Source organism: Rhinolophus hipposideros (genome assembly GCF_964194185.1).
Source record: "Rhinolophus hipposideros genome assembly, chromosome: 4".
In the NCBI taxonomy this organism is placed as follows: domain Eukaryota; kingdom Metazoa; phylum Chordata; class Mammalia; order Chiroptera; family Rhinolophidae; genus Rhinolophus; species Rhinolophus hipposideros.
Window position 1 is genome coordinate 47,298,873 of NC_138050.1, and position 72,089 is coordinate 47,370,961.

General features: G+C 36.3%; 2 protein-coding genes and 1 pseudogene across 3 annotated transcripts in view; 2 read left to right on the forward strand and 1 right to left on the reverse strand.

The window, feature by feature from the left end:
• Positions 1 to 7,593: 7,593 nt before the first annotated feature.
• IDO1 (indoleamine 2,3-dioxygenase 1) lies at positions 7,594 to 23,247 on the forward strand (the record flags this gene model as incomplete). The annotated part of the gene is given in 10 exon segments (XM_081046811.1): positions 7,594 to 7,723; positions 11,011 to 11,106; positions 11,224 to 11,343; positions 14,634 to 14,752; positions 15,727 to 15,741; positions 18,250 to 18,349; positions 18,902 to 19,027; positions 20,090 to 20,139; positions 20,962 to 21,110; positions 22,892 to 23,247. Coding segments are annotated over 10 exon segments (1,227 nt in total). The 5' UTR covers positions 7,594 to 7,627.
• A 1,715-nt stretch (positions 23,248 to 24,962) lies between these two features.
• On the reverse strand, positions 24,963 to 35,666 carry LOC308496887 (structural maintenance of chromosomes flexible hinge domain-containing protein 1-like; annotated as a pseudogene). Its single transcript has 2 exons — positions 35,060 to 35,666; positions 24,963 to 28,677 (listed from the first exon to the last, which is right to left on the reverse strand). The product of its transcript is annotated as a structural maintenance of chromosomes flexible hinge domain-containing protein 1-like (transcript).
• Positions 35,667 to 54,542: 18,876 nt separating this feature from the next.
• The window catches only part of IDO2 (indoleamine 2,3-dioxygenase 2), a gene marked incomplete at both ends in the record, with an annotated part of 42,160 nt that continues 24,613 nt past the window's right edge, over positions 54,543 to 72,089 (forward strand). Inside the window, 2 exons of the mRNA XM_081046153.1 lie at positions 54,543 to 54,641; positions 69,746 to 69,841. Coding sequence (XP_080902279.1) covers positions 54,543 to 54,641; positions 69,746 to 69,841 — 195 coding nt within the window. The remainder of the gene's footprint in view (positions 54,642 to 69,745; positions 69,842 to 72,089) is intronic.

Consider the following 72,089-nt stretch of genomic DNA (forward strand, 5'->3'; position numbering starts at 1 on the left):
TTGAAATCATACCCATTCTCTTCTCTGACCACAGTGTTATGAAATTGGAAATGAACTACAGGAAAAAAAAAAAACACCTGGAAGACACACAAATTCATGGAGGCTTAATAACATGTTAATAAATAATGAATGGGTCAACCATGAGATCAAGGAAGAAATCAAAAGATATCTTGTAAAAATGAAAATGAAAACACGACGACTGAAAATCTATTGGATGCAGTGAAAGCAGCCCTAAGAGGGAAGTTCATAGCACTGCAGGCCTACCTAAAGAAACAGGAAAAATCACTAATCAACAGTTTATCCTCACACATAAGGTATCTGGAAAAAAAACAGCAAAATAAGCCCAAAGGGAGTACAAGGAAGTATATAATAAAGATCAGAGCAGAAATAAATGAAATAGAGACCAGAAAAACAATACAAAAGATTAATGAATCCAAGAGTTGGGTTTTAGGGAAGATAAACAAAATCAACAAACCTGTGAAAGACTCTCAAAAAAAAGTGAGAGATTAATTAACCCAAATTAATAAAATCAAAAATGAAAGAGGAGAAGTGACAACAGACAACACAGAAATACAAAAAAATAATAATAATAAGAAGAAATTACTATAAGCAACTATATGCCAACAAATTAGACAATCTGGAAGAAATGGACAATTTTCTAGAAGCATAGAACCTTCCAAGGCTAACTCAAGAAGAAACAGAAAACCCGAATAGACTGATTAGCACCAGGGAAACTGAATCAGTAATCAACAAGCTCTCAACAAACAAAAGCTCCCAACAAACAAAAGCCCTGGACCAGATGGCTATACAGGTGAATTCTACAAAACATTAAAAAAAGAATTGTCACCTTTCTCCTCAAGCTATTCCAAAAATTCCAGAAGGGGGGAAGGCTCCCAAACACTTTTTACAAGGCAACTATCACCCTGATCCCAAAATCAGACAAAGACATTACCAAAAAAGAAAACTACAGGCGGATATCGCTAATGAACATAGATGCAAAATCCTCAACAAAATATTAGTGAACGGAATTCAGCAATACATTAAAAAGATCATACACCATCATCAAGTGGGATTCATCCCTGGTATGCAAGGGTTATTCAACATCCGCAAATCAATTAATGTGATACACCACATTAACAAAATGAAAAATAAAAATCACATGATCATATCAATAGATGCAGAAAAAGCATTTGATAAAATCCAGCAGCCATTTATGATAAAAACTCTTAAGAAAGTGGGAATAGAGGGATCATTTCTCAACATAATAAAGGCCATATATGATAACCCACAGCTAACATCATACTCAATGGGGAAAAGCTAAAATCATTCCCCTTAAGATCAGGAACAAGGCAAGGTTGCCCACTTTCTCCACTTTTATTAAACACAGTTCTGGAAGTTCTAGCCACAGCAATTAGACAAGAAAAACAAATAAAAGGCATCCAAATTGGTAAGGAGGAAGTAAAATTGTCATTATATGCAGATGAGATGATACTATATACAGAGAACCCCAAAGACTCCACCAAAAACTATTAGAACTGATAAATGAATTCAATAAAGTAGCAGGATACACAATTAACATTCAGAAATCAGTTGCATTTGTACATACCAATAATAAAATATTAGAAGGAGAAATTAAGAAAATAAACCCATTTATAATTGCTTCAACGACTATAAAATACTTGGGAATAAATTTAACCAAATAAATAAAAGATCTATACTCAGAAAATTATAAGATACTGAAGAGAGAAATTAAAGAAGATACAAATAGATGGAAACACAAACCATTTCGTGAATAGGAAGAATTAATATCGTTAAAACGTCCATACTGCCTAAGGCAATATACAGATTCAATGCATTCCTACCAGACTACCAAGGACATTTTTCACAGAAATAGAACACATAATCCTGAAATTTATATGGGACCATATAATACCCCGGATAGCCTCGGCAATCTTAAAAAATAAGAACAAAGTGGGAGGTATAACGATACCTGACATCAAATTATACTACAAGGCTACAGTAATCAAAATGGCATGGTACTGGCATAAAAACAGACACATAGATCAATGGAACAGAATAGAGAGCCCAGAAATAAATCCATGCATATATGGTCATTTAATCTACAACAATGGAAGGAAGAATTTATGGTGGGATAAACACAATCTATTCAATAAATGGTGCTGGGAAACCTGGACAGACACGTGCAAAAAAATGAAGCTGGACCACCTCCTTACATCATATACAAGAACAAATTCAAAATGGATTAAAGACTTAAATGTAAGATCTGAAACCATAAAACTCTTAGAAGAAGCCCAAGGGGAAGAGAAGTAAGAGAAAAAATAAACATGTGGGATTACATCAAACTAAAATGTTTTTTCACAGCAAAGGAAACCATCAATAAAACAAAAAGGGATCCTACTGAATGGGAAAAGATATTTCCCAATGATATATCTGATAAGGGGTTAATATAAAAAAATTATTAAAAAAACTCACTCAACTCAACTCCAAACAAACAAACAACCCAATTAAAAAATGGGCAGAGGACATGAAGAGACATTTTTCTAAAGAGGATATACAGATCACAAACAGACATATGAAAAAATGCTCAACCTCACTAATCATTAGAGAAATGCAAATAAAAACCACAATGAGATACCACCTCACCCCTGTCAAAATGGCTATTATCAATAAATCAGCAAGCAACAAGTGCTGGAGTGCATGTGGAGAAAAGGGAACTCTTGTGCACTGTTGGTGGGATTGCAGATTGGTGCAGCCACTATGAAAAACAGTATCTCAAAAAACTGAAAATGGGAATACCTTATAACCCAGCAATTCCACTTCTAGGTATCTATCCGGAGAAATCCAAAACTCTAATTCAAAAAAATTTATGCACCCCGATGTATATTGCAGCACTATACACAATAGCCAAGACATGGAAACAACCGAAATGCCTATCAGTAGATGACTGGATTAAGAAACTGTGGTACATTTATACAATGGAGTATTACGCAGCCATAAAGAAGAATGAAATAGTAACCATTTGCAACAATATAGATGGACCTAGAGAACATTATGTTATGTGAAATAAGATAGACAGAGAAAGACAAATACCATATGATCTCACTTATGGAATCTAAAGAAAAGAATAAATGAACTAATCAGAAACAGTCTCAGAGACATAGAGGAAAAACTGAGGGTTGCTAGATGGGAGGGAACGTGAGGATAAGGGGGAAGGTGAGGGCATTAGAAACACAATCAGTAACCACAAGATTGCCATGGGGATATGAAAGTCAATTTGGGGAATGTAATCAATAATGTTGTAAAGATTTTGTAGGGTATCTGATGGGCACATGTCTCATTTGGGAGACCATCTCAGGGATAATGTAGATGCCTGATCACTGCACTGTACAGCTGAAGCTGAAGCTGAACAGTAATGAATGTCAACTATAATTATATATATATGTATATATATATATATATATACATATATATATACATATTCACAAGAATATACACACACACTCACACACACACACACAAGAAGTGGAGTTCAGCATTAGGAATAGAGACAGGGGAAATGTAATGGCTGTATGCAATGTCAGAGAGATAGTAGATAGGGGAGGGGGGTTATCACTGTGTGAGGATATAAATGTCTGTTACATTGTTTTGTACACCTGAAACTAATTTTTTAAAAAAAATAAACAATTGAAAAAAAAGAAATAATGGCTGAAAACTCTCCAAATCTAGGGAGAGGTATGGACATCCAGACTCATGAAGCTCCTCGAACTCCAAACAGATTTAATACAAAGAGGATTTCATGGAGACACATTAAAATAAAACCTTCAAAAATCAAAGACAAAGACAATTTGAAAGCAGCAAGAGAAAAGAATCTCATCACATCAAAGGGAACCCCCAAAAGCTACCAGTGTTTTTCTAGCAGAAAAATTACAGGACAGGAGCGAGTGAGATAATGAATTCAGAATGCTGAAAGGAATTATAGTTGACATTCAGTATGATTCAGCTTTAGCTTCAGGTGTATCCTGGAGGAAACAAATAAAAAAAAGAATACCTGGCAGAGCTGTCCTCCAGATAAAAAAGCAGTAGATTTTCACAGAAAAACAAAAGCTGAGGGAGTTCACTACCACAAGACCTGCCTTTCAAGCTGATATGAAAGGATAATAACATGTTTATAGTAACATGAAAACATATGAAATTATAAAACTCACTGGGAACAGTAAGTATATAGTCAATTCAGAATATTCAACTACTGTAATGGTAGTGTGTAAATCACTTAATTGTATGATAAAAGTTAAAAGACAATTTGTTAATGTACAATATAAAAATATGTAAATTGTGACATCAAAAACATAAAATGGGGGGGTATAGATTTTTGTACGTAATTGAAGTTACCAGGTTAAAATAGACCTTTATTACTATAAGGTGTTCTGTGTAAGCTTTATGGCAACCATAAACCAAAAATGTCTAGTATATACAAAAGATAAAAGAAAAAGGAATCAAAGCACACACTGCAAAAAAATTATCAATGACAAAGGAAGACCACACAGAGGAAGAAAGGAAAAAATGAACTACATAAGAGCGAGAAAACAATTAATTAAAATTCTGACTCTATTTTTTCACCCCTCCCCTTTGAGAAAGGGAAAAAAGTAAACACATAAGTCAATATGGTAACTTAGTTAAAAAACAAAAACTAAATTTCCTGGGAATATCTTTGAGTCAGTACTTATTTAGAACAATATCCCATACCTTCTTTATATAAACCTATGATATAATCAAGCAATAATAAATTGTTAGTACTCATATTCTGCTAGACTTGGTATGGGGACCTCTTCTGATCTTTGCTTTCAAAAAAGCTCATAAACTACCTCGACAGTAGATATAAATCAGAGCTTTTCAATAAAAAAATTCAAGATACTGAATTATTTAAAAAAGCATTCTGCTTATTACACTATGTTAATTAAGACAGAAAACTAGTTGCTAGAAAGATTTTTCTCAGCAACAATTGATTCTAGGCACTTTGGAGTTTAGCAGAAACTTGTTTGATTCATCATTGAAATGAGAGTTATTCCTTTTTAATTCTGTTCAGAAACATAGTGTCATCTCCGAGTTTTTGCATTCTGCACTATTGTGCAGTCCTGCATGACTGGATTTGGTTATTGCTGAAGGAAAATCCAGACGAATGAAGAGTGAGTCTCTGTTGAGGATATATTTCAGAAATATGAAAGGTGTTTATGTTTGAAGGAATTAAAAAGGGAGATAAAAGTAGGTAATAAATCATTGTTTCTGCAGTCAAATGTAGAATAGATTTAGTAAATAGCTGGATAAGAAGAGCCAAGGAAAGTTTTATCAAGCCATGCTCCTAAAAAAATAAAAAATAAAATCAATCCTCAGAGATTTTTCCAAGGCAGAATATCTAAAACTTCATTACATGATTCTGTTTTGACTCACCCATAAAATATTTCAGGTACAAAGAATGAAAAAAACATAGGAATAACCACACATTTTTTAATCCTCAATATTTTGTTGGCATTTTTGGCTTCCGTGTAGATATGATAGGTCAACATTTTTGTGTGTGTGTTTGTTCATTTCTCATTGGAACTGATATCAACAGCATTAGACTTATGAATCATTCATTTTAAGGAAGTTGACTTATGATGTGCTTTTTGCTATATAATTTTGGTTTCAGTTTCCCTTACCTTTGTTATGAAAAGAACATATTCTTGTAAAAGGACACCTTTAAAATAAAAGTCATAATGCAATCAAGAAGAATAGTGTGAGAACTATTCTAGAATATAGTAACAAAGTGATGGATTATTAAAATTTTTTGAAGTACTGATAAGCTGGATGACAAAACTGCATTGTCTCTTAATGTACTGAACACAAACTCCTCCTTTCTCCTTTTGATTGCTTCCACTTTAAGATTGAAACAATGCCTGCAAGTGTCCGTATTCACCCCGAAAACTTTTACCAAAGGCAGTCTTAATTTGCACTTAGAAAGAAATATTTTCAAGGTATTTGTTTCCTTTCTTTCAACTTTCAACATATTACAAAGTCTTCAAATGTGAAAGACTGTTGCCACATCAGTCCCTATCAGTCAGCTATAGCATAGATGCAGGAAAACCTTCCTAAAAATGACTTATTAGGGATATGGGGATGGAAAAACTATATCATAGTGAAAAAAGATAAAAGACTGGGTAAGAAAAATGGGAAGGTAGAGAGGTACTTCTTTTTAAATTTTTCATGTATTTGCATTATTTTCTACTTCAGAGTCACTGATTAATAGTTCAGTGTATTATCTCAGGTTGTATTTCATGGCTGCTCAAAAAAGACACTAATATGTTTAAAAACTCTGACAGGTTTAAAGAAACCCAGTGACAGTAATAAGTAAGTGATAGTTTAAGACTTTAGCCTTGGCAATCTTACAAGTGAGGACAGAACTCAGGACACAGGATTGAGAGAAGAGCAGAACAGGCTGAGGAGCCAGGAACATTGTGAGAGTACACTCTAAGCTTCCCTGACCAGTGTGTGCCACTGGTTGGATGAGACACTAATTTCTCAGCCCTCTGCTTAGCCAGGGAAGCCTGGAATGGCAGAAACACGAGATCACACACAGCAGTCTTTTCCAGGGCTACTTGAAGGGTGACCCACGTGGGTCAGGTTTAACTGTGGACATATGGTTCTTCCAGGTGGAATCCAGAATAGTCACTTCTGGACCTCTACATCAGCAGCCAGCTACAAAGTTCTCAACTGCCCATCAGATCTAACAAGGAACTCATAGGCCCACTAGAGTTCATATTCCAAATTCCCACAACGCAGGGCTCACAGACCAAGGTGCAACTAGTTGGGATGAAGGTGGTTAGGGACTCCTAGCTGGCACAGCTCCAGGCACTGTAACCCCTAATCTCTATTTTACATATATCAGATAAGTGTTGTTTCATGACTGAAGTGCTTTTACTAGCCACCCAGCTAGTTTTCTGAGACTGTTTTGCCATGCATGTTCTATAAATTAGAGCTTCATTTTTATTTTCAAATACTTGATATGCAAAAGACAGTTTGTACTTGAACTCTGTTTGCATTGTCATAAAATAAAATTTAACATACCACTTGTCAATAAAAGAAGAGAAAGCCTATTAAAATCTTTAAATACAACTTTAACTCTTGCAAATGATGAATGGTCATTAAAAAAATGGTTTCAAAATTAAAAAAAAAACCACAACTTTAACCTTGGGAAAAATTCATTATTTTAATTCAAAGCTTGAAAAGTTCTCATAAAATAAAAATGTTCTCTTCTAGTCACCTATTTTCATGGTTTCTATTATTTCAGTCAGGTCTTTTCTTCATTTCTCTATGGCAATAAACAAAAGTTGTTCTCAGTGATAAATATTTGTTATGGGAAATAAAGTTTTAGTTTCTTTATATGATGAACAATGATGCTTTTGTGGTTTGCTTATCAAATTACAAATAAAGAAAGTAGAAAATGAAACTGTTTGAAAAGTGGAAGTAATTTCTTGCTGCTTACGTGATGAGTTGGCAATGGCTAACTCTCTAATAAATAGATGCTGTGAAACTTCTCTCAGATTGAGGAGGGCCAGAGAAGTAGACTGCAAGAATGGCACATAAGGCATCTCCTAGCAAAAGTTCTTGGAAAATTGGTGAAGTATGCTACATAGATGACGATGTGGGCTTTGCTCTGCCAAATCCACTGGTAAGAGAGGGCATTGACTTACGGCAAAATATTTTCTTACCATTGTTTAGCTGGATAAATTAACTTCCATTGAAAAAATGTGGTTTAGTAATTTCTACTGAACAAATGGGTAAAGCATGCCAAAATTGGAGACAGTTTTAACATTAGGTTGGTGCAAAAGTAATTGTGGTTTTTGCAATTATTTTGAACCTTCTAAACTGCAGTTTCTTTTGCACCAACCTAATAAGTGGGTCTTATTTGATTTTCTTAAAATTTTTGTACCTAGAAATTTCGTCTTATATGCACTTCTTACTTTCTTACACAGATACAGAGAGTGATGAAATAAAGAAACTATGGATGTATTTTGGCTTAATACAATTGCATTTTCAGAGGGCATTTTGAAAAAAACAAAGTAATAAATAACCCGTGAATCAAAGGACTCCCCTTTCTTGGCTGATACAGTTTAATTGTACAAAGTATATATTTGTAGTTTGATTAGCTTTTGATATGGGACATCTAGCAACTGTGTTTTATTAATATTGTGTGTTGTTACTAAGCATGAGATTCAAGGGAGTCTGAACTACCTTTTATTTTTTTAGAAGTTTTGCCTACAAAGTGCAAGGCACGTAACTACACAACAACTACATTTCCTTAATTTGTCTTCCAAAGTATGCCATGACAACTATCTTATCATCAATATTTTAATTATCAAACATTTATATAAATTTTTTAAGCAAGTTACAACTGTTAACTTTTCCATCCTACAACCGTCCTACAAGGTATGTATGTTATTAACCTGATTTTCCTGACGAGGAATGTAAACTAAGCAGAATTTAAGTAATTATCCAAACTCATACAACTAGCAATGGCAGAGATAGGATGTGAGCCTAACCAGTCTGGGTCCAGAGTCGGTGATCTTAAAGTCATTATACTATGCTGCTTGTCTTAAGAGATCACTAGGCATGTTTCCGTCCCGACCCACCACTCTTGGGTTTAACAAGAAACATGAGATGTCAGGAAAGTATTTCTAGGAACGAGTTACATGTTGTGGCAATAGTGTATAACAATATATCTCTGTTTGTGGCTCAGTGCCCACACTCCAGAAAGCACTTCTAAATGCAGCAAATATATATATTTTTAGTCAGAGATTCCAATCTTACTGTACTTAGAAATAACATCCTGTGATACAGTCAAATATAAAGCAAATGCTTCCTCCCAATCCATTTTTTTCTTTTCAAATAATGAAGCTAATTTAAAAATATGAAGTATAGGTTTTAATTTTATTGCCGAAAGTACCTAGTTTACTTTATATTTGCAAATCAAAAATAGTCAGACTTACTTTCCTTCCATACAAGCACACACAATTGCTAGGACAAGTTTGTGTCAGGGATGTGCTTGTCAATGGTAAAATTTTTTTAAAAAATCATCTTTTTTAAAAAATACAAAATCTCATTTTGTTTTTTTTTCCCCCCGAAGGAGTCGGTTCTCTTAAAAATTAATTATGGTGATTTCAAGGGTTAAAGTAAAACCCTAAACAAAAGCAAAACAAAACTCTTCCTGAGCTACTTAAAAAATAATGCTGCTATCTGAGATGCTTGGAAAGTTAGATTTAGTGTCCTAAAAAACACACACAACAATTAAGCATTAATTAGTTTCTTCACTGAAGATCTCTCCTGCAAGTTATAAGCTCAAAAAAGTCCACTGTGTCTCATATAATCTATCAGTTTGCCATTCCAAAGGAAAATAATACATCTTCTGATTCCATATAGATACAAAATAAATTCTCTAATCTAGTAGAAGTTGAATATCCCTCTTGTTATTCTTTATTAATTTATATCATACCACTCAGGCATCCCCTGAACCAAAAGTATATTATGGATTAAATTTTACATTTGTCAAAATTTCTGTCAAATAGGATACTAGTCATAATACATAACAAAAAAAGCACTTTTGTTATTTTAGGAAAATAACAACCAGAAATTTGGTATGCTACAACAAGAAACACACAACAAAAAATATATGAGAATTACTGGAAACACTAGAGCACAGCATTTGTGTGGTTAGCGGGAAGAATTCAAAGTAAACAAGTGAAGTGACTATTTAGTGAATATACTGCTTGGATTTTTTGTTGCTAAAAACCTGCTCTTACAGATTAAGACTGGACAATTATCTGCAGTCCCTGAAAATATTTGAGTTTTACAATACATTTGTCTTCTTATTTTATAGCTTACTTATAATACTTTGTTTTGCAGCTTAAAACATCACCCATGTTGAGTTGAGTTAATCTCTTGATCCATATTCCATCCTCATAGGTCAGCATTGATGACACCAAGGGCATGTCTGGAAGTAGCTTAATGAAGAGGGATAAGATCAGGACATATGGGGAGTTGTTCAGGGATCTGAATCTCATTTTAGGGTATGTCCTAGGTCTTTTGTTTGTGTGCTTTCCCTAGAGATAAGATTATAAATCTGATAAGATCCAGGGAGACCCTTTTATTTGGATTTTATTTGTACTTACTGATCAAACAATAAGCTTATACTGGAACCAAACTGGGTAATCAACATGTGTACATACAGAGTTTCCTACCTGTCCAGTTCTTGTGTCAGGTCCTGTAAGGAATGTAGGATTAACAGCATGATAAAATCCTTACCATCTGGTAATGAGATGTAAAAAGAGCATGGGTTGTTGAAAGTTAGAAACATTTGAATTACACTAAACTATATATACAAACAGGTTAGTAAACTGTCCAAGCCTTGTTTTCTTTCTTTATGACATGGAGATAACAATCAACTTTTGGGGTCATTACAATAATTAAATGAGAAATTATTGAGCCAAATGTCTAAGCTACTACTGACATTTAATAAATCTCATTTTTCTTCCATTTAAAAAGACTTAAAATCTAGCCAAAAAGGAAAAAAATAATAGCAGATAACAATATATTACTTAACAATGTGAAAAGGTATAACCCATAAGATACATAATTGGAAATATGAGATAGACTGCAGCGGTCAGGAAGATTTTAGTGAAAGCTTTGAGGTGATTTTTTGAAAAACAGGCAGGTGAAAGTGCTTGAGGAGCGAGGAAAAGGAAGAGTGCAGAGCAGGTGTCGAGCCCTGAGTGTGCAGGTGGCAGTGCATGGGCTTGTGTTGCTAGACAGGTAAGTGTGTGTTAGGGCAATATTGCACAGAACTGACTTAGAGGCAAGATGGAGAATTGAAACTATTTTATGGTAACATCCTAGTTACTGTACTAGATAACTGTACTAGCAGATAACTAGTACAAAAAAGTCCTATTTTGTGTTTTCAAGGAGGAACTACCTCACCCTTATGATGCCTGGATTTCCATTGCTAAAAATCTGGCTGCCCTGATTCAGAATGGTGAACTACGTGCAGAAGTTGAGAAGGTTTGCATAAGTATTACATTTGTCTTTGTCTATGATAACTTCTTAACATTTTAAACTTGGTTTTGAAGTTATGATGTCACCACATTGATTTGAGTCAACCTCTCCTTTCATTCTCAGTTGCCAATGCTCAGCATTGATGACCTCAAAGGACACAAGTCCCAGCGCCTTGCACATCTGGTCCTCGGGTACCTCACCATGGCATATGTGTGGAATCGGGGTGATGGAGACGTCCGCAAGGTTTGGGGATTTTCTAGTATTTCTTATGCTACACGACAGACTTACATCCAATTACATTTAATGTTTAAAACTCTAAAACTATTATAACTGCATTTTGTGAAACTTGGATAACAAGAACAAAGGAAAAGAAAAAAATCATTCACTGATCTAACATGTCAACTATGATCATTATTGGATTTTTAGGCTTTTACTAATATAATACAGTTACTCCATGCTGTACATATACATGTATGTTCTGCTTCTTTCACTCAAATTATATCATAAACGTTTTTAGTTACTACACAATCTTCCTAGTCATCATTTGAAATCACTTTCTAATTTTTCATTGAGTTCCTGTACTTTATTTATTCGTTCCACTATTGATAAATACTTTACTTGTTTTTAATGTTATACCATTGTAAATGGCACTACAATCAATATATTTAAATACGAAATACTTTTCTCTATGACTTTTGGGAGATATGAACATTTTATGACTATTCTTAGTTAAAGATAAAATGCTATCTTACATCTTTCAACATAGAAGAATACATCAGTATCACTCTACTCTCAATAGCAGATAACTTTAGATTTAAAATAATATAATTTTGTATTTTATCTGGCAACCCTCATCACATGAGACCAATATAGACCATAATACTTAACCTTTAAATCACAAACAAAGGAATAAAATAGATTCCAGAAACACCTTCTGCCATCGAGTGAAAGTTTTTTTTTCTTTTTTCACAATGGGAATTTGTATTTTATCTTTTTTTTCTTTCCATGCCCTTTTAAAGATAGAACAACATATGAATCCACCTATGTGATGAGTCATCCATCCCCCGATACTTAGAGAAGAGGAAAAAGTTGTTTTGCATAATCATGGGAATACCTTATACTGCTTTATAATCATCAAACTGCCATGTCCACGTTCTGTGATAATACACACAAAAAAGTTCAAGGGTAGTTCCAGTCTTACTACCTAGCTTAAAATTCAGCTAAGCACAATGTCTCACTAGACTTGCTAGAATCTGAGTCTAGCTAAATGCACAGGTATTGGATAGAAAAAGAACAACATTAATAATGCAGCATCAGTAATGAAGAGCAGCATATTCTAGGTACAGAGTTCAGACGAAATAAATAACAGTTGACTTGACCATGAAATACTTAAAAAAAGAAGTGGGACTTGAATTAGTTCTTAAAAGATCGGTAGAGCTTATCTAAACAGGAGGGAATCCGAAAAGAGATAGAAGAAGCAAAAAATGTGTAGACTTTTTTTTTTTTTGGTACATGGCATAATCAAAACATAATAAATTTATCAGACTGTAGATCACAATTATAAAAGAAAACAGAGAAATGTATTTTTTAAATTTAGCTAGTATCCATATGATTTGCATTTTGAAAAAGATCTTAGAGGCTGGCAGTGTAAAAATATATAAAAAGATAAAAAATATTTAAGTGAGGAAATTGTAGGAAAGAGAAAATAAATAGATGAAAAATAAGATACATAGATGTGAGGCACATTTTGCTTGAGAATGGGTAAGAAATTAGCATCTGAGTTTCTTAGCAGCTGCAGGAGTGTATAATAGATTAAGCTGTGTTTGAATAGTTCCTTTCTTTTTCCTAAGTCATTTCAAATTAATTATTTAATTCAATTTCTTCCCTTTTTGTTTCCCTTGACCTTTTCTCTACTTAAGAAAGGAACAAAAGTTATTTCCTTTAGAAATACACAGAAATCATTTGCCAAACAGAATGTTTCAACCCCCACTGGGATGAGGTCTGCAAAGGGACACACATCGAAGTGTTACTTTAATAGTCAATGATTCTATTTCAACATTTTTGTTCTCTTGGTTAAACCATTATCTCCAGGTATACTAAGCTAATCTGAAACCACTAATCATGGGAGTTATATAGCTCCTGTGATTTTCTCAGAACAGTGGAGTGGACCCCCTAGTCACACCATCTCTAACATTGAAGTCCCAGTACCCACTTACCCCAGATGGACCATATATTCTTATCTTTTGCCTGGTTAGATACACATATTCCAACCATAGGCTGCTGATGATAAGCATGACTTTAATTATTATATGGGACCGACCATCTGTCTATAAACCAAATGTGGTTAGATGAGAAGTCAGGCAGATAACTAAAATGTCAACTTTATGACTAATAGAGCAGTTGAAGAATGTAGTTGGAGTATGTGGCAACAATGGTCATCCTGGGTGCACTTACCCATTAAGATTGCCCTGTGGGAGTATGTGGTCAAACAGAGAGCAGAATTCTATGAGTAACAGGCTCAGGAAAAGAACAATTGAGGAGAACAGAAAACTGAGCTGTAGTTTCACTTCCAAATGCAATTAGCTAAGCCTCCATACCTCCTCTGAGGATGGGTGAGTGAGACTTAAGCCCAGAGTGTCACACCAGTTGACATATTCTGCTTGGAAATATAAAGTGTTGATAGATTTCCCCTACCAACACAAGTAAGCCTTCAAGGCCAAGCACCAATGCCACTCTACAAAGAGAGTTTTTAAAAAGTCATTCAGCAGAGAATTTCTGCCAGTACTGTGCTCCAAGAGCAGCAATCTTTTTATGCTTCTAGTATGTATCATATCCAAAATTCCTAGCTATAAATGACTTTGAGCTTCTTTGAGACAATTGCTTTTATCTTTGTATTTATTGCTGGTAGATAATGAGTATCTTGCATAGAGGAGTTGCCTAATTAACCAATATTCATGGGATGGATGGATGAATGTATAGCTGCCAATGACTCACAGGCTATTAGACAGTCAATAATGTTGTAAAGATTTTGTTGGGTATCCGATGGACATGCGTCCTATTTGGGAGACCACCTCAGGGATACTGTGGATGCCTGATCATGGCATTGTACACCAGAAGCTAAACATTAATGAATGCCAACTATAATTTTATATATATAATGTGATGGCTCAGTGTGAGGTCGGAGGGATAATGGATGGGGGGAGGGGGGTTCACAGTGTGAGGGATATAAATGATGAACGTCTAAGTATTACCTTGTCTTGTACACCTGAAACTAATAAATTTAAAAAAAAAGACTTTCTTCCCCTTACCCTCTATCTCTCCCCCCCCATGATTAGATTAAGCCCACATCAATACAAATTCAAAACCTAAACATATAACAGTTGCCAGACTAAATTATGAAATTAGGAATAGAAAATTACATTTGTTTGTTTACAAAGTGCCATTCTATGTAGCATCTAATATTTTGGCATCCAGGAAGCAGAATGAAAGGTAAGATACTTCGAAGTTTAAACTAAATGTTGTGTTTTAATTAGGTCCTGCCAAGCAATATTGCTGTCCCTTACTGTAAACTCTCTGAGAAGCTGGGATTGCCTCCAATTCTGGTTTATGCAGACTGTGTCTTGGCAAACTGGAAGAAAAAGGATCCCCATGGGTAAGTAAACAGTGATTATAACAAAAATGAAAGGACTGCATACTATTTAAATCAAAAGGGAGTTAGTCATTTGTTTAATTTTTAGGTAGCACAGCTTCCTTCTCTGATTGGAGAGTATGGTTTCTTTGGTGTATCTGTAACTACAAATGAACATATATGAGAGAGAGGTGTACAATTAACATACAATGAAATGCACAATTCTTAAGAGTTCAGTTCTGTTAAGGAGTCTGACATGTGTAACCCTAAGAAAGACAGAATATTTCTATCACCTCAGAAAACTCTCTCCTCTACTCCGGCCAAATACATTCTGATTTGTCATATCAAAAATTAGTTTTTTCTGTTCTTGGATTTCAACTTGATGAAATCATAGAGTATGTACTCTTTTGTGTTTGGCTTCTCTTGATTAACATGTTTATGGGATCCTACAAATGTATTTTTAACTATCCAGCTGAGTTTCAGAGTCAACACATCTTTAGCAGTAGAGATGGCAATGTCTGTGCTTTCAGAGCAGCTGCTCAGAATTTAGGCCATTCCTAACCATGTAGTGATGAGATTCGAGACAATAAAGGGATAAGAGAATTGTGGTGCCCCCTGGCTCTGGGTGTGTATCTGCAGAAGAATATTCTAGACATGGGAATAGTCCAAAATGAAAGAATTTTGTCTAGAAAAGTTTTTTGTTAGTTACCACCAACTAACCATGTGTGTTCCTTGCATATTTAATTTTTTATTTCACTCATAAAGTCCTAAGTTAAGTGTTTGCAATAACTACTTGAGAAATATAAAAAAAAACATTTTTTTAATTCAACTATATCTTACCTTTAATAGCAGTATTAAATCTAATAATAGTTTATAAGTAGTATTAAATTGAATAATAGTAGTACTAAATCTAATAATAACTCAAAACTATTTGACCTTTAAATTGGTTTTCTTTCTCTCTTCCAACTGGCCCATTCCTTCACTGCTGCTTTCATAAGGCCCATGACTTATGAGTAAGTATTTGATTCTTATTTTAGTCTAAGAATTATTTGTTATTCAGAGTGAGTATAGGTTTATCAATATACCCAGAATGCATTTATTAAATGGTCAATTGAATTCAGGAAAAAATGTAACTCAAGGAATTGTGGGAGCTCCTACTTGATATGTCAAGGGTCTCCAGGGATTGGTTGGAGAAGGACCAAGAGAGAAACACTCAGGAATTTCCACAACCCCAGACCAACATTAAGAAGTGGAACTCTACTTTTTGTTTTCATAATGGACTTCCGCATGCTTTTACTTAAAGAAAACATTCAATACTAAAACATAATAATAATACAAATTTTAAAGTAGACAATTCATAAAGAAAAAAGAAGAGTAAATAGTTGCAGTCCTTAATTATATCTATGACTATCTGTTTGACAGTATGCGAAAATAATTCTTGCATATATATATATATATATATATATATATATATATATATATGTAATTATACGTATAAATACAAAATGCACTTACATCAGTGTATCTATGACTTAATGACCTGAGTGGCCAGAAACATAAATCTGTTCTTTTGGACCCAATCCTTATATTTTTGATCTATGTAAAAAGCAGAGGCTAAGAGCTAGGGAAACAAAGGTAAATATTATAAGTATAAGCTTCTCCTAGTGAAGCTGGACTAATGGAGATGAAAGGATATTTATATATATATATATATATATTATGCAAATTACTACATGATTAAGAGAAGGTGTAAGAAGATAGAGGACTGGAAGCTCCAACCGAATACGAGGTGAAGAAGGAATCCCTGTAAAAAGTTATTTGAGTCTTCAAGAGTGGATAGGAATTAGCTAGAAGAAAGAAAAAAATGAGAGTTGTCATAGAGGAGTATAAAGTAAGAGTGAGCGCCCTGAAGTGATAAAAATCTTGGTGCCTTATAAGAACTGAAGGAAGACTAGTGTTGCTGATAAATAATGAATGATGAAAGTAACAGTGTTGGAAAGGGATGAAGAAATCAACTTCAAAAAAGATTATGTATGGCTTTTGGCTATAGTAAGCAGTTTAAATAGTATCTTAAAATAAATGGGAAGCTACGGAAGGTTTTTAAATGAGGGATGATGTCATAAATCCCATTTTATAATTGGGAACACTCAGGCAGAAAGAGATGAAATACCTTGTTCAGGCTAACACAGCAAGTAAGCTGTAGAAATGGTCTGGCTTCAGAGAACATGAATTTAACCACCATGAAACTCAGGGATAATATACAGGTACTGAGACCAGTTTGCATCAATGCAAAACTTCAATAAAAAAGAGAATAGGGTCTAATCAGTTATTTGCATTTCCCAGTCAATTCCTTTGCAAGGCAGATATACCACTGAAAAACTGAATCAGATTCACAGATAAAAATGTTTATTTCTTGGCCACCATGAATAATGCTATAATACAATGAACACAGGGGTACATATAACTTTACGGATAAATGTTTTAAGATATTTGGGGTAGATACCCAGAAGAGGGATTGCTGGAAACAACCGAAGTGTCCTTCAACAGATGATTGGATTAAGAAGATGTGGTACATACATAGGGTGCCAAAAAAATGTAAGAAAGAAAAAAGCTGTATTAAAATTGTAATTCTCAATATATACCAATAACAAAAGATGAATACAAGTCATATATACACATTTTTTTAGCACCCCAGTATATACAATGAAATATTACTAGGCCATAAGAAAAGATGAAATACTGCCATTGTAATAACATGGCTGAATCTTGAGAGTCAGACAGAAAATGTAGAGAGCCACATAATTTCACTCATATGTGGGATATGAAACTGAAAGCAACAAATGAATAAGAGAAACAAATAAAAACACATAAACACAGACAACAGTTTAGTGGTTACCAGAGGGTAAAGGGGGAGGAGGCTGGTGGTAGAAGAGGGTAAAGAGGGTCAAATGGAAGGAGAGGGGGTTGATGAAAAGAGAACTGACTCTGGGTGTTGAACACACAATATATAGATGATGTATTATAGAATTATGCACTTGAAACCTACATAATTTTACTAACCAATGTCACCCTAATAAACGTAATAAAAATTAAAAATTATATATGTTTATTTAAGCAAAAAGATCACTTCTTACAATTATATCTCATAGATATCTCTACAAACATTGAGTGTGTGTATATATGTATGTATATATATAGGTGCACATATATTTGTATGCATGTATATGCATGTGAAAAATTAATGCAATAACAGAAATAATCTTGGAATTTCTAGTTCCAAGTTTTGGAATGGAATTTCAAGTCTCAACTGAAGCTTCTATTAATTATATGATCTCAAACAACGGACCTAACATTAATATTCCCTACTATGTAATGGAGATAGTAAAACCTGTCATATTTATCTCACAAGACTATATTGAAAATAAAATAGGACAAGCAAAAATGCTTAAATATTATAATGTGCTCAACAAATATACTGATATTATTGCTAAATTCTTGACTTCTTTGACTGATTTTCTTAGAAACATGGACATTCTGTTTTCGTTTCCCGGTGAGGACTGTAGTAAAGGATTCTTCCTGGTTTCTCTGTTGGTGGAAATAGCCGCTGCTTCTGCAATAAAAGTATGTCTATTCACACTGGGAAATTTGCATTTTATTTCACATAAGCAGAATAATCACTTAGTAACTGAACTATATTATATATAAAATAATTTTATCCTGATTCTAGCATTTGATTATTTAATCGGAGGTAAGGGATAATCTGGTAGAAACAAGTGTTTTATTTATTTTTGTGAATTGCCTAAAATACAAGATCTAAGAGCCACATCTTTAGAATCAAATTTGAAACCCCAATAAAAGAGAAATAGTTTCAATGCAATTTGGCATTGGAACTATATTACATACTGACATAAATGTAACGGTTTTGACTACTAGAAGTAGAAATAGAAATATATAAAATTCTATAAACTTACCTCAAAATGATAAATGAATAAAAACAAATTGAAACTTAATTAAATACAAGAAAATTCATCAAACATTTGGAGGCTAGTCTGCCCTAGGAAAAAAGTGGAAATCCCAAATTTAATTTAGGGATTAATATTTAGGAGAATTTTATTCTATGCTACTGTTTAATGCTGAGAAATCTTAAGTGTGTGTCTGTGTGTGTTTTTAAAGGTAATTCCCACTATACTCGATGCTGTAGAACATCAGGAGGAAGATACTTTGCGAAAGGGATTGCTTGATATAACTTCTTGTCTGCGTGAAGCCCATAAAGTGTTTCAGGAAATTCATGGCAAGTATTGTATGCCATACATCATTCTAGGCCACAGTCAAATGTTTATAATTATCTGAGATAAAGAGTTGTTGAGAAAATGGAAGCAAAAACAACTCTCATTTAGTACGTGAGTTTTCACTTTCTATTTTATCTCACTAAATCTTTATACTTTCCAAGTGATAAATTTCATTACGTCCATTTTATAGACAAGGGAATCTAAAGTTGGAGAAATAAGATAAATGACCTAAGATCACATAGGTAGTAAGTAGTGAAGCCAATATTTCAAGCTAGATCTATTTAACTCTTAGGAACATCCTTGCTTCCCACTAAAAACCTTGGAGAAACTTGCCAACGGTACAGGCTGTTTCAAGTTTTAAAAGACTTAGCTTCTGCTTGATAGGAGCTCTCTATGAGTTTGGCTTTTTCACAATTATCTAAGAAACAACATAGAAAATCACTGATCTCAAACATAATCATAAAATTAACAGCTACAAAACAACAATAACCACAAAAGTGCACAAACAGGATTTGCCAAAGGAAATTTGCCCTACTGGACAGACTTAACAAATATGTGACTATATCACTGGAATTTGAGTTATGCTGATTGGTCCTTGGTGAGAAGATTGACCTTCAAATCCAAGACCTTACCAAGCTTTGAGGGCAGGGGAGAGACATAGGGATGTGGTCTATAGAGCTGCTGGGGTTTTTGTTTCTGCTTGTTTAGATTTTTTTCTTTTTTATGGAAGTAATTTATCTGTTATGTTGGTAAGCACATGAAGTAGACTTCAATAAATATTGACAGTTTAATAGATCTAAGGATGAATGGTAGGTGAGCCCAGGCTCTTGGACACAAGCTATATGTTAACCTCATGGTAGATCTTGTTCAGGAGACACAGTAGATGAGCAGGGCATACCTGGGAGAGGGCAGGTGCGTGAGATCTTGTCCTCAGGGGCTTTTTCTGCACAGACTGAGCTAATGCCTTTCTGATATCCTCTGCTGAAATGCACCACCAGTTATTTACAATGTCTTGATTTCTCCTGATTTCTCTGATGGTATTTAACTAAACACATCCCATCTTTTTACAGAATATGTGGACCCAAACCTATTTTTCAATGTTCTTCGCATATACTTGTCTGGGTATGTAGTCATATGTTTGAATTTTTTTCTTAAACAATTAACATAAAGAGTACACCAAGTTCCCACTTGTCATGAGGGGTCTCTGATCTCACTCCCCACATAAGAACACGGGATATGGCGAGACCAAAAAGGAACACCAACAGAGCCATGGATAGGGGGTTCATACCACTATATTCTTGCTGGTGCCTGGTTTGGAGACACAGGAAGCAGGAGCCACAATCCACCGTCCTCTTCTCTGCCAACCAACCCCACATGCTAGCTGCAATCCGCACTTCTCTGCCTGCCAACCAATCAACACCCGAGCATAGCCACAGCAGTCATATTGGTGGCTAATAGCCACCTAATTACAGCTGATGGCCATCTACTACCCGAGCCAGCCCCTTCCCAAGTGAGGTTGAGAGCCTGGAAACTGCTCTCTGGGACTCTGTCCCCACACAACTGATGGCCCCCACTATCCATCAGGTTTGGAAAACAATTTATATCCTAAAATACATGTTGTAGATAAAGAATAAACTATTCTTTCTGTTATTGCCTGGCCAGGCATGGGATGGAGTATGAGAGAAAAGTTAATCATTTTAAAGAGAGAGGAATGGTCTTTGCTAATGCAAAAGTAGCTTCCATTCATGAATACTTCAGCCAAATTTGCTCAGAACGATGTTATTTATTATTCTTATGCATGCACATGAGTGGAAAAGGAAATGTGGAAGAAGAATAATGAAATCTATCTTGCATCACGTCCTATTCATCCTATACTGCAAGATTTTACATCTGAAAATTTGGCAATGAACCCAAAAAATGATTTTTCTTTCCTTCCTGGTCTAGCTGGAAAGGCAACCCCCAGCTGCCAGAGGGTCTGCTGTATGAAGGCGTCTGGGACACCCCCAAGAAGTTTGCTGGGGGTAGTGCAGCCCAAAGCAGCATCTTTCAGTGCTTTGATGTTCTGCTGGGCATCGAGCAGAGTGCTAGTGGAGGTGAGTAGAAAATGACAAATAATAATCAACTCTTATGTTAACACAATAGTATTTTAATATCTAAAAAATACCTTCTCATCAGCATCTTATCTGATGATTTTATGAGAATCAGTAGAGACTTTATTGCCATCATCCTATTTCATAGGTGAAGCAAAAACTTAAAATGGATAAGTGACTGGCTCCCTATTAACCAGTTAGAATGCAGTGAAATCAGAACACAAACCCAAGTTCATCACCCTCTCGACCTTGACATTTAAACCTGTTGTGGGGACAGAGCCAGGAGTGCAGTTTCCAGGCTCTCGGCCTCATTTGGAAAGGTGCTGGCTCAGGTAGTAAATGGCCATCAACTGTGATTGGACGGCCATCAGTTGTGGCTAGTTGGCCATCAGCTGTACCCAGTGAGCCATTGGCTACTAATATAACTGCTGTGGCTATGCTACCAGAAAATGGGGACTAGCAAGAAGATGGTGGCTGGCAAGCGTGGATTGCAGTTAGGACGGCAGGTTGTGGACAGTGTGGCTCCTGGTTCCTGTGTCTCCAACGCAGCCTCCAGCAAGAATATAGTGGTATGACTCCCTGACTCCCCTACCTATGGCTCCGTGGGTGTTCCTTTTTGGCCTCACCATGTCCTGTGTTCTTATGTGGGGAGTGGGACCAGAGACCCCACATGACACCTGTACATAAGGCCTGATTGACTGTGGTGAAGGCAATATCACATGTTCTGAAAATGTATGCTCAGATTCAGAAAGTCACTTGCAAATAAGATAGGACTGTGAGTATAAGTTGGGGAGGGAGAGACTTCATTGAGAAGAAGATTGACCCTGCGCTTGTTCAACCATCCTGCTGCCCTGGCAACCCAGGGGCAATACCTGTACCAAAGTTTGAAGATAAGCCACATTCATTATAAGGGCTTACAGGAAGAACTTCTTTCTACTTTTCTCCTTTTTCCTAAACTGTTTAATAGTCAAAGGGGAAAGCACTGGGCTGGATAAAAATATGCTTTTTCCTTAGTTCATTCACTTATTTCAAAACGATCCCTTAAACTCTTGGACTCAGTGTATAGATTATATATAGCCAATCTATATCACCTACTTCTTAGAAGGATCAAATTCAGTAGGAAAGTAGGAAAGGAAGCACACAAACAAAACTCTTTATTGTGAAAGAATGTGTTTAGCTCATCTGGTTTTCAGAATTAAATATATGTCGTGCGGGGGACCCTGCTCTCTGTGCCATTTGTCGTGCGAGGTGGCCTGCGGGGTCTCTGGTCCCGCTCCCCACATAAGAACGCAGGACATGGTGAGGCCAAAAAGGAACACCCACGGAGCCATAGGTAGGGGAGTCATTTCACTATATTCTCACCGGCGGCATCTGCCTCTCTGCAATCCACTCTTGCTAGCCCCCATTCTTTCTGCTAGCGTAGCCACAGCCATTATATTAGTGGCCAATGGCTTACGGGTTACAGCTGACGGCCAACTAGCCAGAGCTGCTGGCCGTCCAATCACAGTTGATGGCCATTTACTACCCGAGCCAGCACCTTTCTATGCGAGGCCGAGAGCCTGGAAACTGTTTTTTGGGGCTTTGTCCCCACAATATATTTTACAATAATTACCATTACTAGTAACAAGACTGATGGCTTTCTAATAAGATGGTTGTAAACTCACTGCCTCCTGCTGTAATGCTGGCCTATGATCTTCAGCCACTCTGACTTCATTCTGCCTTTCTCCCTTGTATTGGGGTATGCTTCAGGCTCTCTACTAAATCATCTTTCTCTTGTTTTTCAGCATCAGCTGCTGAATTCCTCCAGGAAATGAGAACATATATGCCACCAGCTCACCAGAAGTATCTTCATTCACTAGAGTTAGCTCCCTCAGTTCGTGAGTTTGTATGTTCAAGAGGTGATGGTAGCCTACAAAAAGCTTATAATGAGTGTGTGCAAGCTATGGTCAACTTGAGAAGCTACCATTTGCAAATAGTAGCTAAGTACATTGTGATTCCTGCCAGCCAGCAGTCCAAGAGAAACCAAACGTCTGAAGAGCCATCAGACCTAGAAAATAAAGGAACTGGAGGCACTGATCTCATGAAGTTTCTAAAGTCTGTAAAAGGTACAACTGAGAAGGCCTTGTTGAAGGAAGGTTAATATAATCCAAGCAAGGGTACATTTTGTCAGGACAAAAGTGTCTGCATATATTAATGCACTCATTGTATCACACCTATAATTTAATATGTAACAACTTCTTAAGAGTACATTATAAAAGATTTCAAAATAATTTTCTGATATCTGTGTATTCCTTTTATGAAAACTAGAAAAGCAATTATATTAGCAGTGTTGTGATCTATATATTATAATTAAAATGTAATGATGAAATTTAATAAAAACTGTTGTAATAAATGTTTAAAAGTTGCTTTATTTATAACTATAATTAAATATTGCTCCAGATGAGACCTACTTCACAATACTACCCTGCAAGCACGGTTAACAGCTTCCTGTGCTTTCCCTATAGTAAAATCACGCTTTTTCATAATTACCTGTTTACTTGTCTATATTCTCATAACATAATAAGGTTCATGGTACCAGGGATACTATTGTTTATAAGATCTATGCATCCCCAGTTCTTAATAGATACTTAACAAATATCTGTTGCATGAATATTTAAAACATTGAGTGAATTTAAGAATAATATAATCTGGGTTAACAAGAGCTCACATTTGAAATGGAATTTCTCCTAGAAGGTCAGAGTTACAAGGTACTCTCACTTTGGCATGAATTTATTTAATAATGGAATCTAAGAAAATTAAGGCTGAAGAAGAACTTAAAAATCACATAAGCCAAAGTCATTCTAAAGATGACAGTGTTGAGGTTCAGACTTTGACTCAAACTTACTTTGAGTCACACAATTTGTTATAAACGGGAGAAGAACTTAAATTTTTTGACAACTCTCATCTTTTTTTCACTTGGAGTAAACTAGATTTAAAAAGAAGGGTATTTTGGAAGGGTAGGTGAGAAATGAGATGACTTAGTAGGATCTCATGAAGTAGAAGATGGTTAGCCAGAAATTGGATATGCCATTAAAGATGAGAAGAGAAAAAAGGCACAATGGTTGTATGAGTGCGAGATTAGCAAGCACTTTCAATTTATGAAAAGCCCAGCTCTTGAGGAGGTGGGTTGACTAAGCCCAAGTAAATTTGAGGAAGGAAATATTGTCACACATTTCTAAAGTCAAACATCTGAAAACTGTTTTTACATTGTTTCTCAAACAAACCATAACCCAAGAAAATCAAGTGGAATCTTCCTGCTCATAGCAAATTTTCACTTGATTCCCTAGAAAATACATCAAATGTCAATGGTAATAGTATTTAGGTGATGGTACACATTTTCTTCTTTATTTTCCAACCAATGTTTCTTCAATGACCATATATAAGTTTATAATGCAAAAAGTATGCATGCACGTATACATACATACCAAATACATATATGTGTGTGCACATGAGTTCAGTTTTTTTTTTTAAGATTTTATTGGGGAAGGGGAACAGGACTTTATTGGGGAACAGTGTGTATTTTTCCAGGATTTTTTCCAAGTTGTTGTCCTTTCAATCTTAGTTGTGGAGGGTGCCGTTCAGCTTCAAGTTGTTGTCCTTTCAGTCTTAGTTGTGGAGGGCACAGGTCAGCTCCAGGTCCAGTTTCTGTTGCTAGTTGTAGGGGGCGCAGCCCACCATCCCTTGTGGGAAATCAAACCTGGCAACCTTGTGGTTGAGAGCCCACTGGCCCATATGGAAATCAAATCGGCAGCCTTCGGAATTAGGAGCACGGAGCTCCAACCACTTGAGCCATGGGGCCCACCCAGTAAAGACTTCTTAAGGACACAGAGGACTGAAATAGAAGCAGCCATCTTCCTGGTCATCATATTTTATTTCAGTACAACTAAATATTTCTGCATTTGCTGGTGGTCAGTTCCCATTGTTAGAGAGCTTCCACATTTTCATGGAAATACGTGCTGGACTAATATTTTTAATGATACTATCATCTTCAGAGACAACAGTAATCATAAAATCAGTGAAAGTACCCCCTGCTAAAAAGGAAGTATCTTTGTCATATTTAACATTCAGACGATGGGTTTTTCAGGGTCTGAAAGAATCATTAACTTAATTGTAGGTCCTTCTATGGTATTCTTGTTATAGATAGCTTTAACCTGCATAGCATGTTCTCCTCTGGGGGCCTGAACACTAAACACCCAAATTAGCCCTGCCCCTTTCACCTGTTTTATGCTGTTGGTTTGAAGGAGTAAGCTTTAAATTGTTAGCTTTTATTAGATTTATTTTAACCTGTGGTATGGGTGCTGGATTGTCCCACTGATCACAAAGTTGAACAATGAGAGGATTCTGTAATTCTCTTTCATTAATCACTTAATGGACTCCTTTAATTCTGTCCAGTCTATAAGAAGTAGTTTAGCTGGTGGTCCAGAAATTAGCTGCACTCGAATAAAGTCAGAAAACTCACGCCAAGTAAAACAAAGATCCTTATTTCCAGGAGAACCTGGAATAAATTTGCTGCCTCTTACACTTATACTTTGTGTATTTTCCTGAAAAATGGTTTTCAACTGTGAGCTATCAAGTCCAATTCTATCAATTCCCAAGAAAAATAAAGAACTTGATGAAAATGCTTGCATCTGATTTCCATACTGATCTGTAACTATTATAACTGTTTCTCCTTGAAGCTCTTGGCCCATCTGTACTGTTCTTCCTCCTTTTAACTCACACTTTAGATGTTTAGGTTCATCAGTAAGGGGTCTTACTGTAAATGCACTTTCCAAAAACACATGATCATCTTGATATGAAACCTGGCAATAGAGCATATCTTTTACAGATGTTGGTACTAGTACATCAGGAAGCAGACCCTGTAGCAAGTGTTCTTTGTTAATTTCAGGAGTCCAATTAACTTTAATTTTCTCTGCTAAAGCTGATGTTACATGGATTTCTCTTTTGCCTTCATCATACATTTGAAAAATAAGATTATGCATAATATCGCCTGCTATCCAATTAACCTCATCCTGATGTTTGATCTGGATTGCCTTTTGTCCTTCCACACTGAATATCTGTAATCTTGCAACATGACTCCTGGGAAGCAACTTAATAAGTCTTCTCCACAGGTGCCACATCTTTACAACAAGGTATTTTGATTTTAGCTTTAAGCGTCTGGTCTTTTTTAATATTCTGAACTTGAATTGCAGATCCTGATAAAATATTCGTTCCAGAACTACTGCAATCCACAGTGTAGACTGGAAGGTTAGGAGCACCTAAAAACTTACAATGAACAATTAATTTTGGTTGTGCTATTATATTGTCTGATTCATCCAAAACTTCCACCTGAAATGGGAAAGTTGTTCCATTTTCTATAACTATAATTTCAGAATCAGGTTTCACTTTCAATCGATGAGTGGGACCTGGTAGTAATCTAATTTTCAAAATCTGTGAGTCTTCTTTTAAACCTGGCAGAATAACTTTCAGATTAAAATTCTTGCCTTGACAAGAATTTACAGGGTCCTGAGCTGTAACACCTCGAATTACACAACTTGGTCCTTTGGTTATTTCTTCATATTGTAAAGATAAACCACATGCTTCAAGAACTGGCTGAATATCATTTATTAGTTGACTAGTATGACCAAATTCATCCTGAAATTCCAGACGGATATTGAACGGAACTCCAACACAAAAAGGAGGATCCAGGAGACCAAATGAGAATTTCTCCGGCTTACACTCTTTAACAGAAAACTTAATTGCTTTAGGTGGTAAAGATCTTCCAGCATAAGTGTCCGCATTACTTTCATTCAATACAACTTGTAATTTCAATGTATAATTCCCCAACTTTTGAATATTTTCCATTTTTTTAAACCAGTCAGGCCATTTTCCTCCATGTTAACTAATATGTGAAATGATTTCTTTATTTCCACTTGAAGAGTGTAGTATAACTTTGAGATCAATGAGGAGTTTCTTTGACTCTCCATGACTTGTTCCTGGAAGCTTTTGCATTGCCTCTCCCTTTGTGTTCAGTATTTCAATTCTTAATGCACCAATGGGGGTTCCAGCAGGCCTAATCTCATTTGGCAATAATTCATCTCCTTCAGGCCAAGTTACTGACAATCTATCAGTGAGCCTTGCTATTTCATCTTGTACGTATTTTTTTACAGCTTTCTCAGCAACTGTTCTATCTAGCTTTGCAATGGGCACAGTTTTTATTTCATCATACAGTGCTCAAGGTTCCATTGCAATTTGAACTTCTCCTGTAGCATATACTTCTCCATCATGATCACCATAAAGAAAAAAATTTTCTATGCTTCCATAAAAGAGAGGAGGTGTCTTGACTGTCTTGACCAGCTGTCCTGCATTGTATAGTTTTCTGTCCCATTCTATTGCTGAGTATGTGGCCCAGGGGCCCTGCTTTTTAGAAGGAAGATCAGAACGTGTAATTATTCCTTTAAAAATGTAAACTTTATTTGTTTGTCACACTTTTCATGACAGTCCTTCATCCATAAAGCCAATTCTGTCAATTTTCTTTTGCTGCTCCTGTCCATTTAAAATCTTTGTAAAAAGCGTGTTCTTATCTTTCAATTATAGTTCAAGATCCATAAAAGTCAGTTTATTTGTGCTGACCTGGAATCTGTCATTAGTGAATAATGCACCAGATATTCTATTGTAGCACTCAATTGGTGCAAGCCCTTTTTTCTTAGGTGGAGTACACCAGTCAAAGTCTTCAACAGATGTATATGGTATTAGTCGTCCATTCCAAAAACATTCAAAAATAGGCCTTTTCGCTCTTGCTGCTTTCTCAAGTATAAAACAATCATCATCATTGTCTTCATCTTTTTTTGATGGAAAGCATGGATCATCAGGATAAGTTTCTCTATCATATAAGAAAAGGTGATATCGGATAATCCCTTCCACTACACCGTCTCCTTCAACATAAGCTTTGAACTCAAAACTATCAGTTGCTGTGTTTATATACAACGTCTGCATGTCATCTTGTATTTCCCTTAGGGTACCTTCTTAGGTGCCTTCCCCTTTTCAAACACAGAAATTTCAATATCAATGTTGCTGAAAGGTCCAACTTCTTTTGATGTACATTTTTCATTTCCTTTTGGGCCATGAATATAGTAATGATAAATATGCACTGTCTTGTCCAAAGATGGAAATAATTTCTCAAGTACTGTATGTGTTCTGATGGTACTCCTGTGATAACCACAGCAGTAAAGCCATTTGTTTCCTTCTCTGAGATAAGATAATGTAGAAAACTTTCATCATCATTTGTAATGTGAACAGAAACAGATGCCTTTCTGTTCCTAATATATCGACTATATATTGGCTATTTTTCTCCTTCTTCTGAAAATCTTTAGAAAGCACAAGCTCATGAACATCTTGGGAATCTGCAGGTTTGCTTATCATTCTGGCTGATTGTCCGACAAAGAAAACAGCCTGCTTGCCCCCAACACCAAAATAGGAAATATCACTATTTAAACTGTATGGCACTGGTACTGGTGGAACATATCCTGAATGATCACTTTCAAAGTCACATTGCTTTGTATTCTTTTTCTTTATTTATTTATTTATTGGGGTGACAATTGTTAATAAAATTACATAGACTTCAGGTGTACAATTCTGTATTACATCATCTATAAATCCCATTGTGTATTCACCACCCAGAGTCAGTATTCCTTCCAACGCCATATATTTGATCCCCCTTACACTCATCTCCCAACCCTCACCTCCCTTACCATCTGGTAACCCCTAAACTATTGTCTGTGTCTATGAGTTTTTGTTTCTCATTTATTTGTCTTGTTCTTTTGTTGTTTTTGGTTTATATACCAATCAGTGAAATCATAGGGTTCTCTGCTTTTTCTGTCTGACTTATTTCACTTAGAATTATATTCTCAGGATCCATCCATGTTGTCACAAATGTTCCTATATCATCTTTTCTTATTGCAGAATAGTATTCCATTGTATATATATACCACAACTTCTTTATCAATTCATCTGTCGAAGGACATTTTGGTTGTTTCCATGTCTTGCCCACCGTAAACAAAGCTGCAGTGAACATTGGAGCACACGTATAAATGGAGTATAAATGTTTTCAGATTTTTGGAGTAGATACCCAGAACAAGGACTGCTGGGTCATATGGTAATTCTATTCGTAATTTTTTTGAGGAATCTCCACACTGCCTTCCATAGTGTCTGCACCAGTCTGCATTCCCACCAAGAGTGTATGAGGGTTTCTTTTTCTCCACAACCTCTCCAAAACTTGTTACTATGTTTTGTTGATGATAGCCATTCTGACTGGGGTGAGGTGATATCTCATTGTGGTTTTTATTTGCATTTCTCTGATGATTAGTGATGTTGAGCATTTTTTCATATGTCTATTTGCCATTTGTATGTCCTCTTTGGAGAAATGTCTCTTCAGGTCCTCTACCCATTTTTCAATTGGGTTGTTTGTTTTTTTGTTGTTGAGTTCCTTGTATATTTTGGATATTAGCTCCTTATCGGAGGCACTGTGTGCAAAAAATCTTGTCCCATTCAGTTGGTTGCCTCTTTATTTTGTCAATGATTTCTTTTGCTGTGCAGAAGCTTTTAAGTTTCATATAGTCACATTCATTTATTTTAGCTTTTACTTCCCTTGCCTTTGGAGTCAAATTCATAAAATGCTCTTTGAACCCAAGGTCCATAAGTTTAGTACCTATGTTTTCTTCTATGCAGTTTATTGTGTCCGGTCTTATGCTTAAGTCTTTGATCGATTTTGAACTAATTTTGGTACATGGTGACAGATAGCAGTCCAGTTTCATTCTTTTGCACCTGGCTATCCAATTCTCCCAGCACCATTTATTGAAGAGGCTGTCTTTTCTCCATTGCACGTTTTTTACTTCTTTGTCAAAAATTATCTGTCCATATTTATGGGGTTTTATTTCTGGGTTCTCAATTCTATTCCATTGGTCTATGTGTCTGTTTTTCTGCCAATACCATGCTGTTTTGATTATTGTAGCCCTGTAGTACAAGCTAAAGTCAGGCAGTGTGATACATCCAGTATTGTTCTTTTTTCTTAAGATTGCTTTGGCTATTCGGGGTCTTTTGTGGTTCCAAACAAACCTGATGATTTTTTGTTCTATTTCTTTAAAAAATGCCATTGGGATTTTGATGGGGATAGCAATAAATCTGTATATTGCTTTGGGTAATATGGCTATTTTCACTATGTTGATTCTTCCAATCCATGAGCACGGAATGTCTTTCCATTTCTTTGTGTCTTCTTCAATTTCTTTCAAAAATGTATTATAGTTTTCAGCATATAGGTCCTTCACATCCTTGGTTAAGTTTATTCCTAGGTATTTTATTCTTTTTGCTGCAATTGCAAAAAGAATTGTTTTCGTATTTCTTTTGCTGAGATTTCATTGTTAGTATATAGGAATGCAATGGACTTTTGTACATTGATTTTGTAGCCAGCAAATTTACTGTATTCGTTGATTGTTTCTAATAGCTTTTTGGTAGAGTCTTTAGGGTTTTCTATACATAGCATCATGTCATCTGCAAAGAGTGACAATTTCACTTCTTCATTCCCAATTTGGATGCCTTTTATTTCTTTCTCTTGCCTGACTACTCTGGCAAGGACTTCCAACACTATGTTGAAAAGCAGAGGTGATAGGGGACAACCCTGTAAGGTTCCTGAATGTAGAGCAATGGGCTTCAGTTTTTCACCATTAATTATGATATTAGCTGAGGGTTTATCATATATGGCCTTTATTATATTAAGTATTTTCCTTCTATGCCTATTTTATTAAGTGTTTTAATCATAAATGGATGTTGTATCTTGTCAGATGCTTTTTCTGCATCAATTGACATAATCATGTGATTTTTGTCTTTTATTTTGTTTATGTGATGTATCACATTGATGGATTTGCAGATGTTGAACCATCCTTGTGACCTGGGATGAATCCCACTTGGTTGTGATGAATAATCTTTTTAATGCATTGTTATATTCGATTTGGTAGAATTTTGTTTAGGATTTTTGCATCTGTATTCATCAGAGATATTGGTCTGTAGTTCTCTTTTTTTGTGTTTTCCTTAAGGTTTTGGTATCATGGTAACATTGACCTCATAAAATGATTTAGGGAGTACTGACTCTTCTTCAATTTTTTGGAAGAGTTTGAGCAGGATTGGTATTAGTTCCTCTTTGAATGTTTGGTAGAATTCACTAGTGAAGTCATCTGGTCCCGGACTTTTGCTTTTGGGAAGGTTTTGGATGACTGATTGAATTTTGTTACTGGTGATCGGTCCATATAGATTTTCCAGTTCTCTATGGTTCAGCCAAAAAAGGCTATATATTTCTAAGAACTTGTCCATTTTTTCTAGGTTATTGAATTTGGTGGCATACAGTCTTTCATAGTATTCTTGGATGATCCTTTGTATTTCTGTGATGTCCGTGATAACTTCCCCTTTTTCGTTTCTGATTTTGTTAAACAGTGTCTTCTCTCTTTTTATCTTAGTGAGTCTAGCCAAGGGTTTGTCAATTTTGTTAATCTTTTCAAAGAACCAGTTCTTTGTCACGTTAATTTTTTCTATCATCTTATTTCTCTATTTCGTTTAGTTCTGCTCTGATTTTTGTTATTTCCTTTCTTCTGCTGACCTTGGGTTTCATTTGTTCTTCTTTTTCTAGTTCTTTAAGGTTTAATATGAGGTTATTTATTTGGGATTTTCCTTGCTTCTTGAGATAGGCCTGTAATGATATAAATTTCCCTCTTAAAACTGCTTTCGCGGCATCCCAAAAATTATGGTAGGATGTATTTTCATTCTCATTTGTTTCTATGAATCTTTTGATCTCTCCTCTAATTTCTTCTTTGACCCAGTCATTCTTTAAAAGTATGTTGTTTAATATCCATGTATTTGTGTTTTTTCCTGCTTTCTTTTTGCAATTGATATCCAATTTCAAAGCCTTGTGAATAGAGAATATGCTTGGTATGATTTCAATCTTTTTAAATTTGCTGAGGCTGATTTTATGTCCCAATATATGGTCTATCCTTGAGAATGTTCCACGTACACTAGAAAAAAATGTATACTCTGATGTTTTAAGATGAAGTGCTCTTTATATGTCAATTATGTCCATTTCATCTGATGTGTCATTTAGGGCTACTATTTCGTTATTTATTTTCTGTTTGGATGATCTATCCATAGCTGTCAATGATGTATTTAAGTCCCCTAGTATAATTGTGTTTTGGTCAATTTCTCCCTTTTGTTCTGTTAGTAGTTGCTTGGTATATTTTGGTGTTCCCTGACTGGAAGCATAAATATTGATGACTGTTATGTCTTCTTGTTGTATTGTCCCCTTTACCATTATGAAATGTCCATTTTTGTCTCTTGTTACCTTTTTCACCCTGAAGTCTGTTTCATCTGATATCACTATAGCTACACCTGATTTTCTCTGGATACCATTTGTTTGGAGTGTCAATTTCCACCCTTTCATTTGAGTCTGTGCTTGTCCTTGTAGCTGAGATGTGTCTCTTGGAGACAGCATATGGTTGGGTTTAGTTTTTTGATCCAATCTGCTACTCTGTGCCTTTTTATTGGTGAGTTCAGTCCATTTACATTTAGGGTGATTATTGATATGTGAGGATTTCCTGTCATTCTATCTTTAGTTTTCTGGTAAGGCTGTGTCTCCATTGTTTCTTTGCCTTTTTGTTGTTGTCTATTATTTCTGTGTGGTGGTATTCTATAATATTTCCCTCTCTTTCTTCTTTTATTACAGTATATATTTCAGTTCTGGATTTTTTTTGAGTGGTTACCCTTAAGTTCATGTAAAAGAAAGTTTGATATTTAGAGTATTCCATTTTCTTCAGCACGCTTACTTTCTCCGTTCCCATATTCCAGTTCAGGCCTTTACTGTCCCCCTTTTTATGTTTTGGTTGCCACAAATTGTCCCTGTTGATGGTGGTCGAATAGCCTCCTTTAGTATTTCTTGTAGTGCAGGTCGTGTATTAGAAAATTTCCTCAGCTTCTGTATGTCTGGAAAGATCTTTATTTCTCCTTCATATTTAAAGGATATTTTTGCTGGATATATTATTCTTGGCTCATAATTTCTCTCTTTCAATAGTTTGAATATTTGGTTCCACTCCTTCCTGGCTTGTAGAGTTTCTGCTGAAAAATCTGATGATAATCTAATGGGCTTTCCTTTGTAGGTTACCGTCTTCTTTTCCATGGCTGCCTTAAGGGTTCTTTCTTTGTTGTTGTTTTCAGACAGCTTCAATACAATGTGCCTTGGAGAAGGCCTGCTGGGATTGAGGTAATTAGGTGTTCTATTTGCTTCTTGGATTGGAGGATCCAGTTCTTTCCACAAGTTTGGGAAGTTGTCATTGACGATTTGTTTGAATATATTCTCTGTTCCCGTCTCTCTGTCTTCTCCTTCTGGTATACCCATTATTCTTATATTGCTCTTTCTGATGGAGTCAGAAAGTTCTTGTAGAGTTCTTTCATTTCTTTTAAGTCTCAAGTCTCTTTCTTCTTCCATCCGTGTCATTTCCAGATTTCTATCTTCGATGTCACTGATTCTTTCCTCCATCTGGTCAACTCTACTACCTAAGCTGGTTATTTCATTCTTAGTTTCTTCTATTGAGTTCTTAATCTCCAGAAATTCCATTTGGTTCTTTTTTAAATTTCAATCTCTTTCCTAAAATGCTCATGTTGTTCTTTGATTGCGTTTCTGAGTTCATTAAATTGCCTTTCTGTGTTTTCTTGTATCTCGTTGAGTTTTTTTCAGAACTGCAATCTTGAATTCTCTGTCATTTAAGTCACATATTTCCATATCTTAAGTTCCTTTTCTGGAGACTTTTCACTTTTCTTCTGAACTGTCTTGTTGCCTTGGTTATTCATGGCAATTACTGATTTATCATTTCTCTTCTTAGACATCTACAGAAGTGGCTTCTGCAATAGGTTGATCGGAAGAGGTCTTTCTTTTGTTTTCCAGTACTTGTTGGTAGAATATTTTATTTTCTCTCCTACTGCAGCCTTTTTTTTCTCTCACACACTGTAGTGCTATGTTTTCTCTGCACTATTCCAGCTTCTCACACAATGTGGGGATTCCCTGGGAGACGGGCTTCTCTGTTAACAGTTCACCTGTGGATGCAGAGAGCTATTGAAGTTCCTAAGCTCTTCCTGCACCAGATTCAGAGCCAGTGCGTTTCAGCAGTTCTGTTTACTTCTACAGGGATCCTCCCAGATAGGCGGGGACAGGGCTGGGGTAAGTTGTGAGAGGTGGCCCAGAGCAATGGCGGTGCCCACCACCACAGCCAGTCCTGCTTCCACAGCTCTCTCCCCTTTGCCGGAACTGGTTTGGCTGTGAATGTGTGTCTGTGGTCCACAGTTCTCAGAACAGCAAATATTCTGTTCTTTTGATCTGACACTGCTACTGTTCCGCTTCTAGCACCAGGCATGTGAGGGCCGGGCGAGCTCTGGAAGGGTAGGGAGGAGGCGCCTAGTCTCAGTGCCTAAGGTTTCCATTCTCTGCTTGGCAGTGAGGGCTTAAACCACTGTTTTCAGCCTTCTTCCCACAGTCTTTTTTCCGAGGTCTCTGCTGTGAGCGTTGAGTTCAGCCATGTTATATGCTGTCCTCTCAGCCCTGTGGGCCCTAAGCAGAGCCCTAGCAGTCCGAGTTCTTCCCTCTCCTGCAGCTGCGGTAGCTCCAGGATGCAACGAGCTCATAGCACTGAGCTAGGTCTGCGTCCTGCACCCATGTGGCTCCGTCTCCGCACTTCTCCCTTCCCTGCTTGTGCGATTCGCCCACCTTTAGGTGAATTTAGTAGTGGACCTCTTTGTCTTGCCTGTCTGCTGTGCAGGGAGTCCTTTGTGGAGTTAAGAGTTTTTTGATTAGTTGTAAATTCCAGGGGAGATTTACAGAGGCTCACCTCATGCCGCCATTTTGATGACACCTTGTAAATTTTGACAACCTATACACAGCCCAGTTGTTAAGCTGTTTAGAGGTTATTCCTCTCCCATTATCTATCACTGAAACGGCAGGTTTTCCTTGTGTTTCACCAAAATGCAATTTGATGTGTATTCTTCTAATTCCAGTGTTACAAGAAGTAGCAGACAATGAATTGTCAATTAATTCTGCAAGAGCAAATGGCAAACGATTTTGTCCTTCACTTTCATAATATTCACACATGCCACTTTTAACTAGTGTATCATAGTGAGGTAGGAATTCAATTCGTTCTTTTGTAGCTGTTAACAATAACTGATCCACTGACAGCAGCAAGTATAGAGTAACTCCATCTTTAACAGTTTCATTAAAGTTATCACAGGTAATTTCTTTCCTACTTGTTGTAATAACAAATTTCTCTTCAGGTGAAATGCCAAGGTCTGACACTCAGAAGCGCAGAATCCCACATAGTCAGAGCGCTCTCCGACCTGCACCACCCGGTCGCGGAGCTCTGACTCCTTCTCGCGCAGGTCAAACAAGTATCCCGACCTGCAGCCATCGCCTCCGCTGCCCTCTCCAGTCCCCACCGAGGGCCCGGCGATGCCCGCCGCTGCCATATTGAGGGAAAGGCGAAAAAACAGCACCGCCGGTGCCTACCGACTCGGCGCTCAGGGCCCAGGTGCCGCACTGCGCCTTCAGTTCCAATCCCCCAGGGGCGCAAGGCCTCAACCCCGGGGCGCCCTCTGTGGCCGCCGCCGAGCAGCAGCAAGCACGAGGATCACCCGGGAACCGATTCAAACCCATACACCTTGCACTTTCAGGGCCCACAGCTCCCAGGGAGGCGTGGGTACGTGGCGCACTCCTCTTAGTGCTCAGACCCGCACCAGCTGCCGCCCACGCGCGTCTAGCTGTGTGACCTGAGACCAGGGTCGCAGCCCTGGACTGTGGCTCAGGAGGAAAAGCATGAATTCCGTTTTTAAGAGATGACCAGAAAGATCACCATGTCTTAGAGTTTGACGCGGTTCAGAAAGCACTAAACTGAAAGTCAGGAGACCAAGACATGGGTTCCATGTTGGACATCTGTCAGCTTTGTGACCTTAGGCAAATACTTTGTGTTTCTATAAAATGAACATAATAATTGCCCTGCCTCATTCAAAAGGTAACTGTGAGGACTGAATGAAACATCATGCAAAAGTGTTAGGAAACTATACAGTACTAGTAGAATATAAGTAAGACATCGCTAAGGATCATTTATTGGCTCTGAGCCAAGGTTTTTTCCTGTCCTGTCTGCTACGCTGATCACTCTGGCTCCACAGCTACACATCACAGGGCTAAACATCAGGAGTTTCTCCTTCAGAGTTAATTTTACCTAATTAGTATTGAATCACCTTGAGATGCAGAGCATCTTCGGTCTTCTTAGCACTGCCCTGCATCATATCTTCTTCATTAGATCATCACATCTATCTCACCTGGGAGGTAGAAGGAGGAGGAAGCAAGGGCATTGTCCCTGACCCTGCACTGTCTTTATGTAGGTGATGCACAGACTGAAACCCAGCTTCAAGTTCTCCACAGTGTGACACTTATTCCCGGGAGTCTATTCTCTTCTATCTGTCCAAATGATGGAGATCAAGATTCCTGATTTTCCTCTAACTCATCTCTGGACTGGGAGAGGTACAACAAAATACTGGATATGTTTCTAAAGAAGTCCTGCTATTCCTTCATCACATGTCATGTGGTCTCTGCTCTTCACAGTGAGTGCTCCTCTGTAGGGAGAAGGGTTGCCATGGGATGAAGGTAATCTCCTCCCATAAGAGAAGGTTTTAACTAGACATAATGAATTCTTTAAACATGGATCCTATTTGAATAGAATTAATAATTTCATCCCTGTCTGTGTCCTAGTAAAATCACAAGTTTGTAGTGGTATATTCATCCATATGTTGTTTTCCACAAAGTGAGAATTCATCTGAAAATTCTGACAATTAAGTTCACAAACTTGTTGCAAAGATGTTGCTAACTTCTTTTGATATCAGAAGGATTATTCATTATGAATTTGCACCAACTGGATAAACAGTTAACCAAGTTTGCTATTTGGAAGTGCTAAAAAGGCTGCATGAAAAAGTTAGATGGCCTGAATTTTCGCCAGTAATTCATGTCTCTTGTATCAACTTATATGGCATCAACTTATTCGGCACTGTCTGTGAGGGAGTTTTAGCCAGTAAACAAATAACTGTACGGGAACACTCTCCCTACTCACCTGATCTGGCCCCCAAAGACTTCTTTCTTTACCTGAAGATAAAGGAAATATTGAAAGGGAGACATTTAGATGACATTCAGAACATCAAGGGTAATATGACGACAGCTCTGGTGGCCATTCCAGAAAAGGATTCCAAAATTACTTTGAAGAGTGGACTAGGTACTGGCATCAGGTGCATAGTTTTCCAAGGGGAGTACGTCAAAGGTGACCATAGTGACATTCAGCAATGAGGTATGTGGCACTTTTTCTAGGATGAGTTCACGAATTTAACTGCCCTTTGCATACAAAAAAATCAGAAAAATAATTATTATTCATCTTCTTTTTTCTATAATTAAATTTTGTACAATAAATAATTGAATTTTCTAATACACAATTTGCCTCCTATTTTTTCTTACTTTAATGTATTAAATGTAATATTACATGGTGCAGAGAAAATATTTTTCAGTTCATATGGCACTGAACTCCTCATACCCTATCTAAGAGCTAGTGCAAAAAGTTATGCAGTTAGTTGGTCATCCATGAGCTAAAAATAGGAATTTAGTCATTTCCATCCAATTGTTTTATGTGACAATAAACAATTGAAAAGCTGGAAGTTTACACAGGCTAAAAATTTGGCATATAAACATTCACTTGATTGTCTGTAAGGTTCTTCTCAACTCTGAGCACAAAGGCTCATACAATGAAGGACTTCCCCTCTAGAACCTCTAGCAATTTAGCAAACTCTTGTTTAGATCTGTCTCTACTGATAACTGCTCTAACTGGCTTTTATACATTAACTCATTTTATCTTCAGAGCAACTCTATGTAGTACGTAGCATTGTCCTGCCCATTTTACAGATGAGGAAACTGAGATGCAAAGAGATTAACATATTTGTTCAAAAAACACCGGCGGCAAAGCCAGGGTGTAAACTCAAATACTCTAGCTCCAAAGATTGAGCTCTTAATCACCATAAGAAGAAATATACCCAGCTTCTGTGGGAATACTTCTAGAGAAGAGGAACTCATTAACACACAGACAGCTTGACTCACTTTCACATAGATACTCTTCTAGTCACTTGGGATTTAAAAATTAATAAAACACATTCACTACTCCTAATCAGTTTATAGTCTAACACACAAAACATCATATTTTATTTCCATTGGTTTATTACCTTTCTAATAGTTAGACTAAGAAGAAAAATAATATAACTAGACTGACTGGGAGGGGTCACTTTGTAAATTATATAAATATCTAACCATTATGCTGTATACTGGAAACTAATATTTAATGTAAACTGCAATGGTTCCTTACATTAGAGGACAGCTTTCAGTTTTTCAACATCGAGAATGATATTAGCTAAGGGTTTGGCATATGTGGTTTTTATTATGTTGAGGTACTTGCCTTTTATATCCATTTTATTACGATTTTAATGATAAATGGAGGTTGTATCTTGTCAAATGCTTTTTCTGCGTCTATTGATATGATCATATGATTTTTATCCTTTATGCTGTTTATTTGGTGTACCTCAATAGATGATTGGATAAAGAAGATGTGGTACACACATATAATGAAATATTACTCAGTCTTAAGAAAAGATGAAATACTGTCATTTGCATCAACATGAATGGGTCTTGAGATTATTATACCAAACAAAATAAGTCCGACAGAAAAAGCTGAGAACCACATGATTTCACTCATATGTGGAATATAAAACTGAAAGCTACAAATGAACAAGACAAAACAATCAAAAAATGATAGACACAGAAAACAGTTTAGTGGTCACCAGAAGCTAAGTGGGCAAGAGGGTGGTAGAAGAAGGTAAAGGGAGTCAAATATATGGTGATGGAAGGAGAATTGACTTTGGGTGATGATTACACAATAAAATATATAGATGATGTATTCTAGAATTGTACACTTGAAACATATAATTTTACTAACCAATGTCACCCCAATAAATTTAATAAAATTTTTAAAAGATAAAATAAAAATAATACTTGATTACATGCATTTCCAAGCCGTGAAGAGCTTTTTATTATGTTCAAGTAATAAGAAAGCTGTGGAGGTTGGGTGGTAATAAGACCTGTATTTGTTCCCAATACTACTATGTGGGACAACCAGCCCAAGCTTTTCAAAATGTCTCTGACTTGGAAGATGACTTGGAGACCTATTGCTGGCTGTGCTTTTGCCATAGGAGCTGCAACCATGGGAGCTGAAACTAATGGGAGCGGAACCTGATGCTAACAGAGCTGGTACCTAGAATATGGTGACCAGTATGGGAGAGAAGATGGGCAAATTGAATTGAAGGTTGAAAATTTGCTCAGTAAATGATAATTTGCTGGTGTCTACAAAGCTGAGTCTACTCACACTGGTTTAGAAATTGCAGTCAAAATAAGAGATAAGAATGTTGGAATGGTACAGTGTCCAACATGAGATGAAAACACATTTCCCATTGGAATATCCTTCTACTTTGGAACTTTATAACTATTTTGAAGATAGCAATTATGCATGCCTAGTATTAGAAATGTATTAGGTTGGTGCAAAAGTAATTGCAGTTTAAAAGGTTAAAAATATTGCAAAAACCACAATTACTTTTGCAACAACCTAATACCATAATAGAAAAAGGAACAAGTATCTAAAGAACAGAATGAAAGCCTTCTCAATAAACAAAGCTAAGATTTCATGCACCAGATTACCACAAAAATGTTGTATCGTTGTTTTCATGATACAAGCCCACTAGGAACTCACTTCTTACTTATATATAATATGAACTTCAAGACTGACAATTTTGGGCTAGCAACTCAATTGAAAATGCTACATAAGGAAACAGTATACATTATGTGGAACTCTTAATTACATTTCCCCCAGGAAGTGCATGTGGGCTTGGATAGTATTTGGTCTATGAGCTGTACGCTTTATACATTACATATTGGGAGGCCACCTTTGGACATTGGCACAGTCAAAAACACATTTAATAAAGTGGTATTGGCAGATTATGAAATGCTAACCTTTGTGTTTTTTTCTGAATAAAGGAGATGTGGAGCCACCACAGGGCTATCAGAAATGCATAATGTGAACCATTACTTCTTCTTTACCCGTTCACAGGGTAAAATCAATCAGACTGAAAACCAAAAGGGCAGTGGTGAACAAATTTCATTCAGAGAACGTTTGTGCAAAGTATCTAAATGAGTTGTTTATATATCTAGTGATGAATATATGATTACTATTTATTATCCAAACGATTATTATCTCCTGTTTACAGAATGTGGTAAGCTCCTGGCAACATCAGTAGGTTCAGATTTGACAATTTACAATACAAGTACTGGAGGAAACAGATTTGTTCAGCTTGTAAGATCTAAGTCTCTAAAAAACACATCTATTTTTACAAGACACGGTAAATGTGTTTTGATGAAAAATTACCCTTGTGTTGAGTTTGAGGTTTGATTTTATGATGGGGCAAAAATATCCAAAAGAGAAGATTTAAGTCATGGCTGAAAAACTGAGAAATCTTACTCCTTGATAAGAGAAAGTAAAGTTCATAGCTTGAAAGAGGGCACAAAAATATGTGTGGCCCATGCTGACAAGAGTCATTGCATTTGTTTAGCACTGGAATCCATAATTTGAAGAGAGAAAAATAAAACTATGTCTGCAAGAAATCTGTGTTGGATGTTTACTGCAATTCTATTCATGATTGCCAAAACTGGAAACCAACTAAGATGCCCTTCAGTAGGTGAATGGATAAACTTAGGTACATCTTGACAATAGAATATTATTTAGTGCTAAAAAGAAATGAGCAATCAGGCATGAAGAGACCATAAAGACACCTAGTGTGCATATTACTAAGTGAAAGAAGTCAGTCTGAAAAGGCTACATACTGTATGATTTCAACTATATGACATTCTGGAAAAGGTAAAACCAGAGAGACAGTAACAGGATCAGTGATTGCCAGGAGTTAGAGGGCAGGGAAAGATGAATAAGGGAAACAGAGATGATTTCCTCCCTCTTCTTAAGAAACAGCACCACATTTTAGGAGGGTTCTGCACCTCCCTCATTGCAAATTGTCCTGTGACATTTATTTTTTTTGTAGTTATTGCCATTTTTATGTTTTAAATAAATTTTTATTAAATTTATTGGGGTGACCTTGGTTAGTAAAATTATATAGGTTTCAGGTGTACAATTCTATTATACAGCACCTACATATTGTGTGTTCAGTACTCAGAATCAGTTCTCTTTCAATCACCATATAGTTAACCCCCTTTGCTCTCTTCTACCACCACCCATCCCCTTTACTTTCTGGTAACTAATAAACTGTTGTCTGTATCTATGAGTTTTTGTTTGTTTATTTGTCTTGTTTGTTTGTTTGTTTGTTTTCAGTTTTATTTATTTATTCTTATTAATTTCAGGTGTACAAAACAATGTGATAGTTACATATTTACACCCCTCAGAAAGTGATATCCTCCTCCCCTAATCTACTACCCCTCTGACATTGTATATAGCTGTTATAATTCCATTGACTCTATTCCCTATGCTGTATTCCACATCCCATGACCATATATATATATATATATGTTAAATTACAGCTGACATTCAACATTATTCAGCTTCTACTTCAGGTGTACAGTGCAGTGGTCCTCAGGCATCTACACTGTCCATGACGTGGTCTCCCTAATAAGACAAGTGCCCATCTGACACCCTACACAATCTTTACAACATTATTGATTATATTGCCCAAACTTTCTTTCATATCCCCATGGCAGTATTATGACTACCAATTCATACTTTCTAATCCCCTCACCTTCTCCCCATCCCCACCCTCTCCCATCGAGCAATCATCAGTTTTTCTCTATATCTCTGAGACTATTTCTGTTTAGTTTGTCCATTTAGTCTGTGCTTTAGATTCCACATACAAGTGAGATCATATGATATTTGTCTTTCTCTGTCTGATTTATTTCACTTAGCATAATATTCTCTAGGCCCATTCGTATTGTTGCAAGTGGTAAGATTTCATTCTTCTTTATAGCTGAGTAATACTCCACTGTATAAATGAACCACTGTTTCTTAAACCAGTTGTCTACCGATGGGCATTTCGGTTGTTTCCCTGTCTTGACTATTATGAACAGCACTGCAATAAACAAGGGGGTGCACATAGTTTTTTGAATTAGCATTTTGGAATTCACTAATTCAAGAGAAATGTTTCTTTCAGTTTTATATACCACCTATTTTATATACCTATTTATTTATATACCTATTTAATATGAGTGAAGTCATATGGTTCATGACTTTTTCTGTCGGACTTATTTCTCATAGCATGATAATCTCAAGATCCATCCATGTTGTCGCAGATGGCAGTATTTCATTTTTTCTTATGGCCAAGTAATATTCCATTGTGTATATATATATATATATATACCACATCTGTATCCAATCATCTATCGAAGGGCAGTAAAACTGTTTTGTATGACAGTTTAAGGGTGGGTACATATCATCATACATTTGTCAAAACCCATAGACTGTATAACACCTGGAGTAAACTCTAATATAAATTAGGGACTTAGGATGATAATGATATGTCCATGTAGGTTCATTGATTGTAACAAGTGCACCACTCTGGTGTGGGAAGCTGTGCTTGTATGGGGCAGGAGATTTATGGAAACTCTCTGTACTTTCCACTCAATTTTGATGTGAACTTAAAACTATTTCAAAAAATATTCTATTAAAAATAAAACTGCTATGTGACCTTAGATAATTCAATTAACCTCTCGTGTCTTTTTGCACATCTGAAATGATCAAAAATAAATAGATGATATTGAAGGTGCTTTCCAACTCTATGATTCAATCACATATATGATATGCAAATTTGTCCATAAAAATCAATTCATAGGCTAAGTTAGTCTAATGGAAATTATAAAAAATAAGTCAACATGTGTTTAAAAGTAGAATCGTTTTTCATTATTTTCATATCATATTACATCATTTGTTGTAATAACTATTTTATATATTTATATATTTTAAAAGCTTACAAAGTGTTTTCACTCATTGGCATTGTTTCCAATCTATAACTGTATTAGAAAGTCAAAACATGAACTATTTTTCTTAGTTTGTGGTGATTTTCAAAAGTATGGGAGGCAGGGTGAACACACAATGTGATATGTAAATGATGTATTACAGAATTGTACTCTTGAAACCTATTTAATTTTACAAACCACTGTCAACCCCAATAAATTTTAATTAAAAAATTAAGAAAACAAAAAGAAGTAGGCAATACCAGAATCACCTGTCTTTTGAAGACAGTGTCTTTTAAAAAATATACATACAAAACCTTTCAATTCTCCATCAATAGTCAAAGCCTCATGGAAGAGCTCCAATGATCATGCTGATACAACTCCTTTCCACCTATCCATTTCTATTTGAGAACCACTATTTTAGGTCATTGTGCAAACCCAACTGAGGGAGTAACTTGTAGGGAATTCTTTCTCAATTCTGTTCCCATAGATTTATTTTACTCTTTTAGTATAGTTTATTTTGTTCTTATGTAGTGATTATGGGTGCGTGTGTGTGTGTGTTATTTTACTTCCTAATTTGTTAGTACCCTATTTCATTTTTACATCATAGCACTTAACATTGTATTTAAAATATTGACTATTAAAAGCATATATGAATACCATGTTGACTCAGAACATTGTTTCATTAATGGGGTTAGACCTAATCCAATAAGCATCAGAATATCAATCCTAATTACCCATTTGTTCAGTAACCATTAATAGGCATACATATTATACAAGTTCCTTAGTTAGATAATAGAGTTAAAACGACTAAAGACACCAACCCTACTTTCACAGAGCTCACTAGTAGGCAATTAGACAAATGGATTATTTCAACACAATAGAATAAGGGTTATATAAACATAAACAGGGAGTATAGGAGTAAAGAGGAGTTGTCCCTAGATCAGACTAAAGGGCAGCAGAGGGAGGTTGGGACTTTCCATGGACAAACCAGCAGGGAAGGAGAGGGTGGTACTAGAAAGGGTTGTGGTAATAATAGACTTTCCTAGGTAAAGTATTATAAGAAGTAAGTTTTAAATGTGATTAGTATATATGCAACTGAAAGAAAGTTTAGAAAATTCCAGGGGGAAAAAGAAGGGTGTGCAAAGAACCGTGGTATAAGCATGATCTAATTGAGGAAGCACACATAGTTCAATACAACTGAAGCATAAAAAAACTAAGAAGAAAAAAGCTGGAGTTGCAATATTTATATCTGACAAAATAGACTTTAAAATGAAGAACATATTAAAACACAAATATGGGCACTATATAATAATAAAGGGATCGATCTGACAAGAGGTCATAACCCTAGTAAACATCTATGCACCCCACACAGGAGCACCTAAATATATAAAACAGATATTGACTGACATAAAGACGGAGATCAACAGTAATACTATCATAGTAAGGAACTTCAACACACCTCTGACAACAAGGGACAGGCCTTCCAGACAGAAAATCAATATGGAAACAACAGCCTTAAATGATACATTGGATCACTTCGATTTAACAAATATTTTCAGAGCATTTCACCCCAATGCTGCAAAATACACATTCTTCTCAAGCACACATGAAACATTTTCCAAGATAAAGCATATGTTAGGCCACAAAACAAGTCTTGATGAATTTAACAAAATTGAAATCATACCAATTGTCTTCTCTGACCACAGTGCTATGATATTAGAAATGAACTACAGGAAAAAAACTGCAAGACACAACAATTCATGGAGGCTGAATAATATGTTAGTAAATAATGAATGGGTCAAGCAGGAGATCAAGGAAGAAATCAAAAGATATCTCGAGACAAACGAAAACGAAAACACGATGACCCAAAATCAATTGGATGCCGCGAGAGCAGTCCTGAGAGGGAAATTCATAGCATTGCAGGCCTACCTAACGAAACAAGAAACATCACTAATCAACAGTTTATCTTCACACTTAAGGGATCTGGAAAAAGAACAGCAAAATAAGCTCAAAGGGAGCACCAGGAAAGAGATAATAAAGATCAGAGCGGAAATAAATGTAATAGAAACCAGAAAAACAATGCAAAAGATCAATGAATCCAAGAGTTGGTTCTTAGAGAAGATAAACAAACTTGATAAATCTTTAGCCAGACTCATTTAAAAAAGAGAGAGAGTACCCAAATTAATAAAATCAGAAATGAAAGAAGAGAAGTGATGACACCGCAGAAATATAAAAATTTAAGAAATTACTATGAGCAACTATATGCCAACAAATTTGACAATCTGGAAGAAATGGACAATTTTCTAGAGGCATACAACCTTCCAAGGCTAACTCAAGAAGAAACAGAAAACATGAATAGACTGATTACCACCAGGGAAATTGAATCAGTAATCAAAAATCTCACAACAAACAAAAGCCCTGGACCAGATGGCTTTACAGGTGAATTTTACAAAACGTTCAAAAAAGAATTATCACCTATTCTCCTCAAGCTCTTCCAAAACACTCAGAAGGAGGGCAGACTCCCAAACACTTTTTAGGAAGCCACCATCACCATGATCCAAAAATCAGAGACACCACAAAAAAAAGAAAACTACAGGCGGATATCGCTAATGAACATAGATGCAAAAATCCTCAACAAAATATTAGTGAAAAAAATTCAGCAATACATTATAAAGATCATACACCATGATCAAGTGGGATTCATTCTTGGTATGCAAGGGTGATTGAACATCTGCAAATCAATTAATGTGATACACCACATTAACAAAATGAAAAATAAAAATCACATGATCATATCAATAGATGCAGAAAAAGCATTTGATAAAATCCAGCAGGCATTTATGATAAAAACCCTTAAGAAAGTGGGAATTGAGGGATCCTACCTCAACATAATAAAGGCCATATATGATAAGCCCACAGCTAACGTCATACTCAATGGGGAAAAGCTAACACTATTTTCCCTAAGATCAGGAACAAGGCAAGGTTGTCCACTTTCTCCACTTCTATTCAACATAGTGCTGAAAGTTCTAGCCACAGCAATCAGACAAAAAAAAAAAAAAAAAAAAGAAATAAAAGGCATCCAAATTGGTAAGGAGGAAGTAAAATTGTCATTATATGCAGATGATATGATACTATATAGAGAGAACCCTAAAGACTCCACCAAGAAACTATTAGAACTGATAGATGAATTTAGAAAAGTAGAAGGATACAAAATTAATATTCAGAAATCAGTTGCATTTGTATATACCAATAATAAAACATCAGAAGGAGAAATTAAGACAACAATCCCATTTACAATTGCTCCAAAGACTATAAAATACTTGGGAATAAATTTAACCAAAGGAGTAAGAGATCTGTACTCAGAAAATTATAAGACACTGAAGAAAGAAATGAGAGAAGATACAAATAGATGGAAACACATACCATGTTCATGGGTAGGAAGAATTAATGTAGTTAAAATGTCCATACTGCCTAAGGCAATATACATATTCAACGCAATTCCTATCAAAACACCAACGACGTTTTTCACAGAAATAGAACATATAATCCGAAAATTTATACGGGACCATAAAAGACCCTGGATAGCCTCAGCAATCTTGAGAAATAAGAACAAAGTGGGAGGTATAACAATACCTGACATCAAATTATACTATAAGGCTACAGTAATCAAAACAGCATGGTACTGGCATAAAAACAGACACATAGATCAATAGAACAGAATAGAGAGTCCAGAAATAAATCCATGCCTATATGGCCATTTAATGTACAACAATGGAAGCAAGAATGTACGGTGGGGTAAAGACAGTCTATTCAATAAATGGTGCTGGGAAACCTGGAGAGACACATGCAAAAAAATGAAGCTGGACCACCTCCTTACACCATATACAAAATTAAATTTAAAATGGCTTAAAGACTTAAATGTAAGATCTGAAACCATAAAATACCAAGAAGAAAATATAGGAAGAAACTTCACAGACATTACCTGGAGTAAGATTTTTACTGATATATCCCCTTGCATGAGGGAAGTAAGAGAAAAAATAAACATGTGGGATTACATCAAACTAAAAAGTTTTTTCACAGCAAAGGAAACCATCAATAAAACAAAAAGTGATCCTACTGAATGGGAAAAGATATTTGCCAATGATATATCTGATAAGGGGTTAATATCACAAATCTATAAAAAAACTCACTCAACTCAACTCCAAAAAAACAAACAACCCAATTAAAAAATGGGCAGAGGACATGAAGAGACATTTTTCTAAAAAGGACATACAGATGGCAAACAGACATATGAAGAAATGCTCAACCTCACTCACCATCAGAGAAATGCAAATAAAAACCACAATGAGATACCACCTCACCCCACTCAAAATGGCTATCATCAATAAATCAACAAACAACAAGTGCTGGCGTGGATGTGGAGAAAAGAGAACCCTTGTGCACTGATGGTGGGATTGCAGATTGTTGCAGCCACTATGGAAAACAGTATAGAGGTATCTCAAAAATCTTAAAATGGAACTACCTTATGATCCAGCAATTCCACTCCTAGGTATCTATCCGGAGAAATCCAAAACTCCAATTCAAAAATCCTTATGTACTCCTATGTTTGTTGCAGCTCTATACACAATAGCCAAGACATGGAAACAACCAAAATGCCCATCGGTAGATGACTAGATTAAGAAACTGTGGTACATTTATACAATGGAGTATTACGCAGCCATAAAGAAGAAAGAAATCTTACCATTTGCAACAACATGGATGGACCTAGAGAACATTATGTTAAGTGAAATAAGTCAGACAGAGAAAGATAAATACCATATGATTTCACTTATATGTGGAATCTAAAGAAAAGAATAAGTGAATGAACTAATCAGAAACAATTTTGGAGACAAAGAGGAAAAACTTAGGATTGCTAGATGGGCGGGGGGTGGGGATAAGGGGGAAGGTGAGGGGATTAGAAAACAGTTGGTAACCACAAGATGGCCACGGGGTTTTGAAAATTAATTTGAGGAACGTAATCAATAATGTAAAGATTTTGTAGGGTATCTAATGGACAAGTGTCCCATTTGGGAGACTGCCTCAGGGATGATGTAGATGCCTGATTACTGCACTGTATACCTGAAGCTGAACAATAATGAATGCCAACTATAATTTTATATGTATAATTTTATATGTATGTATGTATATACTTAAAAGAAGTGGAGTACAGCGTTAGAAATAGAGACAGTGGAAATGTAATGGCTCGGTGCGATGTCAGAAGGATAATGGATGGGGGAGGGGTTTCACACAGTGTGAGGGCTATAAATGATAAATGTCTAAGTATTACTTTGTCTTGTGCACCTGAAACTAATAAAAAAAAAAAAGAAAACTAAGAGTGGTAGGTTGGTGAAGTGAAACCATATATGAGTATTGTCTTCAAGGGCCATGCATTGAAGAGGTTTCTAATTATCCTGAAAACAAAGGGAAAGATTTTAAGCAGAGAAATGACTTTATTATATTTGCATATTTGAAAAATATTTAAATAAGGCTGCCCATTTAAATAAATATTTAAATGACTCGGGCAGGGGTGGAATAAAATAGGGCGTAATATTAAAGGCAGGACAGTGAGTCTGAAGGTTATAAAGGTAATCCATGTCTAAAATGATTACCAAGTATTATGGGATTAGATCTGAGGCAGAGAGATGAGTTAGGGATTTCTTATGATATAATATTTCAATAGTAAATAGCAAGAGATTGAAAAGAATGGCACTGGGATTGAGGATAAAGGGAAACATGAGAAATATTCAGGCAGTAGGACTGGCAAGATTGGTGTTCTGTTGGATGTGATGGAGAGATGACATTCAGGTCTCTAATTGGTCAACTGTGGCAGCAGAGGTACTAGGGCCAGCTTAATGGACATTCAGCCTCTGCAGTGGCATAGGGTCCTGCATGCAAAAAGGCCTCATACTTGGCTTAATGCTCTACTGTCAGTGTCTTGAAATACATAATAATTTTGAGAAAAGATAGTTACATTTTCATTCTTCATTAGACCCCTCAAATTACATTGCCAGTTCTGAGAGATACTAATTCACCAAGACTTGGAATAGATGAAGAAAAGGAGCTTTGTTCTTATTGTAAGAAAATAAGTGACAAATACAGCTTGGATCTTTCACTAGGCAGTGGGCTCTCTGCTCAAGACCTTGAGCTAGTTGCTGGAGGTCTTATAAGTCTTCGCCTCTGCCTTAAAGGAAGATATCCAGTATATGTTTGATGTGTTAGATTTTCCACGTGAAGCTTCTATAAAAGCAGTGAAGTAAAGAAGACAGGAGAGATTCAAGTAGAAATAATGTTAGGAGTTATCAGTCTAGAGATGATGGCTGACATCTTGAAATAAATGAGATGTCCCAGGGACAAAGAACCAAGTGAGAAGGGAGGGAAGTCAGGACTGAGCTGTGGAGATCACCAACAGTAAACTGTAACCAGAACAATAGGAGATAATAAACAAAGAAGGGAGGTCATGGCCCTAGTGGTTAAGAGTGATGAGTTTAAAGTCAGATTGTACTCCAGGCCTGACCCCACCACTTACAAAAAATATGACCTTCGGCTTTTACTTACCTTGTCCAACATGCAGTTACCTCAACTGAATTATGGGAATAATAATAGTACCTAACTCACAGGGCTACTGTGAAGATTAAATGAGATATTCTGTGGAAGATGCTTACCTAGGACTCAGCACAGAAGAAAAATCAGTGAATGTTAACTATTAGCTTTTTCCTTATTATTTTTAAGTACGCTCAAACAAGAAGTAATAGACACCATAGGAGAAGCCAAAAGAGGAAGAGAGTTTTAAAAACAAAAAGAAGAAGAAGAAGTAAGCCAACCCCCAGATGTCTGAGTAGTTAATCAAGGAAATAATCAAGAAGTCCCACTGAATTTATGAAGTAATGAATGAGCTGCACAAGAATAGTCTCAGTGAACAAGTACAGTTTGTGCTGATTGCTTTTGATAATTCAGATTTTGGACTTCATCATTCTGAAACTGATGATATCTGATGTTGCCACCACTAAACAAAAATGATTTCCTAATATTTCAATTGTGAATGTCTTTCTTTGTTTTCTGAGTACTCTTTCATTCATTTCCAAAAGGTCCTAATACATAGTCTAAGAGAAATAGAACGCTTATTGTGTACTGATATTATTGTGATTCATGGGAAAACTAATTTAGAACCCAGAACTCTGAAACTCAAAACCCCACTGTTAAGAGAGAAAGTTGCTGGGCACAATGATGTTTAGCTATTTCTTCTTGATAAATAAGAAACATGCAAAGCAGAGCTTCATGAAGGGTGTAGCCACTATGTTCCTCACTGCAGGGGCTGGGCCTAAAGCAGAACACAGAGACTAGCAGAAACTTCTACCTCACATTAACTCACAGTTCTAAAATTATAGGATCCAAAATAAGACTCTGAGAGATCATTCATTTAACAAACGTTATTGAGCTCCAGACACTGGACTTGCTGCTAAAGAAAAATACAAAGGCGAGTTAGATAGGGGTTCTTCAAGGAGCTTACAATCCAACAGACAAGATGAGACAAATACATTAATAACAATTAACCAGGTAGAATTTGAAGTGATGTGAAAGAGGTCCAAGGTTATTGTAGAATTTTGCACAGCTAGAAAGGTGTTGGGGGTCAAGTGCTGGACATCCTTGAATGCCAGGCCAAGGAGATGTGAATTTTATGTAATATGAGGTCAGACAATTAAATTCATGCACTCATCCTAGAAAAAGTGCTACATACCTCATTGCTGAATATCACTTCGGTCACCTTTGAAGTACTCCCCTTGGGAAGCTATGCACTGATGCCAGCGCCTAGTCCACTTTTCAAAGCAATTTTGGAATTCTTTTTCTGGAATGGCCATCAGAGCTATTACCCTTGATGTCCTGAATGTCATCAAAATATCTACCTTTCAGTATTTCCTTTATCTTTGGGTAAAAAGAAAGTCATTGGGGGCTAGATCAGGTGAGTAGGAAGAGTTATTTGTTTACTGGCTAAAAACTCCCTCACAGACAGTGCCATATGAGCTGATGCATTGTCGTGATACAAGAGCCATGAATTATTGGTGAAAAGTTCAGGTCATCTAACTTTTTCACGGAGCCTTTTCAGCACTTCCAAATAGTAAACCTGTTAACTCTTTGTCCAGTTGGTACAAATTCATAATGAATAATCTCTCTGATGTCAAAAATGGTTAGCAACATCATTGTAACAACTTCATGAACTTAATTGTCAAATCTTGTATACAGTGAAGAGCTCTTATTTGGCTTTATGGCAGGACCTGGGGTGTCTACTGACCCACAAGTGCCATGGTGTCAAATCTTGGGAAGTGAAAAGGTCAAGATTGAATATGCAGACTTGGAAACCTGGACATAACATTAACGGATAAGATCAGATAGAAATATTTAAGAACACTGAGGGAGAGAAATGGTTATAATTACACGGCAAATATTTACATGTTCATGGCTGAAATAGAAAAAAGTCAGCAACTGAAACAGAAACGATATAGTCAGCATGGTAGGAAATCAAACCAGAAAAACACAACATTAAAAAAGGATTTCCAGAATGAGGGGGAAAGAACATGAGAAAAATAGGTTTTACTATTATCTATAAAGTGTTTTACTTACAGTTTCTCATTCATTCATCACAAAACATTGTTACCATAAATTCTTGAGAGGGTACAGGAGGACTGAACGAAAAACAACATGACTAACATAAACAAAAATAACTGGGTCATCTTTTTATTTGAGATTGAAGGAAAGAAGATGATTACACATATAAAGTTTGAGAAATTGCATTGGGAGGCATAAGACACTGAACTGGTTGGATATTGGGTTGAGGGGAAGTAAATAATAGAGCATGGCTGTTTAGGTGTCTGATGATCCATAAATCAATTAGGCTACTTTTGACATATAAACTTCAAAGCTGAAATGTCCATGAGAACTGTGAATGATCAGAGCACTTCCTGCTCTTAACTTTCATATTTAACACTGAGGATGGGAGGAAGGAGAACATATGGATAGATAATCAACTCCCAAATAAATTTGTTTACAACTTGATCACCTAGGTTCAGGGTCCACTGGGCAAAATCCAGTCTTCAGAATTCTCACAGTGCAAATCTACGGCCTGAAACATATCACTGTATATTGAAGTGAATTCAAACCGTGATGGCACCTTTGACAGACAGCCTGGCAGCCTGACCTTGTGAACAGAGCAAAGGCTTGGAAATCAAGATACCTTAGCTCTAGTCCTTCCTATACTATTAATTAGTGAGGTGACAGTGGACAGAGTTATGCACATGGGTATGTCTCAGTTTACTAATCTGTAAAATGGATCTGGTTGTACCTACCTCATAGGTTAAAATCACCCATCTCATTGATAGGTTCTCAAAAGATGTTTGATAAAAGTAGAAGGTTAAATCAAATGATCTGTTAGGTTCTTCTCAAGTTTGTTAGTATCCCCTACCTCATTTGTTAAACTTAAAAAATATATATGTCCTTACAGAAGGCAAGAAGACATATGAAGAAATGCTCAACCTCACTAACCATCAGAGAAATGCAAATAAAAACCACAATGAGATACCACCTCACTCCAGTCAAAATGGCTATTATCAATAAATCAACAAACAACAAGTGCTGGCGCGGATGTGGAGAAAAGGGAACGCTAGTGCACTGTTGGTGGGACTGCAGATTAGTGCAGCCACTATGGAAAACAGTATGGAGGTATCTCAGGAATCTGAAAATGGAACTACCCTATGATCCAGTAATTCCACTCCTGGGCATCTACCCGGAGAAATCCAAAACTCCAATTCAAAAATCTGTATGCACTCCTATGTTTATTGCAGCACTTTACACAATAGCCAAGATATGGAAACAACCGAAATGCCCATCGGTAGATGACTGGATTAAGAAGCTGTGGTACATTTATACAATGGAGTATTACGCAGCCATAAAGAAGAAAGAAATCTTGTCATTTGCAGCAACATGGATGGATCTAGAGAACATTATGTTAAGTGAAATAAGTCAGAAAGAGAAAGACAGGTACCATATGATCTCACTTATATATGGAAACTAAAGAAAAGACTATGTGAATGAACTAATCAGAGTCAGTTTTGGGGACGCAGAGAAAAAACCGAGAGTGGTTAGATGGGTGTGTGGGAGGGGGTTGGGGATAAGGGGAAAGGTGAAGGGATTTGGAAGCAGCTGGTAACCACAAGATGGCCTCAGGGTTTTTCTTTTGAAAATTAATTTGGGGAAGGTATTCTATAATGTTGTAAAGATTTTGTTGGGTATCCGATGGACATGCGTCCTATTTGGGAGACCACCTCAGGGATACTGTGGATACCTGATCATGGCATTGTACATCAGAAGCTAAACATTAATGAATGCCAACTATAATTTTATATATATAATGTGATGGTTCAGTGTGAGGTCGGAGGGATAGTGGATGGGGGGAGGGGGGTTCACAGTATGAGGGATATAAATGATGAACGTCTAAGTATTACCTTGTTTTGTACACCTGAAACTAATAAATAAATTAATTAATAATAAAAAAAATATATATATATATATGTCCTCCTTTGATGTGATCAAAGATTTTTTTAAATTATGAAATATTATTTCTTAAAGTAAATCGAAGCAGTTATAATCTTAGAATATATATTGTTCAAATGATGTACAGAACACTTCTGAAGTTCCAATATGCATTTAGAGTCCTCCTCCCTACCCTACTCACCACCAATCACTGAAATATCTCTCTACATGTAACTAACTTCTGGTTTAAATAGTTTGCTTCTTTGGAATAAATACCCAGTTGTCAAAGGTCATCCTGGATCAGATTACCCTGTCAGGGTATTTGGGATAAGCCATGACAAAAGTTATGGTTCATTTCCCTCCTTTCCAAAGTAGAACAAATTTTTCTCTGGATTTAAAACCAATCTTCTCATATTGCATATCTATGGGGGGATAAAAGGAAAGATTGTTTTTTCCTGAGGTGATTTTGTTTGCCTGTTTGTTTTAATCAGCAGTCTAACTGTTTACTCAACCTCGTGTCAGAGAAAGTCCATGGCACTCTGGAATTCAACCTCGGGACAACATTCTCCAGTGCCACTGAGACACTGTGCAACTACCTGCATGTGATTCTGAAGCTCCCTTAACCTGGATTTTTTATATATTTGGAGCAGTTGTCTCTCTTCAAGAACAGCTTCAGTGCAGATACTTCAAACAAAGCTATGGAACTGCGAAGTCAGAATTTAAAGACAACACCGTCACTATCTTTAGGAAGATTTCACATTTCTGAAGATTATGGCTTTCTTCTTCCTAATCCTCTGGTAAGGATAGAGCCTTTGATCAGGTCAGAATAGGTTTCTTGAGATGCTAGTTTGTTTGTTTGTTGTTAGAAATAATACAAAGCATAATTACCAACAAAAGAGAAGTGATAGCTACAGCAGAAGATAGCTCAAATGGAATGTTTTAATGCCAGGTTTTTTTTGTAATAGACTGTTAGTTCAGTAAAGTTATGAGAAAATCTGTAGTTATGAAGAAACAGACAGAACTTAGATAGAGATCAATTCTATGGGCAAATCAGTTTATCGTGACTTGCTAGTGGGACAGAAAAGAGAACACCAGGGACCTTGGGTGCTTTCAGTGATGGTAGGAGGGATTACATATTCATAGAGAAGAGGAAGGAAAATTTGAGAAAGAACAGTACCTATTTCTTAATTCTCCTTAAGGTTCAAACTGTAATGTAATTCGATTTTATTAATTAACTCTTATCAACACTGTTTCTTTTCCAAATGTATCTGAGGCCTATGATGTTAAAACTGCAAGAATTCATAGAAGCATTTAGTCCCAACCCCCACCTTTTGCATTTGGATTAGCTGGAATCCAGAAGAAGTGGCTTGCCCAAAGTCATATCAGTGGTGAAAGCAGAACTAGTACTCAGGACTCTTGACATTTTTTTCTACTACATCATAAATAAAGGCCAAGACCACTCAGTTAAAACCTCAGGATCTAATGTTGCCATCATTGCAATAATTTACTAGATCAATTTTTTTCCTCCCACAGGCCTAATTTGCCATTTAACTGTGATTAAGCAATGGTCTGGAACTCAATGAGCATTTATTGAATACCTACTCTGATCCTTATTTACTTCTGAGTGTTACTAGCAGAATACAGATGAAGATAGGATCCATTCTCTGGTCCCAATGCTCCCTTGTAGAACTGTTAGTTGTGAGACCAAGTCCAAAATCTGCAAGTAACTTGAGCATTAAAAATAATAACTTCAGGGTGTTAGGCAGAGTAGGATTGTAGCCCAGAGTACTGGACTATATTCTCTGACACTGCCGTTAGGGTGACCAAGATTCTCCATTTACTAGGAACTGAAGGGGCTCGCACATGTGGGACTTTCAGGGCTAAACCAGAAAAATCCTGAAAAAACTAGAACACATCAGTCACCCTAACCTGCACTTAATAACTCTTGGGACCTAGAGTGAATCACAAGTATTACCTGACCTTTAGTTTTCACATCTACTGGATGGAGATCTAGTACCACCCTCATCCACTGGATTGCTATGGAGAATGAAAATGCTTTGATAAATGTAATGTAAGGACTAAGAAGTCAATTCTCCTGACCTTCAGTTCAGAGCTTGTTAAAAGCTCCATTCTGTGTGTGTAACTTGATTCAGAAATATTCCCATCACCCCTAGTTCACAAGGAGAAAAAGGCCGATAGGCCAACATGCTCTTATTGGGATTAAATACATACACTGAGCTGAGGAAAAATAATATTATAAAGTATATAAACATTTGGGAGGGCCACAGTGATTGAGTCCCCCTCTTTGCTGTTTCTTTTTTTATAAATGAAAAATCATAACAACATCAAGTGCTGGTGCTGTACTGAGTCAGACCATATTTGTCCTGTGATTTGGTCAGTGGATACTACAAGAAGAAATTTCCATTCGTGGGCTCATATAAAAAATTCCCTGGCGAAAAAAAAAAAATTCCCTGGCAAACTGGTTCTACGTTTCATAGTCATGCCAGATGTCTAAAAATATAGTTCTGTTTCAGTTTTAGTTTTGTCTCATCTGTGTAAAAAGTGTAAACATCTCCATTTCTGGAAAAAGGTGGGGAAGTAAGTTTCCATCAGAATCTTTACTGGTATCATGAGACTGTATTACAGCATCACCAGGAGCCAGCTGTGTTATATCTGATCAGAAGGGGAAATTTTGGTCATTGACATTGCTAAGGGCACAAATAGGTTTTGCTTTCCTTTTGTTTAAAGCAAGTGATGGGAAGGCTGTTCCTTCATGTCAATAGCCCAAAGATGCTCTTTCTGCAAGCTTAGTTGCTTCTTGTAAATATTTACTTCAAAGTCTCTCCACAGAAAACAATGTCAAGCTAATAAATAAGCAAACGTTCTGCTTCGGAGAAGTGGTTGACTTGGTTTCAATGTTTTACCGTGCTCTTATTATAAACTCCCAAACATTTTCTGGATCCAATGTTTTAGTGTGGAAAATGTATACCTCTAAGACTCATGTCCCTAAATATGCTACAATTTTTTTTGCCAGATTATGTGTGTGTGTGCATGTGTGCAAGCATTTGGGTGGTGGGGGGCAGATAATTTTTCTTTAGACATAAAGAATATGAGGAAATTAGCTTATCAGGAAGGAAGGGACCAAGTAGATTATAGTAGGAAATTAGATTGGAGTAGAACTGAGAGTCCTTAAAAGTTAAGCTCAGGAACTCAAATTTCAACATGTCCGGTCAATGACATGATGGAATTGGCATTTGAATATTTTCCTAGCAGAATGTTAAGTGCAGGGTCGATGAGAGCAGTGGTTTTTGAACTGCACACCACAATGAGTTTGGGAGCTTTAAAAAATACTGACACCAGAGCCTCATCCTGAACAGTTAATTCAGAATCTCTAGCCTAAGTGGCTCAGTATTTTAAAAACACAGAATACATACAGCTCCAGTTGAGAGTTTGGGGACAGAGGCTCCACTTAAGAGGCTGGCTGTAGAAATAAAGAGGCCGTGGCTATGAGAAACTTGAAGTGCTTGAAAGCAGTTCAGACACAAAAACAAAGGAAAGGGGAAATGTTAAATGTACCATGGAGCAGAAGAAAAGGACTGGTACAAATAGTCATAGGGATGCGAGGAACTTTATTCTTTATAGTGATCAAGCAACCATTTAGGAAAAAAATAAATACGTATATACTCTCCTGTAGAAATTTAAAGCATTTGATAGAAGCAGTGGACTCCAGCTGCATAGAAGGAAGAATAGAAAAATAATTGCCACGGAGAGAGGTGAGACGACAGATCCTAAGAAAGAATGAAAAAATTGGGCACAGGAAAATACATACCTGCTACTTTCAGTCAAAATGAGGCTCAAGAAGTGTATTAGTTTCCTCAGGCTAGTGTAAGAAATTACCACAGTTTGGATGGCTTGAAACAGCAGAAATTTGTTCTCTCAGGGTTCTAGAAGTCAAAAGACTGAAATCAGGCTGTTGGCAGGCCCACTCTCGCTCCAAAGGCTCTAGGGGAGAATCCTTCTGGGCCATCTTCTCATGGCTGATGTGGTGGAATGACTCCACTCTCTGCCTCCATATGCACATGACCTTCCCTGTGTCTGTGTTTGCTCCTCTCTTGTCTATGTCTTTTCTTATAAGGACCCTTTTCTTTGGATCCACTCTAATCCAAGATGATCTTGTCTTGTGGTCATTAATTAAATTACGTCAGCAAAGACGCTTTTTCCAAATAGTGTTACATTCACAGTTTCCAAGTAGACATATCTTTTTTTTTTTGAGAGGATGGTCGGGGCAGCGGGGGGAGTGTGGTATGGAATAGCACCATTCAACCCACTGCAAGGAGTGACATAAAAAAGATAAAGGGTTACAGGGAGGCAGGTACCTGGGCAATGAAAGCTAAAACATTGTCTTGTCCTGAACCAAGAGAGGGTGAGAACAATGAAAAGTGAGGATGCAAAATATAAAATGGTCAAAGAGACACGCGACACAGTTCAATATAATTCACGAATTTTGTCAGCATAATGTTAACTCAGATTCACCAATATGACATCAATATTTTGAAGACAAATCACTTCCTATGCTGTTAAAGTGTAGCTTTAAAGTCAGAGGAAAGCTAGAATATGAGACACAGTATGGGCAAAGGTTAGGCAACTAAGTTAGTGCACTTGAGCTCGGGCTCCAGCCTTGTTTTTCATATGTGACAACAGTAATTATGAAACCACAGTTAAGAGGGAAAGGAGTCTTCTGTATAAATGTAAACGGATGAACTAGAATCATGATTTTGAAACTATGGACTGTGGAGTGGGGACAGGGAAGAGTAGCAAAGATATATTCTTGAGAGTGCATAAGTACTAAGAAATACAAAAATATGACTAGATAGAAAAACAAAAATCTTATGTTTCAGTGATAACTTGGCAATTGAAAGACACTTCCATACAATTTCAATTATTTTTTCTTCATTTTGTTTTTCAACAGTGGTCTTTAGATCCTTGGGAAATTATTCTCTGAAACTCATGAGAATCTTTCCTTTAAGACAATTTTATACATTAATTTAGCTGAGAAATACACAGTAGATAGTCAATATGACAAATTCTGATTAAGGCATAGGCAGACTATAATAGTCATACTGATTTGAGTTTGAGTTCCAGATAGATCTCTTGTCAGTTTTAAAACTAACGAGCCATATTTAATCTCTTTGAACCTTATTTTTCTTATGTGAGGATGATACTTCCGGGACATGCTGTGAGTATCAAAGTAAGAAATCAGTGAAAGGGAGATATGACTACTACCTAAAGCCCCTTATAATTCTGACACTTTAGTTTGAGTCTAGAACTAAACACTAGGACAGCCTGAGCACTGGATCTTATTGACAACAGGATAAGTGAGGACCGTACCGACCAGTTTTTCTAAATCATGACCAATTTGGAATAGAATTCTATTTCATACCATAAGTATGCCAATATTATCACACTATGTGTCTTCATTTGATTTTGAGACATATGATTATCATAAATATCACCCAACTGCCTTTAATAAATCTTATGGCCCTATTATTGATAAAAAAATCTTTCAATTATATGTAATCTCAAGGATGAATGAGTCACATAAATCGATAATCCACTGTTTGAAACCTTACTTCACATTTTTCTTTATTGATTATTTAGTTTATTATTAATCTTTAGAAATTAGAAGACTACTGAGGCATGGTGGCTAATTATTAGCCTCAATATTTTTATGAAAAAGTATTATAGCAGTGGTTATTTCATTACTAAATTACTAAGTATATTTAATAAAAATTGGAAATGTTTAAAAATGTGAAATTCATTATTCATAACTCCACCACTAAATCAAAATACCTTTGGTGTTTGCCTGAAACTAATCAGCCTTAATAAAACAATTCTAATGGTTACATTAAATCCCACTTATAAGATATAACACTGAAACTTAAATGGCATTAAATTAATTAATTAAATTAATTAAATGGCATGAAATTTTGATTAATTTCAATTTCCTCTCTTTGTAAATAAAACTAATACATAAAACTTCTGTGACTATTCTACCCTCAGTGTTTTAATTCAAACTAAGTGATTTGCACAAAATTCCCCGATCTTGTCCTAAGAATAAGCAGTAATCGCTAGCTAATTTTGAGAACAATTGTTTAAAACCCTTTCCCATTTTTCATGCTAATCTCCAACCATTTGCTCTATCTCTCTAGAGTCAAATTACCCTCACCTGATTTACTATTTTCTCAATTTTTCTGGCATTCTATTCTTTCTCTTTTCTTTTTTTTAAATTAAAGTTAATTGGGGTGATAATTGTTAGTAAAGTTACATAGATTTCAGGTGCGTTAATTTTCTCTATTGTCTTCTTGTTCTCTCTTTCATTTAGTTCTGCTCTGATTTTTGTAATTTCCTTCCTTCTGCTAACTTTGGGTTCATTTATTCTTCTTTTTTGAGTTCTTCAAGGTGTAATGTGAGGTTATTTGTCTGGGATTTTTCTTCTTTCGTGAGACAGGCCTGTAACGATATAAATTTCCCTCTTAATACTGCTTTTGTTGCATCCCAATAATTTGGTAGACTGTATTTTCATTCTCATTTGTTTCAATGTATCTTTTGATCTCTCCTCTTACTTCCTTTTTGACCCAGTCATTCTTTAAAAGCATGTTGTTTAATCTCCACACATTTATGTTTATTCCTGACTTTTTTTTCAGTTGATATCCAATTTCAAAGCCTTGTGATCAGAGAATATGTTTGGTATGATTTCAATCTTCTTAAATTTGCTGAGGCTAGATTTATGTCCCTGTGTATGGTCTACCCTTGAGAATGTTCCATATACACTAGAAAAGAATGTATAGTCTGATGTTCTAGGATGAAGTGCTCTATAAGTATCAGTTATGTCCATTTCATCTAATGTGTCATTTAAGGCTGATATTTCTTTATTTATTTTCTGTTTGGATGATATATCCATAGCTGTCAGTGATATATTTAGGTCTCCTACTACAATTGTGTTTTGGTCAATTTTTCCTTTTAGTTCTGTTCACAGTTGCTTTGTATATTTCGGTGTTCCCTGATTGGGGGTATAAATATTGATGACTGTTATGTCTTCCTGTTGTATAGTCCCCTTTATCATTATGAAATATCCATCTTTGTCTCTTGTTACCTTTTTGTGTCCTGAAGTCTGTTTCAGCTGATATAAGTATAGCTACACCTGATTTTTTCTGAATACCATTTTCCTGGAGTGTCAATTTCCACTCTTTCACTTGAGTCTATATTTGGCCTTATAGCTGAGATGTGTCTCTTGGAGGCATCATGTGGTTGGGATTAGTTTTTTGATCCAATCTGTTACTCTGTGCATTTTTATTGCTGAATTCAATTCATTTACATTTAGGGTGATTATTGATATATGAGGATTTCCTATCATTTCATCTTTGGTTTTCTGGTAGGACGGTGTCTCCATTGTTTCTTTGCCTTTTTGTTGCTGTCTGTTATTTCAGTGTGGTGTATTCTATGATTTTCTCCTCTGTTTCTATTTTTTTGTGTGTTACATATTTCAGTTCTGGATTTTTTTTTTTTTGAGTGGTTACCATTAAGTTTATGTAAAAGAAAGTTTTGGGGCTGGCCCGGTGGCTCAGGCGGTTAGAGCTCCATGCTCCTAACTCCGAAGACTGCCGGTTCAATTCCCGCATGGGCCAGTGGGCTCTCAACCACAAGGCTGCCAGTTCAATTCCTCTTGTCCCTCAAGGGATGGTGGGCTCCGCCCCCTACAACTAAGATTGAACACGGCATCTTGAGCTGAGCTGCCGCTGAGCTCCTGGATGGCTCAGTTAGTTGAAGTGCATCCTCTCAACCACAAGGTTGTTGGTTCCACTCCCACAAGGGATGGTGGGCTGCGCCCCCTGCAACTAGCAATGGCAACTGGACCTGGAGCCTGAGCTGCGCCCTCCACAACTAAGACTGAATGGACAACAACTTGAAGCTGAACGGCACCCTCCACAACTAAAATTGAAAGGACAACAACTTGACTTGGAAAAATGTCCTGGAAGTACACCCTATTCCGCAATAAAGTCCTGTTCCCCATCCCCAATAAAATATTAAAAAAAAAAAAAAGAAAGTAAAAGAAAGTTTCATATTTAGAGCATTCCATTTTCTTCAGCATGCTGCATTTCTCCATTCCCCTTTGCCAGTTCAGACCTTTACTCTCTCCCTTTTGTTTTTGTTGTCACAAATTATCCCTATTTATGCTGTAAGTTGATTTCCGCACTGCAGTAGCAAGTGGTCTTTTTCCTCTTTTTTTTTTTTTAAGTGTTTTTTTTTTCTTCTTTACCCTGTATGTTATGTTTAAGTGTATAGTGTCCTATTCGGTTTAAGGCTTTCATTTCCTGCTTCTGCCTGTCTGTTCATAATACTACTCATGGTTTTGTATTCTTTTGCTTTTTTTTTCAGGTCAAATTGCATTCTTCAGTATTTCTTGTGGTGCAGGTTTTGTATTAGAAAATTCCCTCAGTTTCTGTATGTCTGGATAGGTCTTTATTCCTTCTTCATATCTAAAAGGTATATTTGCTGAGTATATTATTCTTTGCTTATAATTTCTCTTTCAATAGTTTGAATATTTGAGTCCACTCCCTCCTGGCTTGTAGAGTTTCTGCTGAAAAATCTCATGATAATCTAATGGGTTTTCCTTTGTAGGATACCATCTTCTTTTCCCTGGCTGCCTTGAGGATTCTTTCTTTGTCGTTGATTTTTGACAGCTTCAATACAATGTGCCTTGGAGAAGGCCTGTTGTGGTTGAGGTAATTAGGTGTTCTATTTGCTTCTTGGATTCAAGGATCCAGTTTTTTCCCAAATTTGGGAAGTTCTCTTTGACTATTTATTTGAACATACTCTCTGTTCCCTTCTCCCTTTCTTCTCCTTCTTGTATGACTATTATTCTTATGTTGCTCTTTCTAATGAAGTCAGAAAGTTCTTGTAGAGTTCTTTTATTTCTTTTAACTCTCAAGTCTCTCTCTTCTTCCATCTGTCATTTCCAGATTTCTGTCTTCAATGTCACTGATTCTTTCCTCCATCTCATCAGCTCTATTACCTAAGCCGGCTATTTCATTCTTCATTTTCTTTTATTGAGTTCTTAATCTCCAGAAATTCTTTTAGGTTCTTTTTTAAAATTTCAATCTCTTTGGTAAAATGTTCATTTTGTTCTCTGATTGTATTTCTGAGTTCATTAAACTGCCTATCTGTGTTTTCTTGCACATCATTGAGGTTTTTTTTTTCTCAGAACTGCAACCTTGAATTCTCTGTCATTGAAGTCACATATTTCCATGTCTTTAAATTCATTTTCTGGAGACTTTTCATTTTCTTTCTGAGCAGCCTTATTACTTGGTTATTCATGGCAATTAATGAATTATGATTTCTCTTCCTAGGCAGCTATAAGAGTGGCTTCTGCATCAGGAAGAGGTCTTTCTTTTGCTTTCCAGTAGGTGTTGGTGGAATGTTTTGTTGTTGTTTTTGTTGTTTTCTCTCCCATTGCAGCCTTTTATTCTCTTTAATGCTGTAGTGTTATATTTTTCTCTTGTACCATTCTAGCTTCTCACATGACAAGGAGGTTCCCTGGAAGGTGGGCTTCTCCTCTGAGAGCAGATCACGTGGGTCTCGGGGCATTACCTCCATGGGGGTATGTGGAAAGCTTCTGTGTCCCAAAGCTCTTCCTGTAACCAGATTCAGAACCTGTGTGTTTCTGGGACTCTGTTTACCCCTGCAGAAATCCACCCAGATAGGTGGCAGCAGGGGTGGTGTGGGTTGTGAGAGGTAGTTCTGAGCAATGGGGGCGACTACTGGCACAGTTATTCTTGAACCTAAGTTTCCTTCTCTTGCATCAGAATTAGTTGGGCTGTAAGTCTGTGTATGTGGAGCTGTAGTTCTCAGAACTATACATATTTTGTTTTTTTGGTCTCACACTGCTACCATTCTGCTTCTAGAACAGGGAGCGGTTGGCCAGGCTCTGTGCCTGTGTTCTGTCCTCTGCTTGACAGTGAGGGCTTAAAGCACCGTTCTGACCCTTCTTCCCTCAGTCTTTGCTCTGGGATCTCTGCTGTGAACATTGGGTTCAGCCGTGTTATATGCTGATCCCTTAGGAGGGAATGTGGGCCATAACAGGAGTGTTAGCAGTCCGGATTCTTCTCTCTCCCATGACTGCTGTAGCTCTGGAATGCAGGGAGCTTGGAGCTTGAAGCTTGGAGCTCTGAGCTCCGACCTGCGTCCTGCAGCCCACGAGCAGCCCATGTCTCAACACTTTCACCTACCCTCCTACCCCCACCACCTCACTCACCCAATTTGCCCACCTTTAAATGATTTCAATTGCGCATCCCTTAGTTTTGACTCTGTGCTGTGCAGGGAGTCCTTTGTATAATTTTAGCTTTTCAATTTGTTATAAATTCCAGGCAAGATTTCAAGAGGCTCACTTCACCCCACAATTTCTGTGATGTAATCCACAGACCCCATATGTCTTTAACCTAGAAATTTGATTTCAACATTCTTTTTTCAAAATTCTGTAAACATTCAGTTTATCAAGTCCTTTTGAAACAACTTTACCATCCTGCTGATTTCTTCATTAATGAGCTAAATATATTTTGGACATACATTTTATATTGGCATGAGTAATTTTTAAAAAACGTTTTTGAAAATTATATTTTGACAGATAAAAAGTGTAGAAAAAATAATATAAAATGGAAAGTTGGTTTTTATAAAGAAAAGAAAACCAAATATTTTATTATTTTTGTCCATCCCACTTCTGGTCCTTCCGATTATTGGAATGAGTGGAAGAAAAGCATGTAAATGTCTTTCAATTTCCTATCCTCTTGTACCAACCCTCTATCCACCCTGGCCCCAAGCCCACCATTCTCTGTATGTTTATTCTGAAGAGGTTTTGGAAAGTACACTGAGCTTTCAGTCAGAAGACATTTGACCTGGACACTGACCAGATGTGTATTATCAGAAAAGTCATCCAACTTCTCTTAGCTTTAACTTCCTCTATTTCAAAAGGGAAATAATGAGATAATATGTGCTAAGTCATAACATGTACAATACAAATGCAAGCATCAACAATAAAATGAGAAGTACCGTATTTGCCGGCGTATAAGACGAGTTTTGGGCCCCGAAAAATATGCCTCCAAGTGGGGGGGTCTTCTTATACGCCAGGTACACTTCAGATAGACTGCCCATAGTGCTTGCCCCGTGCCATAGTGGCCTCCCGATGCCCGCCCACTTCATTCCACATACCGTTCAGGCATCAGCAGCGCTGTTGGGTGTATGCTCGGCTGTTATGCGATTTTGCTGTTATGCGATTTTACCACACTCGCAAAATCGCACACAGCCGAGCATACACCCAGTATGATAGCGCAAAATCGTGAATCGTGATACCATACTGGGTGTATGGTCGGCTGTGTGCGATTTTGCGAGTGTGGTAAATTCGGGTTACCGTATATTTCTTTACATATGCATTGAAGATTCGCGATTTTGCGCTATCATGATGCCTGTTAGAATGTTGAAGAGCTCGCACTTGCGCACTAGTGAGGTCCCCGGGAGATGCTGATGCAAGGGTGGACCAGACTGCTATAGTGACAGGGCGGGCAAACAGGGAGCAGGGACCAATCAAATCAGGCTTTGTATACAGCCAACAGCCAACCACAATACTGCACCATTGTACAGTACAGCATAGAAAATGTCGACCAGTCAAACCCCTATCATCCCTATCATGGCACCAGCCAAAAGAAAGAAGTATGATGCAAATTTTAAACTGAAAGTTATTTGGTGTGTGGAAGGTGTGCAGAAGAGGGGGTAGTCTTATACGGTGAGTATATAACAAACTCTGTATTTTGAGTGGAAATGTTAGGGGGTCGTCTTATACGCCCAGTCGTCTTATACGCCGGCAAATACGGTACTCTAAAAGAAATAATGTCAGGATGGGCATAACTTCCTAAACGTGTTTTAAAACCCAGAAGTGTAAGTTTACCCTGTTATAAATGGCTGTTTCACAGAGGCACATAAAACGCAAAGACGAAAACATACGAAACACATTGAAACTCACTGATAACCATAGAAATGTCAATTTAAACAATAGAATGATAGCATAGAACTTCTGGAAATCCGCACATGAAACTTTCAAGGGTCATCATCGCTAAGTGGGAAGATGGGAATTAGGTTACATTTACTTTCTATCTTGCAAATTTTGTGCTTTTGTCTGTCTGGCCATAGATATTGATTGCATTATTTTAATCATCATTTCTGAGAAAGGTATGTTTCTTGGATGGTGATTTTCATATTTGTTAAATATTATTAATTATAAATTCTGTAAGTACTAATAATTACAGAATTTTAATCAAAATAATATCATACATATCAAATCTTTAAAAATGACCAAACAAAAAAATTTGGTAATGTTCAATGTTGCTAGAATCATAGATAAACTGATACTCCCTTTATATACAAAACACATTATAAATGTGATTATAAATTCATGTAATTTTTCTGTAAGAAGATAAAGAAGTAGTGTTTAAACTTTTCTTGTGCAGAATTTTTAGTGCAGCAAATCTATTTTGAGAAATTTATCTTAGTAATGAGAAAATATCTAAAAATACACATATAAGAATAATTGTTTCAGAACTTTTTAATAATAATGAAAAATTATATGCAATTAGTAATATTTATTAATAGAATTTTATAATAGTATACAGATTTTAAAACAAAAGTGATATACAGAGGGTGCCAAAAAATGTATACACATTTTAAGAAAGGAAAACTGTATTAAAATTCAGTTTTAATATTCAATATATACCGATAACAAAAGATGAATGCAAGTCACGTTTGACTTTTGCAATTACAAGAGGTGCTCAAAGTGGTTACCATCAGTGTCCAGATACTTCTGATTACAGCAAACTATTGCTTGAGCAGCGTTAACCAAAGTGTCCACTTGCATATAATTTTTTGGCACCCTTGGTATATGTAGTAACTGACACCAAAACGTACGTTATTTAGTGAAAAACTCATCAGCTGATCCTGTCTCCTACATTGTAACTTTAAAAAACAAAGTCTGGCAATCAAAAGGTAATTTACATAATTCAATACATTCTTCAGTGTCTAGAGGAAAAGCCAAAAGGTCTTACTTTTTCATTTTTAATGAATTGTGAAATATCTTTAAATCCTTCTGCCCCTGTTCATCACTTTCAAGGTTCCCACATTTGTGGTTTTCAAACTTTTGGGTTCATCAGCTTCACCTATAGGTCTTGCTAAAATGCATACTGCTGAGCCTCCTCCAAAGTTTCTGTTTCAGTAGGTCTGTGGTAGGGCCCCAGAATTTGCATTTCTAACAAGTTCCCAAGTAATGATGAAGTCCTTGAACTGGGGACCACACTTGAAGCCCAGAGGATCTCACAGCTCATAGTTTTCTTGTGTCTGTGATGTGACACAGAAGTCCAAACATTAGGAATTTTTAAAGAAGGGAGAGTATAAAAAAGAGGAGGATAGGAAAGATTTCTCTAGCAATCTGAGGGGAAATAAAAAGTAAATATACAAGAGTAGAGTGCAGCCTAGATTGAGGCAAAATGTAGTATTTAAAAATTTCCATGTCAAGAAGCAGAAATCCAGGAGGCTTAATGTAACTCTCAGGATGGGATTCCTTATCTAGGAATCAAAATAAGAAGGACAGAGGTAATGATTTAGTTACAAGTTCTTTTCTTCAAACCCACTTTAAAAGACCTTCTGAATATTATGACTTTGCATCTTTGATTTTCTTTTGTGAAGATGATATGCCATTGTCTCTGTAACTACATTCAATTTTTGTTCATAAAACATATGAATGCATCACATAAATGAGACAAAAAAACCAAGTTGCCAGTTCAGTCAGGTTATGATACATCTGTCTTGATTCTTGCTAGCATTCTCAACTCTGCTTTTTAATCTCTCCCTCTTACAGTATCAGACTATAAATGTCTTAAGTTTGTCATTCTTGAATGGAGATAGCTCTGAAACACAAATTTCTCCTTTGCTAATGGTTTAGGGTTCTTCTGAAAAAGTAATTTACATTTTGGTCTCTATTTTCTTACTTCCTCAGCACACTAAAATTTGAACCCTACTTCAGGAACCTGAACTAAAATTCTGTGCCATACATATTGAAAGACTAATGTGTTAGTGACTTCCTAGTTTTTGGTTTCTTTTCAAAGTGGACAATTTTACTTTCACTTTATAATGATGCATTTGATTTTCTGATGAATCCCTATTTCTGTGAAAGCCTCTAATGTCTTTTGTAGGATAATTCTCTTCTGACTCACTTTTTGATCTGCATTGCTTGATTCAGTTTCTCTGTCTTCCTTGTGAATAAGCCCCAGTGTGTTGATCTGCGAAGATCTGTGTTGAACTTTTCCTTTCACTTTGCAACTTCTCCCAAATGACTTTGTACATTCTTGTGGTTTTAACCACAGTGCTCATTTCTACAGTTATACTTCCCAGTTGCATATTTCTAATATTAATGCTCTCCTGAACTTCAAACTGTATACTCAATTCCCAGTATATAATCATATTTTAACAGTCTACAGATATTTTAGGCTGTATATATCTAAAAAGAAATTCACAATCTGTATGCCCTCTCTTTGACTTCCACCTGCATTTCTATTTCAAATTGTGTTCTCACCAATTCATTCAGTCACCTAATTCATAAACATGGAAATCATCCTCACCTCCTCTATTTCTTAAATCAGAGACACAACATTCAGCTGTACAGATTGTACTCTAAAAAATGAGGCCCAGAACATAGGATAGTTCAGGAGTTGGCCAACTTTTTCTTTAAAGGGCCAAATAGTAAATACTTTAAACTTTGTATACCATATAGATTCTGTTGCAACTACTCAGTTCTGTTGCAGTAATATAAATAAATAAGCATGGTTATTTTTAAATAAAAGTTTAATTACAGCAATAGGTTGTAGTTTGCCATTTCTTGGGACAGTCTCAGGGTTACTGAAATCCATGCTATGATCTACTTGACTAAACAATGGGCCCAGAGTAGGCACATAAAGGGTGCTATTGGGCTAGGAATCACTTTGCTTTTAGTGCTTCCACCTCTAAATTTAATCATTACATCATTTAAATTTTACTTTCAAAATGCATTTTAAATACATGCCTTCTCCTTTTCAAATTCATTGTCATTGTCTGAGGTTAGTCCCCGAGCAGTATTTCAAAGGCTTTCTAATCTAACTGAATGTCTTAAAATCCTACAAACAAAATTAACTTCCTAAAATTCAAATTAAATAGTAGGGCCAACTAACATTAAAAGAAAATTCTTATGTTTTCTATAAAAAAGCACATTTGAACTGATTTTCTAGTCTCATCTTCCATCATCCTTTCTCTTGAACTTTATATTCTAGTAACACTGAATTTTGTGTAATCCCAAAAAGTACAGTTATCTCTGTTTATCGGCTATCCCCTCTGTTTTACTGCCTTCCCATATTCAAATTTCCACATGGAAAAGTTAATTTCAGACTCTAAAACTGGCCCCAACTATCATATTTCTACAAACACACTCCTTTAATTCCCCAAAAGAGTTGATAGAATTAACAATTTCTTCCTCTTTGCAAATTCTTAAGATTATACACACATCAGTAATTGAACACTTTATTTGGGGATATATCTGATTACGTTTTTTACTCCTTTAGTAGACCATATGTTCCTTAAGCACAAGAATTGTTATTTTAGTTATCTGTGTATTTGCAATGCTTAGCACAGAGCCCAGTTTACAGTGAAATCTCAATATTTGTTGAACTGAATTGACCTGAATTTTCTCAGAAGATTGGGATCTGAAAGCAGCTACTCCTGGAAGCTGCTCCCCAGAGAAGTCTAAAATGCTGAGTTGTTTCTACTTTGAATGCAGAAAGAACTTCCAGATCATTATTGGCCTTGGATGGAACTTGTCAACAAACTTCCTCACTTGATTGAAAGTCACCAGCTTCGAGCTCAAGTGAACAAGGTATACATATATATATATATATATATATATATATATATATATATATATATATATATATATATATATATTTTTACTCTGTAATCCCTTCTCACCATCTGATTGAAACCTTCATGCCATTTTTCTTTCCCAGCATTGTAAAAGTGGGTCAATTGACCTAGGGACACCAATTCATTGCCATTGAGCTTATTGACAAAACTATCTCACATTTCCTCAAGAGCAGAATGACTTCTCCCTGATTTGACATGTGCTTCCCTAAAATTTCCAGAGCCTGCACAAAACAATTCCTGGAACATATTAAGCACTCAACAAGTAGTTATTTAAAAAAAAGAAGGCAATCTGGTTGGAAATTGTAAGCAAGCTGATGGATACGATTTAGCTGGGGAAAGACAAGCATAGAAATTCCAGGTGTCCTCATTCCAGGTCATGCGGTCAGCAGTCCTCTGCCAAGAGTCAGTCCACCTTGCTTTTACCATGGGGGCCTCATAGAATAGCTGAATGAAGAGAATTTATGAGTTATAGGATCAGGTTCTACAGGAATAATTGATAAGCCTCTAAAGTCATAACGGGATAAGATAAGAAATGTTTCCCAAGAGTTTGTAAGGAACAGTGAAACTTCTTGGTCCCGGGAGAACTGACATTACCCCACAGGAATAATCAGAATGTGTAATAGGAAGAACACAGATTTTGATTCAGAAAGACCTGAGTTTGAATCATGGTTTTATCACTTAGTAGTTATATAACCTTGAACAACTTACTTAACCTCTGTAATTCTGCTTTTTTTATTTATAAAATTAGAGAAATTCTGGTCCCAGAATTGTTGTGAAGACTAACTGACTTTTGAAAACGCCTTTTCATATATCACAATAGTGTTCAATGTATATTTATACTTCTCATTAGTCTCTTTTCCATTTGTCTCAATCTTACAATTTGGAATGCCAAGTGATTTCAAAGATACAAGAAAGGTTTTTCCATTCTCCAAAATTCTTTTTCACTGACTTACATATTGTCTGTAATGAAATATTCATTAAAAAAAAAAAACACATATTGAATGCCTGCTACACGTAGTCACAAGGTTAGAAACCTTGTAAGAGATTGTCTCCAGTGTCTACAAAGATGGCTAACTAAACCTGAGAATTTATTTTCCTGCCACATAAAGAGTCATTATCATGACCAAAATAATACAAAGAAAAAGAAGAAAGTAAGAAAATGTCTTCAGTGCAGGGAAACAAGAGAAAATACTGATGATAGGATAAAAATTTTAAGGATTTTTGTACCATATTAAGCAAATCCTACAGCTCCACAAATGAGTGTATAGTACTCATGCCAAATGTCAACCAAAGCAGAAAGAAGACCCCCGTCCCCCGCCCCCCAGGAGCCTTTCTCTCTCATCTCAGAGTAGCAGGGCATGGAAGCAAGAGAGGATCTGGGACAGTTTGCGGGAAGGCAGATTAAAGTTCAGCTTGTGAACAATAGTCCTTTGTATCTGGCTTTCCTCAGACTTTATTTGGTTAAACTGCCATAAGTAAAATGAAGGACCTGTTGAACTGGTACTCCTCATATGTTAAATGTCAATGAGAAAAGGCCAGAAGTGTCCAGCGAACTTCTGTCCACTGAAAACATGGAGTTGAAACAGCTGAACACAGGAGTGAAATTAATCCCCCGACATTTCCACTAGGTTGAGCAGTGTCTCTTCAGCAATCATATTTACTCGGAACCTGTGAGTGTGATGTTATTTGGAAATAAAGTCTTTACAGATGTAGTCAAGGTAAATGAGGTTATACTATATGAGGGCGTACTCTAAATGCAGTAAGACTGGTGTCCTTATAACAAGAAGGAAGTTTGGACACAGACACTCAGGGACGAATACCATCTGAAGATGGAGGCTGACCTTGCTAGGAATCACCAGGAACTAGAGACTAATATAGAACAGGATCTTCCTCAGAGCTTGCAGAAGGAATCAACCTTACAAACACCTTCATTTCTGATTTCTGTCCTCCAGAATTGTGAGAGAATAAGTTTCCATTATTTTGAGCTTCCCAGTTTATGTTCATTTGTTGAGGCAGCCCTCAGAAATGAATACAATGCTTTTGGCCAGTCTCTATACTTCTAATTCCTTATAAAACATCTAACTAGATAAAACTACTTTTAAGAGACTGTAAAATCGAGACTCTATTAATTGGAAATCAGTTGTGAGCAGCAAACGTAATGGCTTTCAGGACCACACATGAAATTACAGACTACCATTTGT